This window comes from Ruditapes philippinarum, unplaced genomic scaffold (genome assembly GCF_026571515.1).
Source record: "Ruditapes philippinarum isolate M1 unplaced genomic scaffold, ASM2657151v2 ctg4799_1_1_1_1, whole genome shotgun sequence".
Classification (NCBI taxonomy): Eukaryota; Metazoa; Mollusca; class Bivalvia; order Venerida; family Veneridae; genus Ruditapes; species Ruditapes philippinarum.
In genome coordinates, this window is record NW_026858114.1 from 1 (window position 1) to 72,089 (window position 72,089).

Genomic DNA, 72,089 nt, shown 5'->3' on the forward strand with positions numbered 1-72,089 from the left:
TTTCAGAAGGTGAAGGGTTAAATATTTCATTTTAATGAATTATGAAAGACAGTACCCCTAAAATACTTATTATCATTTTCAATTTTTTTCCATCCAATAGCTTCTTTACAACCTGTAATGCTACAAATATAACACTTATATTATGATTCAGTGGTCTAAGGCAAACCTCCAATCAGCAGCTTAGTGAGACTTGATGGGATGCCATATGTATATATATATATAACAAGATTACTTATGGAAAAAAAATTCATCCATGAATTTTAACAAGTACAACTGTGCAATATTTCAATGATTATTAAAAGTCTATTTGAAGTGATAAAAATTATATATTTATATAAATTGTTAAATAATACTACTTGTTCTGTGATTATACATAGATTTACTTATGCTAAAAGAAATAAATTAAGGTATGTTGTTAAAGTTGTTTAATAGTATTCTCTACAATGCTGGAAGCACATGCAATGCTTTGTACTTGTCTTACAGGAGGTAAAAAAGCTGAAAAAACTAAAATTTAAAATTCTTACATAAATCAAGTGAAGCACTGTAAATGAATAAGTCTGCAAAGGATAATAAAAAATCAGAATTAAATTAAGTTTCCATTTTTGTGCGATTCTTAGCCTGTTTGAGTGAAAAGCATTGCAATGCTTTTCATTTTTGGGTTATTTTGCACAATTAAATGATGATGCTGGACAAACTGGGAGAGGGAATGATCTGAAAATTTGCACAAGAGTTATTGGTCTAGATATGCATCAAATAGTGCACAAATATTAGAAAAATATTTCCAGTCCTGTCATTTTACAAAACATCAGTGGAGTCCCTTTAATGAATTTCATATTGCACAGAGACCTGACAGTAACAAGATTACTTATGGGAAAAAAATTCATCCATGAATTTTAACAACTGTGCAATATTTCAATGATTATTAAAAGTTTATTTGAAGTGATAAATATTTATATATGATATATTTCAGACTGAAGTTGTAATGACAAGTAGTACACGTGGATTAGATTTAAAACGTGGTACACTGAGTGCATCTGTCCTAGAAGCTGCTGGTACAGCATTACAAGATGAATGTAAACAGAAATACCCACAGGGGATACAGCATGGGCAACTAGCCATTCTTAAACCTGGCAATATCATTGGCTGTAAAAATATATATTGTGGTGCTTTACCAAGATTTGATAAACCTGAAGACAACTCAGACCCTAAAATGGTAGGAAAAAAAATATAAAAATACATGTATATAATCAAATTATAAAACGTAAGGATATTATATGTAGTTGATGATCGACTGACATAATTATTCATATCCTTAAATTAAGAATACAAAAAATTTTGACCAGTAAAATTGCAATAATGTAAATAGCCAGAAGATTTATGAAATTCTTGGCAGTAAAAGGATGCCTTTTACATGTGACCAATAGACAGAATTCTAGTGATACATTTGTATTTATCTAAATTACAGTAAACATGATTTTGTGGATAATAGAAGCAGATAGATAACTTTATTCTGAATGACTTCCAGATACAGATGTTTATTGTTGTTCAGATTGTTTTTTAAGATTTTGTATTGTAGTGATAATAATGTACTTTTCAGCTTCTTGCAACTTTAGTAACAAAGTGTTTACAACAAGCGCACACTGACAGTATGAAGTCAATAAGTTTTCCAAGCCTAGGTACTGGCTTCTTAATGTACCCACCAGACGTATCTGCTAGTATTATGTTGAAAGCTATCAGTGATTTCTCAACAAATAATAGTGCTTCTACAGTGCAGTCTGTCAATATTGTCCTTCTTGGATTAACATCAACAGTAAAGAAGAACCTTGAGGTAGTTGTTTTAGAAGAGTTACTTCACTTTAGTATTAAGATAATCAATGTCCCTTCATTAAATGCACAAAGATAATTAATACATGTAATTTCTCTGCAGTAGTATAGCGTGGAAAGTTAGTTACAATACCACTTTATACTCCTACTATTATTGAGAAGTTTGTAATAATACATATAAAGGAGAAAAGTGAATGTTGAATATGTATGTTACGAGTCTATGCTTTAAGGAGGATCTGCCCATTACAGTACTAATGCGGGTTTTGCTGTCTAGTATGGACCCCGGACATGTCACCACTCATGCCCTTAAAGAGTTGAAGCACAAGTGGTGATAATTTACCTCAAAGAAATTTCAACTGAGTATTAGCCACAAAAGCCACAAATATGAAAATTTGTATCTTAAGTAGGTCACTGTACAGAGGTACATGAGCACCTAAACATATAGTGACCTATACTGACAGTTCAGGTTATAGAATTTGTTTCTATTAATAATACATGTACTGTATAACAACATGGCTTATACATGATTACTGTTGTTTTTATTATCAGGCATTTAAATTAGAATGTAAAGCTTGTGAAAAGAAAAAGCCACCAGTAGCACCAAAGCCAGTCATTCCAAAAAAAGTGAGTGTTCCTTCCTCTCGTCCGGTACCAAGACCAAGAAGAACTGTCTCACCGGCAGATAAACCTCTAGAGAGCTCTGCGGAAGTTTTACCAGAACGGGATACACCAGAATTCTGTTTACATATGTATCAAAATGAAATCGTTCCTCCAAGTAACTGGTCTGTTTACACTCCAGATAAAAATGTTAAACAGTGGAAAATTGGTGAAAAAGGCAAACCTCACTACACCCTGAAAACAGTAAATCAGTCCACTTTTAAAGCAATAGAGAGACTAGTTCTCAATACATGGGAACCAGCTAAAGTAGGTCAAGGTCGTGATGCAGCAGGACTTGCTGATCTGGGTTTCACAAAGTTGAAGGTAACAAAGATTGAGAGGATAGAGAATCTAAATCTATATGAGCAATACTGTCAGAGTAGACAACAACTCTTCCACAAAGCTGGTGAAGGTAACTGCTATAATAATAAACTTATGATGAAACAGATATTATAATTAACTAATTAATTTACTTATACAAGGACAATTTTCTTGATCTGTTTTGCTCCATTTTAGGTTGCAACATTGTTGGTTTCATTCAAACTTTATTAGTTGAAGGATATCTCAGATATCTCTTTGTGCATATTTCTAGCATGAACAGAAGCCAAGGTTAGACAGCTAATTTTCCATAAGCCAGTTTGATACTTTACACACATGAAAGAATCCTTTATGTTTGACAGAGGCCTGTCCATCTAGTTTATAGAAAACTGGTTGTTCTAAAACCATATTCTGTCATGGTTAGTTCCAAGAAAGTTGCACAAGGAATTAAGAGTGGTTTATATAAGTTTGAAGTTTCCATGAGTACATTTATCTGAAATAATTTTAGTAACTTAGCTGAAATATGTGATTGTCATTTTATTGTCATTTCTTAGTTTGTGCATAACATTTCCTTACATTAGTTTGATGTAAGTCTATGATTATGAAATCACGCTGCAAGATCCTAATATAGGGAGGCATTTATGATTTGCTTTGGCAGCATGACATCTTTATTTTTGCAAACTTCTTCATTAATTGTCATGTTACAGGGAAATAAAAAAATTATTTTTTTAGGCGGAATGTTTACACAGTTAGCAAAGATTCCTAATGTCAAGCATGGCTGCTCAAAAATCGAGAATTACTTGGATGCTAGCCTGAAAGATAGCTTGTACCATGAAGTAAATGAAGGCTATTTCTTTCATGGAACTAAGAATGAATTTGTGCAGGGATTGTTGAAGCAAGGGCTTGATCCAAGAATGGCACGTGGCGGTGTTGTATTGGGTGCTGCTGTGTATATGGCAGAGAGCTCAACAAAAGCTGACCAGTATACAGGTATATTACATAATCACTCTATAGCTAAATCATTCTTCTACACTAAATTATTACTCTATATTTTAATGTATCTGTGTAAAAATGTCTGAAGCTTTTCCTATTTTAGGGGGTATATTGAAGCAGGCTTGTTGGTATGGGTTGATAAGTCCATTGTCTTCTTAATTGTCTGCTGTTTATATCAACATAAATATATAAATACATAAAAAGAAAAAAGAAATGCAGGGAAAAAAGTCACGTATAATAAAACAAAAACAACACAATCCATGAGGTAACAAATTTAATGATTTTCCAACAAGTTTCTCTTGTGGTTATCAGAGTGAAAATGATGCCGCATATATACCCGGTAGTAACGATGAAGTTTGTGTGAACACAAAGTCTAAATATAGTAGCCTCGTATAGTATATAATAAAATTGCATTCTTCACATAACCTAACTGTGAAATTTATATGATTGATAAATATAGATTAAATTAGATAACTCCTGGACTGTGTTTTTTGGTGTTTTATTATATCATATATATATTGCTCATTCATTCCTGTCCGTGCTTTTTGTCCCAAATCTCTATGATGTTTCTTTACAGAATTGATTGTTATTTACAAAACATCTACTACTTCAGCAAATTTTTCCACAGCTTTTGTTGTGCTGATTTAGTCCAAAATGATGCATAGACTCGAGGTATTCGAACCTATTTAGTTGCCTGTTCAATCACACAGGAATATGTATGTATGTATGTTGTTAATGTTTAATGAGGGTCCATCAGCCCGTAAGCCACAAAAAGCAGCTGTCGCTGTCCAGTACGGACCCCGGACATGTCACCAGTCATGCCCTTAAAGTATGTTATAATCTAAAGTGGTGACCTATTTGATTGGAATTCAGTAATTCACTGAATGAGTCCAAATAAAATGCAAATGTTTTAGATTTTATTAGTGAAATAATACACGGGAGGCCAATGAGACCATTGTGTGCATTCTGTTGCTTATTTAAAGAATGTGTTGCTGCCTAAAATAAAGGATCAAGAAGCGGACGGGTAAGGTTTTCCTGACATAGGCCATACTCATGCAGGGATAAATGTTGGCTGTAATACTTATTTGTCACTGTCAACGACAGGGGGTATTAAGATAACAAAACAAACCTTGTAAATTTGTTGTTTTATCTCACAGATGATAGAGATAACAGGCAGCAAAAAGGACTACAGATGTTTCTGGTGAAAGCATGTCTAGGAAGAATCTGTTTGATGACTGATGTAAAGAAACTGCGACGTCCACCATGTTGTGAAGGTTGTCAGACAGACAGCTGTGATCATGACAATAGATATGACAGTATTGTAGCAGAGGAGAAATATATATTCCGAGAATTTGTTGTGTATGACAGCCATCAAGTGTACCCAGAATATATCATTACATATGACAGAGTCTGATATTGATAGTTGTAACATTGCAGAGTGAGAAATGGACATAATTGTTTTTCTGCCGTGTGTTATTGACTATGATAATGTAGTATAACATTTATAACATTACACAAAGTGTAATATTGACAATTGTAATCAAATGATTCAATTAATCTCAATGAAGATTTAACTTTAAATCCCTACTGTTTAACATGTAATATGTAACAAATATTTATATAATATTTTTCTTTAAAAGAACAATAAGCAACTGATTTACACTCACAAAAATTAAATGTATATGTGTGATGATTTATATGAAACCTAGCTGTGATACAAACAAAATATAGCCATTTAAACTTATGACTTGTTATATACAATGTACTTGATAAGCTAGCTGCATGTTTTCCAAACCCCATCAGGGACATGCTGTTCAACATTTATTATTCATATTATATTACCTGACATAATAATGTTGAAATTTATCTAAACTATTATGGGACAAATTCTGAATATTTGCATGTCAGGATGTTCTACACTGGTGCTAGAAAATGTCATCTTACAACCCATATGTCAGGCATGTTGTGTGCTTTAATTAAATGATGTTATAATATTATCTAAATACATGTGTAGCTGCAATCTCATTGGTCCAAACAGTACTGTAGTCAACAGAACTTTTTATAAAATCATATTCACTGGGCGTAGTATCATATTCACTGGCTGAATTGGATTTTCCCAGTCTAAAAAAAAGATTGAGACTCATATTCAATGACCATACATCTTAGACTGTTAACTGTGCGCGTGCATTAAAAAATAATTGTTGTGTTTTGTTCTTTATGACAAGTCACATTTTTCTCGATTAAAATATCATTACTTTACTATTATACTTAAAGGCTACACCGCAAAAATGAGTATAAACTTGAATAACTTTTGTAAGTGCAGCATTTGCTTAGTCGTTGCACACCTGACACATGCATCTTTTTTCCCCCCGCTTCAAAGAATCAGGCAATAGTTGTTATGTATAAGGTTGTACTTTTTTGTGATTTTTTAAAATTTTTAGCCTATTCATATAATAAAACAGTTATTGACTAGTGTGCCATTGAATATGAACATCATATTCAATGGCACACTAGTCAATAATTGTATAGTAGAGAGACATTCCTTTCCTTAGGCATGAAATTGTTAATTTGTATAAGAGTGCTAATTGAAAGTATCAGTTTTTGTTAGCTCACCTGTCACAAAGTGACAGGGTGAGCTTTTGTGATCGCTTTTCGTCCGGCGTCCGTCCGGCGTCCGTCCGTCGTCCGTCCGTCGTCCGTAAACTTTTACTTTAAATGACATCTCCTCATAAACCACTAAGCCAATTTCATCCAAACTTCACAGGAATGTACCTTTGGTGGTCACCTTTAAAAATTGTTCAAAGAATTTAATTCCATGCAGAACTCTGGTTGCCATGGCAACCGAAAGAAAAAACTTTAAATATCTTCTTTTAAAAAACCCTAAGAGCTAGAGCTTAGATATTTGGCATGGAACATCTTCTAGTGAGTGTCTACCAAGTTTGTTCAAATAAAATCCCTGGGGTCAAAATTGGCCCCGCCCCAGGGGGTCATTGATTTTCCCTATATGCATATAGTAAAAACTTAAAAATCTTCCTTTAAAGAACCCAAAGAGCTAGAGCTAAGATATTCAGCATGAAACATCTTCTAATGAGTGTCTTCCAAGTTTGTTCAAATAAAAGCCCTGGGGTCAAAATTGGCCCCGCCCCAGGGGGTCATTGATTTTCCCTATATGCATATAGTAAAAACTTACAAAATCTTCTTTGAAAGAACTCAAAGAGCTAGAGCTAAGATATTTAGCATCAAACATGTTCTAATAGGTGTCTACCAAGTTTGTTAAAAAAAAAGCCCTGGGGTCAAAATTGGCCCTGCCCCGGGGGTCATTGATTTTCCTTATATGTGTATAGCAAAAACTTAAAAAAAATCTTCTTTGAAAAAACCCAAATAGCTAGAGTTTAGATATTAAGCATGAAACATCTTCTAGTGAGTGTCTACAAAGTTTGTTCAAATAAAAGCCCTGGGGTCAAAATTGACCCCGCCCCAGGGGTCATTGATTTTCCTTATATGTGTATAGCAAAAACTTAAACTCTTCTTTGAAAAAGCCCAAATAGCTAGAGTTTAGATATTAAGCATGAAACATCTTCTTATGAGTGTCTACAAAGTTTGTTCAAATAAAAGCCCTGGGGTCAAAACTGGCCCCGCCCCAGGGGTGTCATTGTTTTTAACTATATGTGTATAGCAAAAACTTAAAAAAATCTTCTTTTAAAAAGCCCAATGAGCTAGAGCTTAGATGTTTAGCATGGAACATCTTCTTATGGGTGTCTACCAAGTTTGTTCAAATAAAAGCCCTGGGGTCAAAATTGGCCCCGCCCCAGGGGGTCATTGATTTTCCCTATATGCATATAGTAAAAACTTAAAAAATCTTCTTTGAAAAAACCCAAATAGCTAAAGTTTAAATATTAAGCATGAAACATCTTCTAGTAAGTGTCTACAAAGTTTGTTGAAATAAAAGCCCTGGGGTCAAAATTGGCCCCGTCCCGGGGGTCATTGATTTTCCTTATATGTGTATAGCAAAAACTTAAAATCTTCTTTGAAAAAACCCAAATAGCTAGAGTTTAGATCTTAAGCATGGAACATCTTCTAGTAAGTGTCTACAAAGTTTGTTCAAATAAAAGCCCTTGGGTCAAAACTGGCCCCGCCCCAGGGGTGTCATTGTTTTTAACTTTATGTGTATAGTAAAAGCTTAAAAAAAATTTCTTTTAAAAAGCCCATGAGCTAGAGCTAAGATGTATAGCATGAAACATCTTCTTATTGGGGGGGGGGGCTATATACAGGTTAGCGACCTCAGGGCCATCATGGCCCTCTTGTTATTTTTGTCTTAATACTGTATGATTTTTATTACATACAAGAAAAAAAGAAACACTGGCTGTCATTTTAGTTGTGAAATCTCTAGCTTTAGCAGTAACTTCGTTACAGTATTAAGGTATTACCATCCTAATGCCTTACCTCCACTTTGAAGAGTATTCAAATAGGCTAGAACTACTGTTAACTACATTGAAACTGAGGGCCATGGGTTCAAACCTCAGATGGGTCAACTTTTTTTTTTCTTTTAACATTATTTATGTATCTCTCCATCCATTTTGGGTAGAAAAAAGTGTTTATTTTTTATTATTTAATTTATATAGGTATTTATTGGCTAAATAATGCTAAATCTAGTAATAAATATGGTACCTGATATTTTCAAAGTGTAATAAAATCAAAACTAAAAGTATTTAGTATTTTACAAGATCAACCAATATATTAGGGAAACTTTGAAAACAGGCACTTATTCGGTAAATTTTAAGGATTTTTTAAAGTAGGCTCCCTAAGTAGGAAAATGGTCAAACACGTGTTCAAAATGGGTGGGGTAGGGTAACATTTTTATACATATTTTATTGAGTAGATATCATAATTTTGTTTATGTTGATTGTTAGCTGAATAGTACTATTTGTTTCTTACCAAAAATTAATGGGAAAACGTTTTTCATTAGAATGTTATTGCAGATTATTTAAAGGATAGTGCCTGTTAGGGTGGTAATAACTTAAACAGTAACACTCGAGCTACCTATATATTTCAGTGTATACCAGCAACCAGTGTACGATTCTTATATTATTCTACACTAATTATTTACATCCAGATTTTTGAATTGTTTCACATAACCATCAAGTACATATATTGTTTCTATAGTTTGTAATATATCCCATATTAGACCGTTGAAAATGATTGACCTTGAACCATAAAACTGTTACAAATAACATAGCATTGAATTGATGTCTGTAATGAGCATGATACCAATGCCAAGTTTTGATGAATGAATTCATTTATATGGATTGTATTGGACTCTGTAGTAGACAATATATCTTGTATTGGACAGTCGAGTATGACCTTTTCCATAATTATGTATTCGTTCATGTGTGTGTGTGGATATTTTTATATGTACACTCATAACTTGAAATATTATATTTTTAGCTCACTTGTCACAAAATGACAAGGTGAGCTTTTGTGATCACAATTCGCCAGTAGTCCGTCCATCGTCCATCTGTAAAATTTACTTTAAACAACATCTCATAAACCGCTAAGCCAATTTTATCCAGACTTCACAGGAATGTTCCTTTGGTGGTCACCCTTAAAAATAGTTCAAAGACTTTAATTCCATGTAGAAAGTAAAAAATCAAAAAAAATCTTCTTTTAAAAAACCCAAAGAGCTAGAGCTTAGATATTTGGCATAAACATCTACTAGTGAGTGTCTACCAAGTTTGTTCAAATAAATGCCCTGGGGTCAACAATGGCCCTGCACTGTGGGGCTAATTGATTTTCCTTATATGTACACATCTTTTGGAACTGTTGTTTTCCCTTAGCAAAAGCAACCAGTCATGTTTTTATACATGAGCTTTTTCATATACAAATATGAACTTTGTGATATCAGTTTAAAATTTAGATTTTATATCTGCTTTTGTTTACAATATTACTTGTTCCTTGTCGTGGAGAGTTTTAATATTCAGGTGAGCGATTTCAGGGCCATCATGGCCTTCTTGTTTATAAAAGGTTTCTTCATTTTGTATACATATTCACACTCGTTTCCCAACTGCAGTTTAAACAGGAAACTCTGAAAAGATTAATGAAATGCTTCTTCCAAGTTATTACATCATTTGTTAACAGTATTATACTTGTTTTATATAAACATATACTAGTTATCTAGTAATTGTTATCATTTTAATATATTTTCTACATAAAATTACCCATTTATTGTCTTTAATCCACTATAATCATGAAGCCAAATTAATAAAATACACAAATTGTGCTCTCAAAAATAAAAAAAAGTTCATATAACAAGACCTTATTTGTATAAGAATGTACGATCCCCCAGGACGCAGGAACTATTTTGACCCAGGAGTCATAATTTGATTAATTTAGAGATGTATTAGATTACGTTATATGCAAGCCCTAGCACTTATGCTTGAAAGAAGAGGATTTTTGGAAGTTTTTACTATAAACATAATATTATAAGGAAAACTAATGACCCCAAAAGGTGGTGTCAATTTTGACTCTACGGCAATAATTTGAACCATCTTCATAAAGATTCATTTGATAATGTTTTGTGCCAATTATCTAAACTCTAGCACTAAGGCTTTCAGAGAAGAAGACTTGCAGTTTTTACTATATACTTCAAATGTAACCAAGAGTCCCAGGGCAGCTAGAGATATAATTTGAACAACTTTGTTATCAGACCTCTTGATCATGTTGAATACCACGTAAGAAAGCTCTGGGCCTTGTTCTTTCAGACAAGAGGATTTTTGTAGTTTGACACTACACTTCCTTTTTCTAGTCTTCAACTGTGAGAAGTTTCAATGAGATATCATTGCTAGTCCAGACCAGCATTATTAACTTAAGGGAGATAATTAAAAATCAAGCGAGGTAGACTTTAAGAGTTAAGGTTCTTAAACACTGCAATTTCTCTCATAACTTTGTGAACTTTTAATCAAATTATTTTAAAATCTCCAGACAAGAGCGATAGACAATTGCAAGGCAGTGATTATATGCTTACCCTTCTGAGGGAGCATAAAAAATCATAAAGTTACCTGCCCTTTTGAAATGTTTTTCAGTTTTGATATTGAACATGTTGAGGTGAATACATGTGCCTTCAAGATATGAACTAATTAACAAAAAGTTTACAAGAGCAAATACTGAAGTCAGGGGGACAACTTTGCGGAAATTAATTTTGGGAATTATCTGCCACTTTGATTATATTAACCTTGTCATACTGTTTCATACTTTGATTTTGAACATGTGATCCTGAGTTTGAAATGTGAGAAATATACTTTGTTTACTCTTTATCTTTGAACTAGGGACGTGGCTCTTGCCCACAACACTTTGGCTACCTATGTTGGCCATGTGTACTAATTTCTTTTGAAATCCCATCATTTATCCTGGTTGACCTGGCTGTACACTGGTTCAGATAACAAAATTATGGACTGGACACAAAATATACCCTATAAAAGACCATGTTAACCCTTTCTATAATAATCATAATAATAATAATAAATTAATAATAATAATAAATATAAAGAAAATTATACCATCGACAATAATTATTATTATACTAGCATATTTGGAAACATATATAATTATTATAATACTAATAACAAATAATAATAATTATATTAATTAATAATATACATGTAGTAATTTCTTAGAAAACCCTCTGGCAAATAGGTGATCAATAAAACAATAACCCTCTGGCAGCGAAAGGGTTAAGTTTTGACCTCTAAGTGTTCCTTGATCTATGAAAAAGTTACAAAATATACCCAATAACAGACCATGTTATTTTGACCTCAAAGTGAGACTTTGGAGCTAGGCGACTGGGTGTTACGCACGACATGTCTAGGCCTCGATAAATCCACTTGCACGCTCTCATTGTGAGTGAAAGTTTGGGTCAGGCGAGAAAAGAATTCATCAAACTTGCCCGACAGGGCGAGTAAGATTGTTTCTTTAAACATTTAACGTAAATGAAGTTTTTCGGTAAACAGATCAAACAGCAGATGCCATTTCACTCATAATACTGTCAAATGAAAATCGGAAACTGACCTTATGACTAGGTATAAGACTTTACCGAAAGATGAATTGATTCTGTAACAACAGCAGAATTCAACAAACTCTTATAATACGCATTCAGTAATGTTTAACTGTGAGGTCAATATTTAAGCTGAGTGGGCATGTAAAGAAATAAGTATTCAGTTTATGATGGAAGATAATATTTTAAAAGAATGAACAGTATTATAACATTATTTTACAATATGTAAATGAATAAAGCCAATCTTACCGATATAGACCAGTAAATAAGTGTCTAACGTTTGATTTTTACAAATTTTGTCCATCAAAATGCAGGGTGAGTACAATAACGAAGGGCCAGTAAATTTAAAGGGCAGGGCGAGTGACCCTTGAAAAATTCATCGAGGCCTGATGTCAACTCATTATTGAGAATATTTGTGCCAAATATATTCAAAATGCCTTGATGGTTTTATCAATATATTGAAAATATTTTATAATTGACCTTTTATCACTAAGTGTGACAGATGTCATCTGGGTGTTGAGCACAACACATAGTCTTGTTATTGTGAACATTTGTAACAAGTATTTTCAAAATCCCTTGATGGATGATAAGTTATTAACTGGAAACAAAATTCATAAAACAATATCAAGCTTTGACCATCAAGTGTGACCTTAACCTGAGAGGTAGAAGTCTGGGTGTTGCACACAACACATCATCTTATAATTGTTAATATTTGTGCCAAGTAATTTCAAAATCCGCTGATCTGTGAAGAATTATGGACCTGTTTCAAAATAAACCCTATAACAGACCATGTTAATCTTTGACCACCAACTGTGACCTTGATCTTGGAGGTAAGCAAATGATTGTTGCCCATGATACATCGTCTAATTACTGTGAACATTTATGCCAAATATTTTCAAAATCTTTTCAGGCACAAGAAAGTTATGGATCGGACACAACATATACCCTCAAATAGACAATGATGATCTTAAATCAACAAGTGTGACCTTGGTCTTGGAGTTAGGTGTCTGGGTTATGTGCACGACATATTGTCTTATTATAACGAACATTTATGCCAAGTTGTTTCAAATTCCATTGATAAATGACTTAGTTATGGACCGGATAGAAAAGTGTGACAGTTAAAGCCAAATGACATCTTGTAAACAAAGCAACAAGTTATACTGGTGACATTTTGAACGCTTACTCATCCAAGAAAGTCTTGAAAAAAGTTAACTCATTTATAGATAGCAGAATGAACAAAATAAAATAAAAACATAGCCAATTTTGAAAAATTTAATATCTATCATTTAGAAAAATTTAATTTCAATTATATTTTATACTTTTTAACACACATTATGAATGGAAAACATTTAGCTCTACTGGTAGTCTTATGTTTAAGCACACATACTTCTAACAATGAAAAGAGTGTCAACCTTTCATAAAGTTCTAGATAGCGATATTCTAGATATCATTATTATATCCCATTTTTCTCTCTCTGTATCAACGAACTGGACTCCATTTCCATATTACATCTTTAAATTTTGGTTGGGGTTCTGAAAAAAAACAACATAATATTTTGTAAGAACATTAACAGATTAAAAACATTAAGTTTCACGCCTTAACATGTTTTCCATACCTTCAAATTATCAACAGATCTCAAAAACTGTCAGAGGTAAATTAATAAGAATACATACATGTACAATCAAAATCCTCAAACTTACATGATACAAGTAAAAGTTTTATGGCCCTTATATTGCTCACCTGATTACTGAGGCTCTGAATTAATATTATAAGCAATGAAAGAAAGGCAGATATATAATGCCATAAACTTAAACTGATATCATAACATTCATATCTGCACCTGAAATAGTGCAGGTTTTTCCAAATATGTTTCTTTATGTGCTGTGATCTTCTTTGACATCAAATGACCCATATTCAAACCTGAGCTAAAAATCACACAAACCACCTTTCTGACCCATTTTCAGAATATGAGGGCTAAAATGTAACCTCTACAGTGTTAAAGTTTTTCTATATTTGGACTGTGTGATCTAGTTTTTGACCCCAGATGAGTGAGATGACCCATACATGTATTTCAATTTGAGCTAAATATTATGAAAAACAAATTTTCTGATTAATAAATTTTAAGGATATTTGGACTGAAAGAGGTGCCCCTAAAGCTTTACCAAGGTTTTTCTATTTTAGACTGTATGACCTAGTTTTTTCCTACAGATGACCATTATTCGACCTTGCCCTAGAAATCATCTTGACAATCTTTCTGAGCAATTTCCTGGATATTAAGACCAAAACAGTAAACTCTAAAAGGTCAAGAAGATTTTTCAATATTTGTCAAGCATTTTATTGTACTGTGATATAGATTTGAATTATATTCATGTGTAAATTACTCCATGGTAACTTTGTTAACAATCATTTATTATATTCAGACAGTAATCTCACTATTTTTTGCGACATGATTAATTTGCACTATTGATTACTATTCTCATTTTTTTGGTCATGATTTGATTTCTCTACCAACTGCCTGCCTGAAAGTTGGCATTTTAAATATAAAAACTTTTTTCCATGAAAGGGAAATGCTTCAGAGCTAAAGTGCATGTAGAATTTTTACCTGAAACAAACTGCTCTGGATGTGCAGCCACGTAATCCTCAACAAACACTTGCCTCTTCTTGAAATATTTTTCTCTCACTATTCTCGATACTCTACCAAGTACAATTCCTGTTACCATACAACTCGTAACTGTTGCCATACCAACTGTAAAATATACGCAAGCAAGATTTCAATATAAAATTTGCAAAAAAATATATCTCATCTGGACTTTAAGATGTAAAATAATTTATAAAACATGTTTAAAATGTAAAAGAACCTTTCAGTATAACAAGAGCTGTCGGTAGGACAGCAACGCTCGACTATTCTTAGTGCTTGATAGTAAAAAAAAATCCTTAATACAATTCCTCCTGTTTACAGGTTGGGGTAATGATGGTGAACAAGTGTGCAAAGTTTCAAAGCCATATGTCAATGGACTTTGAAAATATTTGAACTATTACAAAAACTTTAACGTAAATTCTAAGTCGAAAAATGGGCATAATTCGGTCAAAATGCTTGATACAGTTACCTCCTCCTGTTTATAGGTTGGGATAATGATGGTGAACAAGTGTGCAAAGTTTCAAAGCCATATGTCAATGGACTTTGAAAATATTTGAACTATTACAAAAACTTTAACGTAAATTCTAAGTCGAAAAAGGGGCATAACTCTGTCAAAATGCTTGATACAGTTACCTCCTCCTGTCTACAGGTTGGGGTCATGATGGTGAACAAGTGTGCAAAGTTTCAAAGCCATATGTCAATGGACTTTGAAAATATTTGAACTATTACAAAAACTTTAACGTAAATTCTAAGTCGAAAAAGGGGCATAATTCTGTCAAAATGCTTGATACAGTTACCTCCTCCTGTCTACAGGTTGGGGTCATGATGGTGAACAAGTGTGCCAAGTTTCAAAGCCATATGTCAATGGACTTTGAAAATATTTGAACTATTACAAAAACTTTAACATAAGTGGTTACGCCGACGCGGACACCAACGCCGACGCCGACGCTCGGGTGACTACAATAGCTCTACTTATTCTTATCGAATAGTCGAGCTAAAAATGACATTGTATTGCGGTACTTCAAAATAGAAAAGCACACATAACCTTATTAATTTTAATCTGCGGTTTTGAATTTGAATGCAACTTCTACTATTTTCTTTCTTAATTTCTGTAAATTTACAGATACAACAAGAGGGCCATGATGGCCCTGAGGTCGCTCACCTGTATATAGGGCCCCGGAGCGGGGCCAGTTTAAACCCCAGGGCTTTTATTTGAACAAACTTGGAAGACACTCATTAGAAGATGTTTCACAATGTTTCACAATGTTAAGTTTTTATTTCACAATGTTAAGTTTTAACTACACACATATAATGAAAAACAATGATCTCTCCTCCCTCCTCCCCTGGCAGGGCCAATTTTCACCCGAGGGCTTTTATTTGAACAAACTTGGTAGACATCCATAAGAAGATATTTCATGCTAATCATCTAAGCTCTAGCTCATTGGGTTATTTAAAAGAAGATTTTTAAGTTTTTACTATACACATATAGTTAAAAACAATGACACCCCTGGGGCGGGGCCAGTTTTGACCCCAGGGCTTTTATTCGAACAAACTTTGTAGACACTTACTAGAAGATATTTCATGCTTAATATCTAAACTCTAGCTATTTGGCCCTTTTTGGGTTTTTTTCAAAGAAGATTTTTTAAATTTTTACTATATGCAAATAGGGAAAATCAATGACCCCCCCCCCCAGGGCGGGGCCAATTTGACCCAAAGGCTTTTATTTGAACAAACTTTGTAGACACTCACTAGAAGATGTTTCATGCCTCATATCTAAACTCTAGCTATTTGGGTTTTTTCAAAGAAGCTTTTTTAAGTTTTGCTATACACATATAAGGAAAATCAATGACCCCCGGGGCGGGGCTAATTTTGACCCCAGGGCTTTAATTTGAACAAACTTGGTAGACACCCATTAGAACATGTTTCATGCTAAATATCTTAGCTCTGGCTCTTTGAGTTCTTTACAAGAAGATTTTTTAAGTTTTTACTATATGCATATAGGGAAAATCAATGACCCCCTGGGGCGGGGCCAATTTTGACCCCAGGGCTTTTATTTGAACAAACTTGGTAGACACTCATTAGAACATGTTTCATGCTGAATATCTTAGCTCTAGCTCTTTGGGTTCTTTAAAAGAAGATTTTTTAAGTTTTTACTATATGCATATAGGGAAAATCAATGACCCCCCGGGGCGGGGCCAATTTTGACCCTAGGGCTTTTATTTGAACAAACTTGGTAGACACCCATTAGAAAATGTTTCATGCTAAATATCTTAGCTCTAGCTCTTTGGGTTCTTTAAAAGAAGATTTTTTCAGTTTTTACTATATACATATAGGGAAAAACAATGACCCCCCGGGGCGGGGCCAATTTTGACCCCAGGGATTTAATTTGAACAAACTTGGTAGACACTCACTAGAAGATGTTTCATGCCAAATATCTAAGCTCTAGCTCTTAGGATTTTTTAAAAGAAGATATTTAAAGTTTTTTCTTTCGGTTGCCATGGCAACCAGAGTTCTGCATGGAATTAAATTCTTTGAACAATTTTTAAAGATGACCACCAAAGGAACATTCCTGTGAAGTTTGGATGAAATTGGCTTAGTGGTTTATGAGGAGATGTCATTTAAGGACGGACGCCGGACGAAAAGCGATCACAAAAGCTCACCCTGTCACTTTGTGACAGGTGAGCTAAATATCTGTAAAATCATGGATCGTCCAAAAATTTACAGACTCCGTTAATATCATGAAATCCTAGACCTGCTGATTCGATTTGGTTTGGGGGCGAAACGTACAGTTTTCCCTTATGAACGATTTCGAGACATTTCGGCCCCAAGACATATCGCCCCCAAATTACCCAAGACGTTTCGGCCCCAGACGTTTTGGCCCTTTACCAAATCGTCCCCAGAATAAGTACTGTGTTTTAAAGCGGTATATTAAAATTTCATAGTTATAATAATCATAAATGACAATTTTCATGAAGTGGAACACCAATTTCCAAGTACCTTGAAAGATTTACGATACCTCTTATATATTTTACGTAAGATTAAATCTTTACCAAAGCCATCAACGATTAGATACTTGTTGCATTAAATGTGAACTTAAATGTCAATAAATAGCTACTCGTAATAGCTACACTGTCAACATTCTTTGATTAAACTAATTAATAAATATATAGCAGGTACATAGCATTTATAATTTGGTTTCAGTCTTTCAATCACTTTTATAACATCTAGCATCTATCAATATCTAATAACAATTAAAAATATTATCAGGTTATAGCAAACCGTTTTTTTAAAAAATCTTTTCAAGTTTTCTCTGATAATACTTACATATCTAATCAGTAAATGGTTCAAGAGATCAAAAGATAATAAATAATCATTTAAAGAATTAAAGTGTCACAATTGTTTAATTGTTATTAAATTAATTGTGATTAATTAATTTAATTAATTGTCTGTACTATATAGTAGGGCCGAAACTTCTCGCGGAAAAGGGCCGAAACGTCCAGGGGCCGATTTTTCCACTGGGGTCGATTTGGTTTGGGGCCGAATCGTCCTGTTTGCTTATGAACTATACCTAGAGAGGTAACAGGTCGTTTTCTCGCATGATAGTATATACGAACTGCACAATATCCTCCGAACACCCCTGTTAAATCCCATAAATCGGGACCCCGGGCTTCGTAATTGTAGCCTTCCCATGCCTTGATTTTGTTGCTGTTTTCAGCCATATCGGTGACCTTTTCCCAAAAGCTGCAATCACGAATCAAAAATTTCACATTGCACCGGTTGAAGACTTGAAAGGGAAAGGCCCATTTTCTTCATTTTTTTCGCCAATTAAATAAGAAAACATTGACTGTTTTGGTACAATGTCATCTCATTCAATTGATATTTGAAAATGTCAAATGTTGCTAAGATAGCACAGATCTCTTTACTTAATGCCAGGAATTGTTTACAGACTGAGAATTATGGAAGAGCATTTGCAAATTTTCTGTTGTATTTAAAACTTAGATCTGACTGTGCGGCAGATGTCTACACAGAATTCGCATTAGCTACAAGAGAATGGTGTGAGCAACTTGAGGAGCAGAAAAGACTTCAAGATCTGTTTAAATGCTATGACCAAGCATGTGAACTTTATCCTGACCATGATGTTGTTCTCAACAATATTGGTGCTCAGTTGTTCAGGTAAATTCATTGAACTAAACAGAAGTCAAACAGTTGGTAATATGACATTTCGGACCATGGTCATTTCGGATCATGCTAAATTAGACACTTTGGACCATTGTTTTGGAGGGTGAGAGTGGTTTCGTCGAACTACCTGTTTGGCGAACTGACCTTGTATAATAAAACAGGTAGTGGTTTCGGCGAACTTAATTTATATAGTGCAAACAATATCCATTGTATGATGGGCACGCCAATTATCGTGGTTTATCACACATTTTCATGCAATTAAAGACAAGATATTGAAAATTTAAACCTATTATTTATTGTTTTCTTTAGTATAACAGTAATATTTACATAAAAGCATTACATAGGCCCCTAATACAAAAAAAGAACATAATAAAAAAATTTACACGTATATAAGTAAAACCTGAAAAAAACGAATAATGATTTAAAATTTATAACAAAATATTGATGATAAAATAACTACCGGTATATATATATATGAACCATGTCCACTTTGCCTTTAATTATTATATAACATAAGATCGACGAAACCACTTTCGCACCGCTTCATAAATTAAGTTTGCTGAACCTATAGTCCGACAAAACCACCATAATTCGTTTTGGGCATTTCGGACCATGTGTTTGACATTTAGGATCATGTGTTAGACACTTTAGACAATTGCTTTGGACATTTCGGACCAGATTAAATATTATTTTTAGATCATCCATAAATGACCTTGACCTTCAAGGTTAAAAGTCCAAATTTTGCTTGTTCATGCTGTTATTGGCTGTAACTTTGTTATTTATGAATGGATTGTCTTCAAACTTGAACATAATAATCTTCAAGGATATCCCTTAAAAATAACCAGACAGACCTTGACCTTCACTCATGAATGACCTTGACTTTGAAGGTCAAATTATTGAAATTTTCATTTTTTTGGCTATTATTGGCTGTAACTTTGTTATTTTTGAATGAATTGTCTTCAAACTTGAACATAATAATCTTCAAGGATAACTCTTAAAAATAACCCGACAGACGGTGAGACCTTGACCTTCACTCATTAATGACATTGTCTTTGAAGGTCAAATTATTGAATTTTTCATTTTTTTGGCTGTAACTGGCTGTAACTTTGCTATTATTGAAGGGATCAACTTCATATTATAACATAACCTTCTTAAGGACCAGACCTTTTTGTTTATCAAACCCAAATTTGCTTGGGCTCTTTAATGACCTTGACCTTGAAGGTTAAATTACTGAATTTTCTCAGATTTGTGCATTAAATGACCATAATTATACAAAATGTATATTTATTGGTGTGTGTGTGTGTGTGTATATATATATATATATAGATATCTATCATCATCATCAACAACAACAAGGTATATCTATTTATAGAATTGCGTGTTTCTATATTTAGAATTGCGTGTTTCTTTTTTTAGAATTGCGTGTTTCTATTTTTAGAATTGCGTGTTTCTATTTTTAGAATTGCGTGTAACTATTTATAGAATTGCGTGTTACTATTTATAGAATTGCGTGTTTCTATTTTTAGAATTGCGTGTTTCTATTTTTAGAATTGCGTGTTTCTATTTATAGAATTGCGTGTTTCTATTTTTAGAATTGCGTGTTTCTATTTTTAGATTTGCGTGTTACTATTTTTAGAATTGCTTGTTTCTATTTTTAGAATTGCGCGTACTATTTATAGGTTTGGGTGTTACTATTTATAGAATTGTGTGTTACTAATTTTAGAATTGCTTGTTTCTAACACACAATTCTATAAATAGAAACACGCAATTCTATAAATACATGTAGTAACACGCAATTCTATAGCTAATCTGTAGGTACAAACAAACTTTTACTTTTATAGTTTCACAGTGCACTTCCTGTCACAATTAAGATTGGTTAACGTGTTGTGCTTTTTTTTCGAAGCTGTAACTGTAAAAGTTTTTTTGTACCTACGGCTTAGCTGGTAAAACCCAAAATAATGTTCTTAATTCGGGAATATGTCTATTGACATTTGAAAAAATTAAAATATGAGCATGACCTATAAATGACCTTTTTTATTTATGGATTTGATTCATTCTTGAACAAAAAAAACAGTAATGACAAAACTGTCATGATGATTAATTCAAATATAACCTTGACCTATGAATGACTCTAACCATCAAGGTTAAATTTTTGAATTTAGCTTAAATTTCATAAATTTGTTATGAATTATAATGCACAGATTTGATTCATACATGACAAAACAATTTATAATAACACCAAAATGTTGAAGTATTTTAGTATGGCCTTGAACTGTAAATGACCTTGACTGTCAAGGTCAAATATGAAATTTTAGTTCTATTTCATACAAAAAATGATGCATCCTTTATTTTTACATTCTTCCTCTGTAGAAATAAGAAAAAGTTGAAAGTGGCTCCCTCATTGTGATGGCACTTGTTGGTGAATACTTGATGTATTAAAAATAAAATTGAATAAATAAAATATTGCACAGTTGAATGTTTAGAAAAGGAATGTATATAAAATTAAATTTTCATGAAATCCATTATGTGTTTTAAGCATGTACTATGTTTTGATTGTTTAACAACAATTGATATTGAAAGAACTATTTTAAAGGCATTCATTGAATCATTCTCAATTACTGATATAGGTGGAGAGGCTGGGAAAAGCCTGGCATTAGCTTTAGAAATCATTTTATTCATCAGTATTGATTCACGATACAGAAATACTGTTTTTATGACCACTTACATGTATATGTTATGTGACTGAAGGACTGTTAAAACTTGCGCTTAAGTTCAACAGAAATATTCATCTCTACTGTTCTTTCTTTCAGGCTTGGTTATGTTGAGGAGGCAGCTGCCTATATAAGGAAATCATTGCTTGTCAACCCAAATTATCTAGCAGCAAGGGATAATTTGGAGAATGTATGCAGCCACTTGGTTGAGAGATGGCATTTTTCAATGCTTAATGATAAAAGACGTAATATCGCATTCAAATTTGCTATTGACAAAGCTATTAAGTCAGGCTACAATACTGTGCTGGACATTGGGACAGGAACAGGAATTTTAAGGTATTCTCTACCCTTAATGTTTATTTATAGTACAAGTAATTTAATAAATTGATTTTGTTATTAACATAATTATCAAATACTGTGGAATGTTCAGTAAATCATCAACAAATTGTATTTATTTAAACATTGGTATTATGAGTGAATTATCTTATTGGACAGTATGATTAGTGAATTATCTTTGGACAGTACTGTATGATGAATGATTTGTCTTATTGGACAAAATGATAAGTGAATTATCTTATTGAACAGTACTGTATGATTTATCTTATTGGACAGTATGATTAGTGAATTATCTTATTGAACAGTACTGTATGATTTATCTTATTGGACAGTATGATTGGTGAATTATCTTATTGGACAGTACTGTATGATGAATGAATTATCTTATTGGACAGTACTGTATGATGAATGAATTATCATATTGAACAGTACTGTATGATGAATGAATTATCTTATTGGACAGTATGATTACTGAATTATCTTATTGGACAGTATGATTAGTGAATTATCTTATTGGACAGTATTGTATGATGAATGAATTATCTTATTGGACAGTATGGTTAGTGAATTATTGTATTGGACAGTACTGTATGATGAGTGAATTATCTTATTGGACAGCATGATTAGTGAATTATCTTATTGGACAGTATGATGAATGAATTATCTTATTGGACAGTATTGTATGATGAGTGAAGTATCTTATTGAACAGTATGATGAATGAATTATCTTATTATGATTAGATTAGTGAATTATCTTATTGGACAGTACTGTATGATGAGTGAATTATCTTATTGGACAGTGAGATTAATGAACTATCTTATTGGACAGTACTGTATGATGAGTGAATTATCTTATTGGACAGTATTATGAGTGAATTATCTTATTGGACAGTACTGTATGATGAATGAATTATCTTTTTGGACAGTATGATGAGTGAATTATCTTATTGGACAGTACTGTATGATGAATGAATTATCTTTTTGGACAGTATGATGAGTGAATTTTCTGGGGCTGTTGAAGTGACTGCATGTGATGGATCTCGTGCTATGATTGATGTAGCACATGATGTTCTCCAAGCTAACGGTGTCTTCCACAAAATTAATTTGCTTCACAAACATTCCACAGACATTGAAATTCCGTCACACCTCTCTTCGAGGTACATGTATACCGTTTCTTCTTAACATATTTTCTTTTTTAAGTTAAATGGGGTTAAAAGTATTTTATTTCTCAGAATATACATGTATGTATACATAATATATGTTACAGTTTACAATTTAGCATTTCAAACAGGAATAGAATGGAAGGCGCTGCAGTCTTCTAAAAAAAATTTCTTTCTTGCCTGGTATTCGATTGTAAAATTTATATTACATTACTGGTAGCACAATGAGTTCCTTTCTTTTTTCTCTGCATCTTTGATATGCATTTACAAGTAGATGTTTTTAATAGGTATGAAAGATAAAATTATAGATATGATTTTAGTATGATAATTATGTTATTGGAAATTTGAAAATAATCTTTTACATTATATTATTAATTCTTTTTTTAAACCTGGCAGGGTAAAGTTAGTGGTTACAGAAACCTTTGATGCTGGTTTATTTGGGGAACATATTGTTTCTACTCTAATACATGCCTGGAAAAACCTCATATCTACATCACCAGTAAGTAAAATAATTAACTCAAAAGAAAATTAATGTTATGTAATTATTACTTGTGAAATGGGAAATTTGTTTCTGGTTCAGTTATGTTCTAAATATCATGAAAAACATTTGATCTTTATTTTATTTTTAGCTCACCTGAGCATAAAGTGTTTAAGGCCACTCCCCATGAGTGAGTCGTTTTTCTATAAATAACATCTCTTCTGATACCAAAAGGCCAATATTGTTAAGAGTGGGCAGAAATGTTCCTGGCATGAAACTCTTAAAAAATTGTCCAAAGAATTACGCTCCATGCTAAATTCTGCTTGCCATGGCAACCGAAAAAAACAACTATAAAACCTTCTTTTATTACACCCTAAGAGCTAAAGCTTAGATATGTAGCATGAAACACCTTCTATATTAATGTTTTAGATTTCAGAACAATATAATTGTTTACATAATTTCAGATGGGAACAGTTATACCATGTGGGGCCACCATGTATGTTTGTGGAATTGAGTGTGAAACTATAAGAACTCAGAGCAGGTATACTGATGTATTACAAGGTACTGTGAATTCATTTAATTTCATGGGCATGAAATTTTGTGGTTATGTCACAAAGAACATGTTTGTGGATTCTTAAAGTCACAGACTGACTATTTTTCCAAAAGGTAGAGCGTAAATAATGTGTTGCAAAATAATCTTACAACAAACAAATGAAATTTCCTTGGATCTCAAATTTGTGTATTGACCAATCCACAGAAACTACAAAAATTAGTTTCCCATGAATAATAATGATTTTGCAGTATATCTTTTGTTTCTAATTGCACTTTTTTGTTGCAAAAAGTACAACATTTGATTCATAAAGTTTAGCAATGGACTGAGAATATCTTTATTTAACAATCTATGGTACATGTATAATATTATGAACACATAAATAAACAGGTACCGAGTAGCACATGATAAACATGGAAAAGAACAGATAGTGATTATGCTGCAATTACTTGATTGATACTGTTTAAATGAACTCCACTAAGGTCCAAAAGCCTTAAAGAAAATTTCAATTTCTTACAAAGATTAGCTGGGGCACTTAAAACAGAAACATATGGAAAAATAGTAAAGAGATATACTCTGAATTAATTGAAAATCGTATTTTTGTGCTATTCTTAGCTCAATTTGAATAAAAAGCATTGAAGTTTTCATTTGTGGGTCACTTTTCACAATTAGAATAGTAATGCTGTTAAAACAAAATGAGGGAATGATCTTTAATTTGGCACACAATTTATTGGTCTAGACCTACATCAAACAGAAGGTTAATATCAAAAATTATTTTCCAGTACTTTCATGTCAAAATACCTCAGTGGAATTCCTTTAATATCTCTTTTCTCAGACAAGCACAACATTTAAATTAATCAGTCTGCTATTAATTATGTTTGAGGTCACTGTATGTAGCAACAGCCTTATGCAGGTAACCAAGTCTTAAAACGGGCCTGCCACATTTTCACTTGCTGTTTTAGGCATTGTTTTAGGTTACCATTTAGTTTCTTTGTAATACAAATATATTTGTGATGTTGAATTGTTTAATGTTTCAGATTACTGTATCCAGTATTGCAGAATCTTGATGTAAGTCACATAAACTTGTTATGTAACACTGGTCATATTGCTGAGGAACCTTATACAACGGAAAACTTGGCAAAGATCAGGGGAGGCTATAAGATACTCACCAACATTGTAGAACTACTCAGAGTGAGCTTTTGCAACCTTTGTGTAAGTTTCTTATGTAATTATTGTATATTGCATGCTTAAAGCCGCAAAAATCCCTGCCCTGGTAGGGAGAATTTTGTAGGCGTGTTTATCAGATGAACTAACCATCACTCATGCAGAGGACGCTGTACCTGTGCTAAATTTATCTGATGTAAACAAACACTATAGCAGACGATAACAATTGTTATTACTGATCAGCTCCCTTCCCAAACAGATGCCTTGAGTAATATTTCAAGCTTCTACAGGAAAGTTAACACTGCCACGTGTATTTGTTTACAATCTGCAGTTCATGACCCCATTTACTCCGCCCCGGGATTTTCAAATTTTTGACAGTTAACTGATATTTTTCTCACTAAAAAGTATATTTAAGTGAATTTTTCATGAAATTTTCTCTGCCATTTTATTTCAAATGTTGCAAAGAAGTTATACAAAAAGTTTTTAGGCAAATTACTTCTTGGTTATTTCACTATTTCAAAAAAAGGGCTGTTGGATGTAAAGCATGTCAAAAATACCATGAAAATCTCCCCCAGCGCCATCTAGTGGCTTAAATAGTCAAATTGCAGGTTTAAGTATTGAATGACATGAAAGGCAAAATCTGGAATTAAATCATAATTACATTTCATATAGGAATGCTGTGTTTTGAAACAAAAACAAATTACATTAGGAAGTTATACCCCGATGAAACAAACAAAGTTGAAAGGGGGTATACTGGAGTGAGCTTGACCCCATGCCAGTCTGTCCATGCACTTGTAGTCTTGTGAATGCTACAGCTGGAGATGGATTTCCTTAAAACTGTTTGTACTTGTATGTGGAAACTAATTCAAATAATTCTTCTATATGCAGAAGTTAAAACCTTTTGAATATTTTTTTTTTTATATATTTTCTGCAAAATTAGATGGAACGAAATTGTTTGGTTGTTAGTGTTAAACAAATATTGTCTGTCATAAATTCAATTTCTATGTAGTTTTTGCAAATCTATAACTAAACTTATAACTAAACTTATGTTGTATTTGTACCAATGTACAGATTATATAAAATATAAACCATATTGTACAAATATATGTGTGAGTGTTTTACATCATCAGAAAGTGTTTAAAACATGACATAATGTGACTGATGAAACAGTTCAAATTAAGTAATTTTTCATTGACTTGGGCATAAGCAGATACTAGGTGAAGGTCATCCTTAAAGGTCAAAATTTGAACATTAAGTGTCTGCACTTTAAACTCTATACTTTTCAAATATTTTTTAGCTCCACTTTTCAATAGAAAAATTCAAGCTATTGTTAATGACCCTCACATCAGTGTGGGTGTTTTAGATTAAATTTGGCCCACAGGAAATGGTGTTTTCTTAGAGAACCCTTACTCCAAAGTGTTTGCCTTTAAAAACAAGAAGAGTGTGTCCCCTGCTATGGGATAGCTCTTGTTATTAGGTCAACCAATAATTTCATTGCATGTGGTACCTGATTTATAGAAAATTTACAAAAACTGTTCTTTCAATTTCATTATTGAACAGTGAATAAAAATTGATTCTGATTATATCACAAATGTTTAATATGGCTCTCAGTTTATTTAAGTTTATGGTGAAACTGTTATAATACATGAATATATGAAATTGCAGGAGCTGGAAGCTTTACACAAAGGTAAAGATTGGTTATGTGATTTATTTGTGAAGCAAGATGGCCGCCTTGATGCACTTGCTGTATGGTTTGACCTTCACCTTGATGACACAATCACTATAGGGACAGGGGCAGATAAGAACAGTTGCTGGGAACAAGCAATTTATCCTGTTACCTCCATTAGCAGGAAACAATCCAACAGTAGGTTTTATAAGCTGTACATTAAATGAAGTAAACAAAAAGTGTGTAATATCAGTCTCAATATATAATAAATTGGGGATATTGAATGTGTGTAAGTTCAATACTGAATTTATTGAATGAGTTTAATGAAATTATATAATTATATAATGTGAGCCTCTGGCAAGCATAATATTATTTTATTCAACAAGTTCAATAAATATTGGACATTCAGTAATTGAATACCGTTACTCTACTTACCACATACCAAAAATAAAGACCATTTAATGTGAAAAAGAATCATTTTTCATTGACTCACATTCAGTATAAGGCTAACATTTAGTGCATCTTTACACTATGTTTGTATAACACAAATAACATCAAAATATATGTAAGGCCGTGCAATACCATTTTTACGGAGTTGCAAAAGCGGCAAGGGTATGTGATAATATGATTTTAATGCAGTACAAAATAGGTGCACTCTCTTTGTGCATCAATATTTCCAACATCAATCAGTTATACTTATCCGCTTATGCCCAACTTATCCGATCTCTGGGGGCGTCCGTGGCCGAGTGGTTAAGGTCGTTAAATTCAAACCACTTGCCCCTCACCGCTGAAACAATGCACGGAAGGGCACCTGAGGTCTTCCTCCACCAGTAAAGCTGGAACATCGCCAAATGACCTATACTGTGTCGGTGTGACGTAAAACCCAAAACAAACAAATATCAGATCTCTTGTCAGCAGACAGGTAGATTTTCCCTTAGAACTTGTCCATGGACAAGTGGATTTCTGAGCCATAAAAAAATCAAAGTGCTGCAGCACTGAATGCGACGGACATGCAACCGGAGAGACATTAAGGCTTCTTTTAGAAAAAAAACAAAACAAAAACAAAACACAAAATATATAACAGAGAAAATTTGTTCCATACAAGTTCGAGATTTGTAGAGCAATATATTTTGTGTCCCAAATTGATATAATTCAGATTTTCTACTTTCAAGCACTTAAATACAGAATGAAATTTATGCCTAAAAACTCTGGTCAAACTTGTAAATCAGTGTCCTTATCGATTTATTCTAAGAAATGATATGTAAATAGAAAAAAAACTATCAACGAAATATTTCTAGAATAAATCCAGGCAAATAAACTTCAAACATAATACATTATACATTTGAGAATGCTATTTAGAATTGCTTCGTGTTATATCATAGTGGGCATACAGACAATAAAATATAAGTCATTTGTATTTTTATTTCTCTTGGATATGTCTCATTAAAAAAAAATTGGTTAAAATCATCAGCAATTAATAGTGTATTTCTTAGATTTTTATGCCCCCACAATGTGGGAGCATATAGCGTTGCACTTGTCCGTCCGTCCGTCCGTCCGCACTCACAGGAGAGTAATTATGTGGCTAGAGGGACAATAGGTTCTCTTTGATGTCATTCATTCCGTAATGCTTTTATGTGGCTATTTTCTTTTGCGTGGCTAAAAAGAACAATAGAGAGAACAATAGAGTAGCCACATAATTACTGTCCTGTGAGAACGTCCGTCAGTCCGTCAATACGTCAGTCCGTCAGTCCATCCGTCCCGAAATCTTGTGAACGCAACTCCTCTAAAACCGGATGGCAGATTTTGCTTAAACTTACAGGGATGAACAACCTTAATGTGTAGATGGTAGTAAAGGAAGGAATTTTCGCTGTGACCAAATTTAACAGAATTATGGCCCTTTGTTGATTTTTTCCCTAGATACTATGTAGAAATTTTGTGAACGCAACTCCTCTTAAACCGGATGGCAGATTTTGCTTAAACTTACAGGGATGAACAACCTTAATGTGTAGATGGTAGTAAAGGAAGGAATTTTTGCTGCGACCAAATTTAACAGAATTATGGCCCTTTGTTGATTTTTTCACTATATACTATGTAGAAATTTTGTGAACGCAACTCCTCTTAAACCGGATGGCAGATTTTGCTTAAACTTACAGGGATGAACAACCTTAAGGTGTAGATGGTAGTAAAGGAAGGAATTTTCGCTGCGACCAAATTTTACAGAATTATGGCCCTTTGTTGATTTTTTCACTATAATGTCTATATACTATGTAGAAATTTTGTGAACGCAACTCCTCTTAAACCGGATGGCAGATTTTGCTTAAACTTCCAGGGATGAACAACCTTAATGTGTAGATGGTAGTAAAGGAAGGAATTTTTGCTGCGACCAAATTAAAAAGAATTATGGCCCTTTGTTGATTTTTAGTTTTCAACTTGTGGCACATGTAGTCCAAAAAATATTTGACCAAGAGTCATAAGATTGACAGAACAGTGGCGTGTGGGGGCATCCGTGTCCTATGGACACATTTCTAGTTTTTATTTACAAGGTAAAGATGTAGAGGCCAGAGCACATCGTTTTTATTTTAATTTAAATGTCACTTAAGCACTACAGTGTTTAGTTGTCCTTTTCAACTTCACACTAAATTCCATTTTCAACTTGTTTGCTTCTTACAATTGTATAGCATTTCTAAAAGTATTGCATTACAATCCGCTGGTTTATTAATTACATGTTTAATGTGTACTTCCTAATCGCCTGTCCAAAAATCAGAACAGGTGAAGCAGAATCTATTTTTAGAATAGCGAAGGTTAACTCATATCATGACCTAGTAAAATATGTAAACAAACCACAAGAATCGGAAGTAGAACTGATATTATAACTTCCTTACCATGAAAGACTACATGGCGGTAAAGTGTCTTACATGCATTTTCAAAAATAGATATTTATACTAGCCATTGTACTGTATCTAATATATTAATAACTGCTTAATATTCAGCTAAACCCGCGGTATGAGTCACGAAAATAGTTCTTCTTTTATTAATGCGCGAGTTATCCTAGAGTCACGAAAAACTTTTGATTTGTTAAAGTTATAATACCGTTCAACGATGATATTTTACCCTACAACTTAGTTTTCAGAAATTATCACCTAAATCATAAGTATATCCTCATTAATGATGAACTGCTATACAATTTTAATCTTATTTCGCCGAAACACTCGGATGCAACTGGATATAATATCGCCAGTTTTTGAAATCCCCGCCATTTGTAAAAGCTCTCGGGCCCGATCGGTTTCTTTCGGAATTAACTCATTTGCATACGGAAAAGTTCGGAAATGCTATAATTAGAAACAAGTTCGGAAACGCTATAATTAGAAACGTCAACAAACTTGTGACCCCGATATTAGGAGATATAATATAAATGAGGGATGCAATTTTATTTTATGTTTTGTAATTAATAAACGATATGAAAAGCTATTTATTAGCTAAAGAATGTAGCTTATATCCTCGTAACGCGTTACGAAACAATCGGAAAAAGAACAAAGTCTGAGACTCTCACTAGATCTACAGTAAACAAGAAGATGGAGCGTTGGTCATGTCTATGTCGTACGGTTGCTGTGGTTATTTGAAATCGGTAAATTAGCCGTTCTTTATGATCGCTTCGTACCAGAAATAATACGTACCTATTGCCAAGCTTCCATCGTAGTAATATGGCATACAGTAGTGTGCATCATGTAAATATTATGAAACACAGACACTCGGGCTTTGGTGCTCAATCTGTATTATATTATAGATGTTGAATCTCCGTTCTCATTTGTTACAATATAAAATACATGTTGTATTGAATTCAGAACTTGAAATGAACAATATGATCTCCTTTTTGTTTATTAAGCTAGTCATATTTGTATTTTTATATTGTGATATTAGTGATTTTTGAATGTTATTTTTCTGTTTGTTTGTTGTTATAACCAGTTGCATATTATATGTCTTGGTTTAATAAAAACTGAACTGAAACTGAAATATGAATTTTTTTCAAAACGGCTTATATTACGTTTTTTTTTTATTATTATGCCCCCTTTTGAAAAAAAGGGGGTATATTGCTTTGCACTTGTCGGTCCGTCGGTCCGTCGGTCCGTAGACCAAATGGTTTCCGAGTGATAACTAAAGAACCCTTAGGCCTAGGAACTTCAAACTTGGTATGGTGATTGGTCATGACAAGTAGATGACCCCTATTGATTTTGGGGTCAAGGGGTCAAAGGTCAAGGTCACATTGACCTTGTAAGCAAAAACGGTTTCCGATCAATAACTAAAGAACCTTAAGGCCTAAGAACTTCAAACTTGGTATGGTGATTTGTCATGATCAGTAGATGACCCCTATTGATTTTGGGGTCAAGGGGTCAAAGGTCAAGGTCACATTGACCTTGTAAGCAAAAACGGTTTCCGATCAATAACTAAAGAACCTTAAGGCCTAGGAACTTCAAACTTGGTATGGTGATTTGTCATGATCAGTAGATGACCCCTATTGATTTTGGGGTCAAGGGGTCAAAGGTCAAGGTCACATTGACCTTGTAAGCAAAAACGGTTTCCGATCAATAACTAAAGAACCTTAAGGCCTAGGAACTTCAAACTTGGTATGGTGATTTGTCATGATCAGTAGATGACCCCTATTGATTTTGGGGTCAAGGGGTCAAAGGTCAAGGTCACATTGACCTTGTAAGCAAAAACGGTTTCCGATCAATAAGTAAAGAACCCTAAGGCCTAGGAACTTCAAACTTGGTATGGTGATTGGTCATGATCAGTAGATGACCCCTAACGATTTTGGGGTCAAGGGGTCAAAGGTCAAGGTCACATTGACCTCTTGGGTAAAAACGGTTTCCGATCAATAACAAAAGAACCCTTAGGCCTAGGAACTTCAAACTTGGTATGGTGATTGGTTATGACCAGCAGATGACCCCTATTGATTTTGGGGTTAAGTGGTCAAAGGTCAAGGTCACATTGACCTTGTAGGTAAAAACGGTTTCCGATCAATAACGAAAGAACCCTTAGGCCTAGGGACTTCAAACTTGATATGGTGATTGGTCATGATCAGTAGATGACCCCTATTGATTTTGGAGTTAAGGGGTTAAAGGTCAAGGTCACATTGACCTTGTAGGTAAAAACGGTTTCCGATCAATAACGAAAGAACCCTTAGGCCTAGGGACTACAAACTTGATATGGTGATTGGTCATGATCAGTAGATGACCCCTATTGATTTTGGGGTCAAGGGGTCAAAGGTCAAGGTCACATTGACCTCTTAGGTAAAAACAGTTTCCGATCAATAACGAAAGAACCCTTAGGCCTAGGAACTTCAAACTTGGTATGGTGATTGGTCATGATCAGTAGATGACCCCTATTGATTTTGGGGTCAAGGGGTCAAAGGTCAAGGTCACATTGACCTCTTAGGTAAAAGCAGTTTCCGATCAATAACTAAAGAACCCTTAGGCCTAGGAACTTCAAACTTGGTATGGTGATTGGTCATGACCAGCAGATGACCCCTACTGATTTTGGGGTTAAGGGGTCAAAGGGAAAGGTCACATTGACCTTGTAGGTAAAAATGCTTTCCGATCAATAACTTAAGAACCCTTAGGCCTAGGAACTTCAAACTTGGTATGGTGATTGGTCATGATCAGTAGATGACCCCTATTGATTTTGGGGTCAAGGGGTCAAAGGTCAAGGTCACATTGACCTCTTAGGTAAAAGCAGTTTCCGATCAATAACTAAAGAACCCTTAGGCCTAGGAACTTCAAACTTGGTATGGTGATTGGTCATGACCAGCAGATGATCCCTACTGATTTTGGGGTTAAGGGGTCAAAGGGAAAGGTCACATTGACCTTGTAGGTAAAAATGCTTTCCGATCAATAACTTAAGAACCTTAGGCCTAGGAACTTCAAACTTGGTATGGTGATTGGTCATGACCAGCAGATGACCTATTGTTTTTAGGGTCAAGGGGTCAAAGGTCATGTAACATTGACCTTGTAGGTTAAAACGGTTTCTGATCAATTAACTAAAAACGCTTAGGCCTAGGAACTTCAAACTTTGTATGATGATTGGTGGTGACCAGCAGATGACCCCTATTGAGTTTTGGGTCAAGGGGTCAAAGGTCAAGGTCACATCGACCTTGTAAGTAAAAACGGTTTCTGATCAATAACTTAAGAACGCTTAGGCCTAGGAACTTCAAACTTGGTATGGTGATTTTTCCTGACCAGCAGATTACCCCTTTCGATTTTGGGATCAAGGGGTCAAAGGTCAAGGTCCCATTGATCTTGTAAGTAAAAACGGTTTCTGATCAATAACTAAAGAACACTTGGGCCTAGGAACTTCAAACTTGGCATAGTGATTGGTCATGATCAGCAGATGACCCCTATTGATTTTGGGGTCAAAGGTCAAGGTCACATTGACCTTGTATGTTAAAACGGTTTCGGATCAATAATAAAAGAACCCTTAGGCCTAGGAACTTCAAACTTGGCATGGTGATTAGTCATGACCAGCAAATGACCCCTATTGATTTTGGGGTCAAGGGGTCAAAGGTCAAGGTCACATTGACCTTGTAAGTAAAAACGGTTTCTGATCAATTAAGTAAAAACGCTTAGGCCTAGGAACTTCAAACTTTGTATGATGATTTGTCTTGACCAGCAGATGACCCCTATTGAGTTTTGGGTCAAGGGGTCAAAGGTCAAGGTCATGACCAGTAGATACTTGATAACCCTTATTAATTGTTTGATCACTGGGTCAGAAGTCATGCATAATTACCTTATCACATGAATAATTGGCTGCTGATAGGGGGCATACATGTTTTACAAACATATCTTGTTTTAAATGCGTTTTGAGCTCCAAACCCAAGTGTCTGTGTTAGGAAATTATAATGAAAAGAAATATAATTTGGCAATCTGGTGTAATAACCTGTATAGGGTGTTACCAGATTAAATAACCAGTCAACTGCATGCAAAAGCCAATACATATTTAACATCTACAGACTCAACCGTTTGATATATGATAATGTATAATTATACTTCAATTTATAAGCAAACAAGAATGGAAAAAGGACCAAGTTAAAGTTCTGATGCCTATAATTATGAAAATGATCACTCAAGACCTGATTTTTTATGTTAGCCTTTTGTAAAAGTGCACATTATGGAAAATAATGTACTAATGAGAATTTCATTCCAAAACAAACACAGTGCAACTTGTGTAAATATTATTCTGTTAACAATGAACAGTTGCATTCCACTGAAAATAAGATTGCCAAGAATTAAATCCTAATCTCTGGATTATGTACACTGGTATGGCATAAAACCATAAATTTCACCACTTTATGTTCAAATGTTGAATTCTGCTAAAGCTTGTGCTAGGGGGCATGGAAGGTAACTTGCACTTTCCAACAGGCTCACCAAATAGAGCCTGCTTCAGTTTCAATTTTGTCATTTTGGGCTTTCTGCAGGAATTCTTTATTTCTCTATTTTCTGATGTCAAATGTACTTTTTATATGCCCGAAAGGGCATATTATGTTATACCCCCTGGCGTCCGTCTGTCTGTCTGTCTGTCCGTACGTCCGTACGTCCGTCCGTCCGTCCGTCCGTTAGCAATTTGGTTTCCGGAGCATAACTTAAGTTCCATTTGGCCCACAATGTTCAAACTTCATAGGATGATTGTCCATATTGGGTAGAAGACCCCTATTGATTTTGGGGTCAAAAGGTCAAAGGTCAAGGTCACTATGACCTTAAAACTGAAAACAGTTTCCGGAGCATAACTTAAGTTCCATTCGACCAACAATAATCAAACTTCATAGGATGATTGTCCATATAAGGTAGAAGACCCCTATTGATTTTGGGGTCAAAAGGTCAAAGGTCAAGGTCACTGACCTTAAAACTGAAAACAGTTTCCGGAGCATAACTTAAGTTCCATTTGACCCACAATGTTCAAACTTCATAGGATGATTGTCCATATTGGGCAAAAGACCCCTATTGATTTTGGGGTTACAAGGTCAAAGGTCAAGGTCACTATTACCTTGATACTGAAAACAGTTTCCGGAGCATAACTTAAGTTCCAATTGACCCACAGTGTTCAAACTTCATAGGATGATTGTCCATATTTGGAAGAAGACCCCCTATTGATTTTGGGGTCACAAGGTCAAAGGTCAAGGTCACTATTACATTGATACTGGAAACAGTTTCCAGAGCATAACTTAAGTTCCATTTGGCCCACAGTGTTCAAACTTCATAGGATGATTGTCCATATTAGGTAGAAGACCCTATTGATTTTGGGGTCAAAAGGTCAAGGGTCAAGGTCACTATATCCTATAAACTGAAAACAGTTTCTGGAGCATAACTTAAGTTCCATTTGGCCCACAATATTCAAACTTCATAGGATGATTGTCCATATTGGGCAGAAGACTCCTATTGATTTTGGGGTCACTAGGTCAAAGGTCAAGGTCACAATTACCTTAAAACCAAAAACAGTTTCCGGGGCATAAAGTAAGTTCCATTTGGGCCACAATATTCAAACTTCGTAGGATGATTGTCCATATTGGGTAGAAGACCCCTATTGATTTTGGGGTCACAAGGTCAAAGGTCAATGTCACTTTTACCTTAATACTGAAAACAGTTTCTAGAGCATAATTAAAGTTCCAAGTGGCCAACAATATTCAAACTTTTTAGGATGATTGTCCATATAAGGTAGAAGACCCCTATTGATTTTGGGGTCAAAAGGTCAAAGGTTAAGGTCATTATTAATAACTTAAGTATTAGTCAACCTACAGCTGTAAAATTTTATAGGATGAACAGCTAATTCCCATGTCTTATAAATGCTTCATCCTTATTAAAAAAAAAAACACTTTCGGGCATATAATGCTCCGCCTAGCGGGGCTCTTGTTTTAAAATTCAATTAAGATCACAGATTGTAACAATGTTTTACAAATACCTTTCAATGTTAATTTACACTCCACTTCTCTTAGCACGTTTCAGGACACATTTTGGAATGTTGTTAAAATAACAAAAACACAGATAAATTGAAACATGTATTTGAACATTGGCAGTAAAACAACAATAAAATATTTTCAAATGAACAGCATATCTTCTTTTTCTTACTCTTAAAATTGTACAACAGTGACTTCTTTACAGTTATAGTTTTATTTTTTATTCAATCCATGCTGTCTTAACAGGAAGAGAAAGTGTGAAGATGGCCAATATTGTAGAAGGAAATAAATAATATCTTAATTTCAACCAAATTGTATGAACTTGAGCTAACCCCTTATGGGTTTCTGGCAATGAAGGATATTATGCTTAAGCCATTGTGACCTTAGACCTTATTAACTCCAAACTAATGCTTAATTACTAATCTAAGCAATGTCCCTGGAAATGTTCAAAACCTTGGGACAATGAGTTTACATGTCACTGAGACCTTGAACTTATAATCAAATGGACCAATCTTAAAACTAATGGCAATCAGAATTTTTCCTTCTGAGTTACATAAACTATACCTTACAATGTTACACATATTTAAAGGAAGTTAAACTTTATGCCATCTTGAGCTTTAAATCTAATTACCTCAAAATCAGTTGGTGCCATTATCTGGGGAAGGGCAATGTTCCTACCAAGCCTAAAAACTTAGGCTTACCCCTGAATGTAAAATATTGTTTGTTCCCCACTTCTGCGACCTACCTACAAATAGCACAGCTACCTAAAATATCTTATTGCCCAGGATTTGTTTACTAAAATGAAATCAGAGTGTCAATGAGAATGACATCTTTTTAACTGTCTCGTGATTTTTTAATTGTAAATATACAAATGTTGGGATATTTGTCGATTGAAACTGAAAATATGGTTCTAAATTTTCAAGTAAAACAGATGCTTTCATGCATTCACAATTTGTTTGAACTACATATAATTTTAATGAAAAATAAAACAAGACAAACATTTTGAATAACTAGGAATGTGTCCATAGGACACGGGTCCCCCCTACGCGCCACTGTTCTGTCAATCTTATGACTCTAGGTCAAATATTTTTTGAAAACTAAAAATCTTTTACTAAGTAAAGGGCAAGAACTTTACAAATACTGAATAAATTCACAAGTAAACCCCAAGGTGCATAAGTACACATGCTGACCAACATTCTTTTAAACATTCAAGCCTACAAGTGAAACACTTTCTGAGCTATGCATGAACAAGTTGAAAATTGTAAATTATTCGATAAATTAAAGTGAACCTGTAGTAGCCACTCCTATATTGTCTTTCTTATTTATATTTTATCCCTGTAAGATATTAATTATGGAGTTAAATGATAAATTATTTATGTTTGGCTGAATGAAATGAAAGAAAACATAAATACATTTTGAGCTATGCATGAACAAGTTGAAAATTGTAAATTTATACTACTGTAAGTCAAGGGCAATAACTCTCACAAAACTGAAAAAAATCCACATGAAAGTCCCAGGTTCATAGCTTCACAGTGATGTAAATCATTATTCCTGTAATTTAGTGATGTTGATCATTATTCCAGTAAAGTTGGTTGATTCTCACTCAAGCACTCAAGGAACAAATAACAACATAATGAAACGTTTTTTACTAAGTCAAGGGAAATAACTCTACAAATACTGGATAAATCCACAAGCCAAACCCCAGGTGCAAAACTAAATATGCTGAGCAACCTTCCCGTAAGGTTTAATGACTCTATGTCAAATCCTTTTTGAGTTACATGTGACACAAGTTGAAAACTGCAAAATTTTACCAAGTCAAGGGCAATAACTCTAAAAATCCTAAATAATTCCAGACGAAAATACCCAGATGCGCAACTACACATGCTGATCAACATTCCTGTAAAGTTTCATGACTCTAAGTCAAATACTTTTTGAGTTACATGCGACACAAGTTGAAAATTGCAAAATTTTACTAAGTCAAGGGCCATAACTCTCAAAATACTAAATCCAGACGAAAATACCCAGGTGCACAACTACACATAATGTTCAACATTCCTGTAAAGTTTCATTGCTCTAGGTCAAATACTTCTTGAGTAACATGCGACACAAGTTGAAAATTGCAAAAATTCAATGGCAGTAACTCTGAAAATACTAAAAATATCCAGATGAAAATACCAAGGTGAACAACTACACTTGCTGATCAACATTACAGTAAAGTTTCATGACTCTAGGTGAAATACGGACGGACGGACAAGGGTAAATCTAAATGCCCGCCACTAAAGTGGGGGCACAAAAATAAATATTTTATCAGCCCACCTAACCTATCTAAACTGGAATGGGATGAGGGAATAAATACAAAGATAATTTTAAGGCTTGCCTTGTTTGATTGAACAAGGATTTTATATAAAATGCCCCTATGTCATTGGTCTAATAAACTAGATTGGACTACAAACAATTCATGGACTAATAACAACTAGATCTCCGCGAATCATGTGTTGCCTTGTGAACAATATAGTTTAGGAGAAATGGCAAAGACAAAAATGAAATATGAAAATTAACAAAGGGCAATAAAGTTAAAACCACTAATAGCAAATAACAAGCAAAGCCAAAATTTAGACATTTCACCTTGAAGGTCAAGGTCAATTATGAATGAAGGCCAAGGTTAGACAATACACTAAGAACTTTAAAAGTTATGAACAAGGTTCAAGTTTGCAGAAGGCAACGGCAGCAACCTCTATTTCTTTTTTCAAAAAAAAGAAAAAGAAAAGAAAAGCTGAGCTAAAGTGAATGACATAGTACATGTATATCAAAAGATATAATTGAATAATACTTTTAACTTCCTTACTACATTAAAGCTCATAGCAGCACTTATAGTTTAATAGATTGGATAATATTTTGCACTTGTATAAAAAGTAGTCATTTTTCTGACAAAATATTAAAAACAGACCTTGAGTCATGACAAATGAATCAAGAGAATTTTTTTCGAAACAAGATAGATACAGTGCCATATCTAAAAAGATATTTCATAAAACTATCATGAATACCAGGTGTTCAATGTCAGCTTAAATATGTTTGAATAGTTGGGCAATCAGTGTAACACACTATTTATCATTCTTTTCCATAAAAAGTCAATCATATCTTGATTTATGTTCCTCATGAATGGCTCGGGTAGGCTTCGGGCTAACTTGGGCCAAATATTTTGAAAGTCTGTGGGGGTCATCTTCCTCTAACTTTCTATTTTATATATCCCCTCCATGTCACTAATTCTCAGAGTTATAGCATCATGAAAAATGGTATAATGATACTTTTTCTTCTTCTTTAATTCATCCAGACTCGCTGAAGTCTGAAATGAGAAATTAACAAGCCTGTTATAACAAAAATCATAAGTGTATACAATTCTCAAAATGCATTACATGTAATTATGTCCTCAAAATTTATTAGTCAGGTTATTCAGAGACTGCAAAATCTCTTTTGATTGAAATTAATATTATATAGGCAATATAAATGCATAGTGATCACACTTTCAATAAAAATATCTTATAATTCATAGAGGCAGGAACATTTAATACTAAGATATGCAGCATTTATATTCATATGCAAAAATGAAAAAAAAAATGTTGAGAATCTATATGCCCAAAGAAGATAAAGCACAACATTTTATTTAGGTTTTGCCTCTTTATATGTTTGAAGAACTGAAATCTTTCTATTGAAATAAACAAAGAAACATGCTACATCCATATTAGACTCAGTACAGAGTACATCTATGTTGAACATTATTATAGTTCCAAACAATTCACTTTATTAACACAAACTGGACACTGTTTTCTTTCATTCTGTAAAATTGTGAAACATTACATGTTGGAGTTTTGTAAGTAGCATACCTAACAGATCCCCCTTGTTGGTGATGTATGGTCTATTTGCATGTATATTATAATCTATGGCTGCAAGAAGATTGTGCATCCTATAAACAGGTGGTGTGTAAGCAAATCTTTTGGTACAATACATCAAGATGTGCTGTTGAAACCCCTACATGCCAGCTGTACTTCTAAAAATGAATACAAATAATGGAAAGATATTTTCATTTAAATGATTTTAGTAAGGAAAAATCCTTTAACATTAACATATTCATATGCTTGATATAATCTCTGTATGTAAATAATTATCTTTGAAAAGATTTTACACAGCTCTATCCTTCAATTGATAAGTGCAATAAAGGTGCCAATTAATTTATACATAATGGTTGTAGGTCCATTTGTGTTAACATATAAAGGTGCTGTAAACATTGAACATTCTATAATCAATAGACAATATGAGCTTTGTATTAATCAGGACATATACTCCTTTCCAGTTAGGAAAATAAATCCTTTTAAAAATTTCACTCCAAACTGCTAGCATATCTTAACAAAGATAGACATATCTCCTTTGCAGAATTAATGGTTCCAACATTGGAGCCATTGGCTTCAACTTTTTTGATTGGCCAATCTGGTGGTGCAAACTAAAATTACTCCAGGGGGAACCCTGTCAATATAAATTTCTTTTATTGTACCTGATGAGAACATACCTGCAGTTGAGATATTATGTCATCTTATTCAGAACACCAGCCAGATCTTTCAGACTATGTGCATCTTATTTCCTTTGCAGCCATGGTTTGTTCTGGTTTCTAATGGGCCATAATTGTACTAGGCATTGGTGTATTCCATCATCTGAAAACAGAATCCATTCATGCTCAATAACTATAAGATTGATGCAGACACTAAAATATAATTATTATTCCCTGAAATAAAATATCAAGACAAATAAGCATGCATTAAAAAATGGCAAAGAAGTCAGCCTTCAACAAGTTTTATGAAACATTACTAAGCATTTCACATTTATTTTACATATTAAATGCTTACCATAAACCTATGAAGTATTCCGCATTATGCATCAAAACGTCTTGCATGCATTGATTTTCTTGCAACAAATGACAATTATGTATTGCTATCTAGAATTTTATCTAAATACTTCTTGAGCAACAGAATAATCATATAAAAATATCAAACATTCAAACAAAATCAAATATATAATAATTGTTTACTTACCATGAATAGTTTATAGTCTGTAGCAGTTTTATAACTAAACCAGAAATGAATGGTTGTGTCTCAATTCAACTCCAAAAGGATTTTATTTGCTTTCTTTAGTGCTACCTGAAGATTAAACCATAACTTGCTTAAGATTTAGAAGAAAAAAAATCAATTGTGGAATTCCTTTTCATTTTAGCGAAAAATATTCTACATAAGAAATGTATATATATAGTCTTCACCAACATTTACTATAGGACATGAATCTGCCCTTGTTATTAACAACAAATACAGCAGTATTGCATGCAGTGATAACACCAGTCTATTAAAAATTCTTAGTTTAAAAGGGATATAACTTAAAAAATATTGCTTTCACAGTCATTGAATTTAAGATTTTGAATTCACTGGCCCCAATTCCAGTTTTGAATTTATTTTACTATATATTTAACTACATTTTCTTAAAATTTACACTGGCCCAAACTAATTTTCACTGGCCATGGGCCACCGGGCCAGTGCTAAATACAATGACTGCTTTCATAAGAACATGTATGCTCCCCTGTTTAACAATTACACTTTGTCCTGATAAGCAAGTATTTCAAGTTTCATGTTGATACATTTCAAAATATTTAAATAATGCAATTGTATGCCAACATAGCAATCTGACAAAGAATGTAATAGCTTTGAAAAAAAAAGCTAGAAATTAGTAATTCATGATGTTTGATTGTAACTAAGAAAGTATACTCCACTTTTGAGGAATCTGTAACTATTTTGTTGTATGGTCTGAGAATTGACTACATATGATAACAGAATCCTTTCCAAAAACCATATATGAGCCGCGTCACGACAAAACCAACATAGTTCGTTTGCGACCAGCATGGATTCAGACCATTCTGCGCATCCGCGCAGCTTCAGGATCCATGCTGTTCGCTATCAGTTTCTCTACTTGTTATAGGGTTTGTAAGCGAACAACATGGATCCTGATCAGACTGCGCGGATGCCCAGACTGGTCTGGATCCATGCTGGTCGCAAAACCATTATGTTGGTTTTGTCATGACGCGGCTCATATATATTTTTTCACAAGTGGATTTAAGACCTATAATGACCCTCTATTATTTTTTCACCTCAGTGAACAATTACCTATAATAATATTATGGAGTCATACAAATATCAAACTCATCATTTAAGATGACACCAAAATCTTTCAATTGGACCAAAATTAACCATGTAATGCATGTTTTTTTTTTCTTCTTCTAATAGTATACAGTATTATATGCCACTTAAAAAGTGTCATTATTGTTTAATATTTAAATCATATGAATATGTGATCATGATATATATGGATCACATATCCATTAATTGGTTCAATAAACTAATAAAAAAAACATGAATTCAGCAGTATTTAGGATTAATCAGTTTTTATATGAATTATATAAGTAAATTAGTTATGCAAGTATATAGTTTAAGTTATATAGCAATTTTTGAAAGGTATTATTATAACCTGTCACTTTCGACAAAAATGGTGTACTTACTCTCCTCTGCATATGCACTGAAGTCCAGGTCATCTTTGATGTCCCTGGTAGTGGTATTGCAACACATGATGACGATGAAATTGATTTATTTCTGTAATTGAAAAAGTAGCATATTAGTACCATGGCCTAAAATCTTGACTATTCAAACCAATTACAATACTGAATACATGAATTGCTGCACTGCTTATAAGGAAGAAGGGTTGTCAATAAGAATTATCTAACGTTTCCAGCACAATTATGGTTATTGTCCATGATTATTTTTCAAATTGTGAAATGCTGAAATTTTACTGCAAAAATGATTCAAATGAGACAAAAATATTGATTTTTGTGCGATTTTCCAGACAACATTTTATTTTTTCTACTTTATAATATTTCTTTGAAGATTCGACAACCCTGGATAGTAGATCAATATATCAGACTTACGGGCTTGTTATTGCTTAAATGTCGGTCAAGGTTGCCCAAAAGCAAAAATATCTCAAAATCAAAGGACGTCACATTTATAGGACTACCCTTGATAGTTGAACATGCTTTGAAGAAATGCCTGTTCTGCTAGTCAATAGTTCTAACCCTTTCTGAGACACATGTGGCTTATCTATTTCACAGCATTGTAGTTACTATTAGAGTACAGCTTACAGTACTGTACAGCTTACAGTAAAAAACAATAATGTGATTGGAAAATAAAAGTTATTCAAAATATAATTTTGTTGTTTCTTAAATGATTCTTAACAGATAGTGATTGGCCATCTTAAACGATATTACAATGGTTACAACATACGCCATAAAATTGTAAAGGATTAGGCTCAGCCGATCTTTTATTTAACCTGTTAACAATTTATTGGTACGAAAATTACAGTGAACGAAAACTTGATACACAGGGTAGCAAGACACCTCACCCCCCAGACACTTCACCCCTCAAATTTCGAAGACACTTCACCCCTTAAGACACTTCACCCCCCAAAATCAGTAAGACACTTCACCCCTCATCCAATTTTTTTCTATAAAGTAAATAAAACAAGTTGTCAACAACAAAATGCTTATAATTATATGTTTGTATTTATTATTTTTAGTATTATTTGATTAAAAATTTTGCTTATTACCTTTATTTTTACTAAGTTTAAAGCTGATATAGGTTAATTGGTTGTATTTCCAAATGATATATCACAGCACTTTCATCCATTAAGTGTTTATTGCATGTCACCTTGTTAATTCAACATGTTGATTAGTTGTTTATTCAACGGTTATCTCACAATTGATTAGATAATTGAATTAAAATGGTATAATTGTATGAAAATTATATATAATATAGTAAATATAAGTTATTTATCATCATTATCAGACACAATTACCCTGCATTTAATACAAAAATCATTCATAATGTCAATTATTAAACAAATAAATAGCACCAGTTATGTAAATTAAGCACAAGGTTAAAGCACAAACCATCACCAAATGAACGTAAATCAATGTTTATTATATGGTAAGGATCAAACTGAAAACAAACTTATAATTAAAGTACCAAAACTTCAAGAATTAAATCAACTCAAAATTTATTAGACAATTGGTTAAAACAATTAACATACTCAATCACTATTGAATGTATTTAACATAATCTACATAAATAATTGTTAAATAGAAAATAAAAAATATGAGGGGTGAAGTGTCTCAATCAAATTTCTTAAAATGAGGGGTGAACTGTCTGAGGGATGAAGTGTCTGCAAAAAAGGCCCTAGGATGAAGTGTCTGGAGGTGAAGTGTCTGTGACGTGGATCTGCAAGCTTAATTTCTTCATCATAAGTCAAAACCATCCTAAAAACTATAACACAATATCTGTGAACATCAGCCGAACTTTTACGGAAATAATCGAAGGGCTTCCCGCCAAAATATAAATCTTATTTGACTGAACCCAGTCAAATAAGAAAATGCATTTTTTAGAATGGTCAGAAATGTTACGGAGAGCGTTTCTAAGTTGGAAAACTTTGTCAATACTAGTTAAATAATGCATTTGATAACAATAAGGTGTTAATTTGACAATCTGTTTTGATGAATTTGACCAGGAATATAACTTTAATAATAATGTTTTGTATAATGTAGAAATATTTATTTCCTACTAATAATGTCTTGGAACTCAGAGGTTACACCTTTATTGTAGTATAATTTGCTGTCCTACTTTTTCGACAGCGGTAAATCGTTTCAGCAGTAATTTGCATATTGCGCAATAATACTACGGGACTACAACGTTTTTATCAATAATATACGTTCATATTTTAACTTGGATAACTTAATTTGAAATTGAAAAGGCTAAATATGGAAGACATTAAGATATCCAGACAAAGTATGGGAGTTTTGAAGGATCAAATTCATGTACTATTTCTTGGGCTGTTAATTGGTTTAGGACACATTGCGCGATTGTAGCCAACGAAATCCCATGTGTAGATGACTTAGCTCTGAACGCGCCTGAGGGCGCGTCCGTCGCAAAAACATACACAGACAAGAATATGTATGTTTATCCATTAACAATTATTGGGAACATTTAATCTCCAAGTTTTGTTATGAAATGTATGTTTACTTTCTGTAGATAATACTATGAATACTTTCCTGTACCAATAATTTCCCCCTGTTGGCTGCCTCATGCCTGAAACACTAGCTTTCATAAAGCAAGTTTCCTTATTGGTTGTATCATCTCAATGTAGAAATAAATAATGTCTTGCCCATTTTGTTGCAATTGTAAAGGTGTTGTGTTTTTTTGTCAAATCAGTAATATTGGACAAATTTGTTGTTAAATTGGGCATTTCTAAGCCACATAAAATACCTGAAGAATCAGAAAGTGTTCAACCAGAAAAACTTTATTCTAAATTGCAGACAGACAAAGGAACATGACTGTAAGCTCACATTTGTGTTTTCTTGACACTTAAATTTCCTTCAAAAGAACAGTTTTGTATAAAATTAACAGAAATTTTCCACAAACATTTATATTCTACCATACAATAACGGAAATTTGTCCACATTTTTAGCTACCTGCCACAAAGTGACAACGTGAGCTTTTGTGATCACAATTCGTCTGTCATCCGCCAGGCATCTGTCTGTTTGTTAACTTTAACCTGGTACTCTAAATGGCATCTCCTCATAAACCGCTAAGCAAAATTCATCTAAACTTCACAGGAATGTTCCTTTGGTGGTCACCTTTGAAAATTGTTCAAAGAATTTAATTCCATGCAGAACTCAAAAAACACAAAAAATCTTCTCTTAAAAAATCCAGAGAGCTAGAGCTTAGATATTTAGCCTGAAACATCTTCTAGTGGGTGTCTACCAAATTTGTTCAAATAAAAGCCCTGCATCTTTGGGGTCATTGATTTTCCTTATAATGTAGTATGGGACTCCATATTATCAACATACTAAAGGTTTCCTATACGTCTGCATTGAATTTCATTGATGAATTTAATGATTAATATATTGTATGAAGCAGAACAAATTCAACTAATCAGTACATTTTTAGCTCGACTTTGTTTTTTTGTTTTTTTTTAAGGAGAGGTATTGTTATACTCATGGGGTGTTGCTGTTGCCGTCCGCAAACTTGTACCTGGATCATAACTTTTTTAGTTCTTGATGTATTGTCTTCATACTTGGCCACAACAACCCTTGGGACAAGACCTTTCAGATGACCACACTAACCTTGACCTTCATCTATAAATGACCTTGACCTTCAAGGTCAAAAGTCCAAATTTTACTTGTTCTTGCTATTATTGGCTGTAACTTTGTTATTATGCCCCCATTTCGAAGAAAAGGGGGTATATTGCTTTGCACTTGTCGGTCCGTTGGTCCGTCGGTCCGTAGACCAAATGGTTTCCGAGTGATAACTAAAGAACCCTTAGGCCTAGGAACTTCAAACTTGGTATGGTGATTGGTCATGACCAGTAGATGACCCCTATTGATTTTGGGGTCAAGGGGTCAAAGGTCAAGGTCACATTGACCTTGTAAGCAAAAACGGTTTCCGATCAATAACTAAAGAACCTTAAGGCCTAGGAACTTCAAACTTGATATGGTGATTGGTCATGATCAGTAAATGATCCCTATTGATTTTGGGTCAAGGGGTCAAAGGTCAAGGTCACATTGACCTTGTAAGCAAAAACGGTTTCCGATCAATAACTAAAGAACTTTAAGGCTTAGGAACTTCAAACTTGGTATGGTGATTGGTCATGATCAGTAGATGACCCCTATTGATTTTGGGGTCAAGGGGTCAAAGGTCAAGGTCACATTGACCTTGTAAGCAATAATGGTTTCCGATCAATAACTAAAGAACTTTAAGGCCTAGAAACTTCAAACTTGGTATGGTGATTGGTCATGATCAGTAAATGACCCCTATTGATTTTAGGGTCAAGGGGTCAAAGGTCAAGGTCACATTGACCTCTTGGGTAAAAACGGTTTCTGATCAATAACAAAAGAACCCTTAGGCCTAGGAACTTCAAACTTGGTATGGTGATTGGCATGACCAGCAGATAACCCCTATTGATTTTGGGGTTAATGGGTCAAAGGTCAAGGTCACATTGACCTTGTAGGTAAAAACGATTTTCCGATAAATAACGAAAAGAACCCTTAGGCCTAGGAACTTCAAACTTGGTATGGTGATTGGTCATGACCAGCAGATGACCCCTATTGATTTTGGGGTTAAGGGGTCAAAGGTCAAGGTCACATTGACTTTGTAGGTAAAAACGGTTTCCGATCAATAACTAAAGAACCCTTATGCCTAGGAACTTCAAACTTGGTATGGTGATTGGTCATGACCAGCAGATGACCCCTATTGATTTTGGGGTTAAGGGGTCAAAGGTCAAGGTCACATTGACCTTGTAGGTAAAAACGGTTTCCGATCAATAACGAAAGAACCCTTAGGCCTAGGGACTTCAAACTTGATATGGTGATTGGTCATGATCAGTAGATGACCCCTATTGACTTTGGGGTCAAGGGGTCAAAGGTCAAGGTCACATTGACCTCTTAGGTAAAAACGGTTTCCGATCAATAACTAAAGAACCCTTAGGCCTAGGAACTTCAAACTTGGTATGATTATTGGTCATGACCAGTAGATGACCCCTATTGATATTGGGGTAAGGGGTCAAAGGGCAAGGTCACATTGACCTTGTAGGTAAAAATGCTTTCAAATCAATAACTTAAGAACCCTTTCGCCTAGGAACTTCAAACATGGTATGGTGATTGGTCATGACCAGCAGATGACCTATTGATTTTGGGGTCAAGGGGTCAAAGGTCAAGGTCACATTGACCTTGTATGTTAAAACGGTTTCCGATCAATTAACTAAAAACGCTTAGGCCTAGGAACTTCAAACTTTGTATGATGATTGGTCGTGACCAGCAGATGACCCCTATTGAGTTTTGGGTCAAGGGGTCAAAGGTTAAGGTCATGACCAGTAGATACTTGATAACCCTTATTAATTGTTTGATCACTGGGTCAGAAGTCATAATAACCTTATCACATGACTAATTGGCTGCTGATAGGGGGCATACATGTTTTACAAACATATCTTGTTATTGAATGGATTGTCTTCAAACTTGAACATAATAATCTTCAAGGATAGCACTTAAAAATAACCAGACAGACCTTGACCTTCACTCATAAATGACCTTGACTTTGAAGGTCAAATTATTGAAATTTTCATTTTTTGGGCTATTATTGGCTGTAACTTTATTATTTTTGAATGGATTGTCTTCAAACTTGAACATAATAATCCTTTAAAATAACCCGACAGACCTTGACCTTCACTCATAGATAACCTTGACTATGAAGGTCAAATTATTGAAATTTTCATCTTTTGGCTATTATTGGCTGTAACTTTGTTATTTTTTAATGGATTGTCTTCAAACTTGAACATAATAATCTTCAAGGATAGCCCTTAAAAATGACTGGACAGACCATAACCTTCACTCATAAATGACATTGACTTTGAAGGTCAAATTATTGAATTTTTCATTTTTTTGGCTGTAACTGGCTGTAACTTTGATATTATTGAATGGATTGACTTCATATTATAACAGAACATTCTTTAGGACAAGACCTTCATGTTTATCAAACTAAAAATTGACTAGCTCTTTTATGACCTTGAAGGTTAAATTATTGAATTTTCACTAATTTGTGCATTAAATTATTAAGCATGAAAAATCTTCTAATCGGTGTCTACCAAGTTTGTTCAAATAAAAGCCCTGTGGTCAAAAGTGGCCCTATATAAGGTGTAAATTGATTTTGCCTTATATGTAAATTGTAAAACCTTAAAAAAAGGCTTAATAAAACAGAGAGCTAGAGCTTAGATATTTAGCATGAAACCTCTTCTAGAGAGTGTCTACCAAGTTTGTTAAAATAAAAGCCTTGGGATCAAAATTGGCCCTGCCCCGGGGGTCATTGGTTTTCCTTATATGTACATATCTTTTGGAACTTTTGTTTTCCCTTAGCAATATAGCAACCAGTAATGTTTTTACACATGCACTATTTAAGATACAAATATGAACTTTGTGATATTTGTGATATCAGTTAAAGATTTAGATTTTATATCTGCTTTTGTTTATAGTTTACAATATTACTTGTTTCTTTTCATTGAGATTAGGTGAGCAATTTCAAAGCCATCATGGCCCTTTTGTTCTATTGAAGGACCCTTTTGTTTAAACATCTGACAACTTTAAGCTGTAAACAAGTTAATATTTCTGTCCAACTTGCCTAAGGGCAGGTTGAAAAAATGCAGATTTCTGTACACCTTAATCTTGGTATTCATGACATTGTAATGATGTCCTTGTTGCATTACTATACACATTTTCTCTCAATATTATAAGTTTCACTTACCCAGATACCAAGTATCAATTGCATAAATTAAAATATGTATTGTGGATATTGTTGTATAATATTTGTAAGATATTTAATTGTTATTTTATTTTAAGGTCATGAAAATTGTCATGTAAAGAGAAAAGAGAAAGTGAGAGCAACATTCCATTATGAATGTGACTGTCTAAGACTGTCCAAATGTGAAGCAGCTCAGAACGAACAATTTAAAACCACATTAGCAAAACATGTAAAGGACCACAACCTTGCTTCAAGTATATCTAAAACAAGTGACGTATTTAAGACATGTAGTGGAACATCGGTGAAAGAATGTAGTACAAATTGTTTACCTTTCCGGAAAAGAAAAGTAGAAAGTTGTGAGTCGGATATATACACTTGTAATTGTGAAGCTAATATAGATGGTAATGGACTAGATGGTGAGAATGTATTAGAGAATAAGAGGACAAACATTTGTGATGATGTTGAGACAGGAGGTATAGGAAATACTCATTACAGTCAATGTCATAATGTTGATACAAACTGCAGTGCAAGTCAGGAATTTGAAAATAGTTCTAATATAACAAACCTGTGTACATTAGAAGAGAATAAAACTGACAATTATGAACAGGTAGCAGCATGTATAAACCAGGAGATTGACATCATTTCTAATCCATGTGTCATTGAAAATAATGAAAAAAGTACCTCATACTTAGATGTTGACAGAGAGATGGAGAAATGTTCTCTGGACATAGATAATACTGATACACATGTTACAACAAGCATTGTTGGTAGAAAAACCAGGCTAACTGAAACATTTGATGCAATGCCTCCTCTAGAGTATATGGATAGTGCTACAGTGGCTGGGAAATATCCGCACACTGTTCCCAAGTTGATTTCATATGCTGAGCAAGTTGACATTGAATATGTGAATGACATACAACTGAACAGACATTACTGCCATGTGCTGGAGTCATATAGGGCACAAAAACCAGGCTCATATTTGTCATTTCTCTACATTTCTCCTCATTTATCATTCTTGGGCATTCAGGCAGCCAAGATGGGTTATAATAGGGTCACCATGGCAACACCAGAAGAACATCATAATACATTACACCAGGTGGCAGCACTAAATGGTTGCAAACCAGGGGAGATAATTCTGACAGAGTTGTCTGACTTGAATGACCTTGAAATGAAAGTGGATGTGATTGTATGTGATGTGGTTGAGCCATGCGGTGCTCTTAGACAACAAGTGTTTGAAGATCTAGTATATCATAGGTATGACAGGATTACAGTACTTGTTTAATTTTAAAATTGGAATGCATTTTAAAGGGCAGGTAACCTTATAATTTACTTTTGCTCAGTTATACCCCCTTTTTTTCTTTGAATTTCTTAGGTTATCTTTTTGTTAAATTACATTCCTCAAAATCCATAGGATATATTCACTTAAAACTTTGGAGTATTTGTTCAGTAACTTCACCTTGGTTAACACAACAGCTGTTGGGCAGTAAATTACTGTAATTACCATTATTTTCTCAACCAATACAATTAGAGATAATTATGCATTTTCAATTTCAAACCATTTCGGTGCATCTGATGTAAATTCTGATTACAACACAAACCAATCAGTCATAAACAGTAATGTACCAAAGAGATGTATATTTTGTGAATGTTAAGCATTTCAGTTAACATTCACAAAATATACATCTCTTTGGTACATTACTGTTTATGACTGATTGGTTTGTGTTGTAATCAGAATCACTGAAAAATATGAAGAAACAATAACCACATGTTGAGTCACATGAAGCTCTAAAAGTGCTTCAGTTAGAATGAACAAAATTTACAGAAATGATGGTCAGTATGTGAAGTTGTGCACCTGGGGTATTACTTGTGGATTAATTTGATTTTGTCAGAGATATTGCTCTTGACTTACCGGTAGTAAAAATTTGCAATTTTCAACTTGTGTAGCCCGTAGTCCAAAAAGAATTTCCCATACTGTCATGAAACTATACAGGAATGTTGGTTAGTATGTGTAGTAGTGCACATGTGGGTTTTTTTGTTGATTTATTTAGTATTTGTAGAGTTATTGCCCTTGATTTAGTAAAAATTTGCAATTTTCAACTTGTGTCAATTTTAGCTCAAAAAGGATTTGACCTAGACTCTTGACACTTTACTTCACTCAGTAATTACCAGTATTTTGAAATTTTCCCTAAAAATTATTAATGTTTTTGTTCAGATTGAAAGACTGGCAAGTCTATTTAAGATATTTAACAAGGGTTAAAAAAGAAAAGATTAGGTAAAGAGAGATTGTGTTATATCTCCAACAAAAATAACAATATAACAAAATATAAATACATATAATATTATAGCAATATTTTGAATACATTTTTTGTGTACCTGGATTAAAAGACTTGTTATATACATGTGACCTTTTTTGGACTGGTCCCCAGGAATGTCACATGACTGAATAATACACTGAAATTTTTTTTGATTCATTTTCAGGATAGCAAGTTTAAAAAAGGATGGTTTGATTCTTCCTGCTGAGGTAAAAATTCACGGGCTATTTATTGAGTCTGAAGAACTTGAAAGCTTGAGTCATGTGACAGGAAATGATAGGACTCTAGGGTTTCAGATTGCAGACTTCATCAATGTTTTCCAGGTACTTCTTATCCTTCATATTTCTTACAGTTGCAGGGTTGTCTTCCCTCCTTCTTTCTGTCTAACTTACCATTTTTATGCCCCCGCCATGTAATGGCCGGGGCATATAGTGTTACCCTGTTCCGTCATTCCGTCCTTCCGTCCTTCCGTCCTTCCATCCTTCCGTCCTTCCGTCATTCTGTCATTCCGTCATCATCAGTTTCCGTTCATTATCTTAAGAACGGTTGGGCATATTCAACTCAAATTTGACATATGGATATGTCATGAGAAAATACAGGTCAAGTTCGAATTTGGTCATGGTTCGATGATTTTTGGCAGAGTTATGCCCCTTTTACTTTAAAAATAATATGAAATTTCAGTTTCCGTTCATTATCTTAAGAACGGTTGGACACATTCAATTCAAACTTGACATATGGATATGTCATGAGAAAATACAGGTCAAGTTCGAATTTGGTTATGGTTCAATGATTTTTGGCAGAGTTATGCCCCTTTTACTTTGAAAAAAATATGAAATTTTCAGTTTCCGTTCATTATCTCCCCAATGGTACAACACAATCAACTCAAACTTGACATATTGATATGTCATGAAAAAATACATGTCAAGTTCGAATTTGGTCATGGTTCGATGATTTTTGGCAGAGTTATGCCCCTTTTACTTTGAAAATAATATGAAATTTTCAGCTTCCATTCATTATCTCCCTCAAGGTACAACACATTCAACTCAAACGTGACATATGGATGCGTCAAAGGAATGCGCAGGTCAAGTTCAAATTTGGTCATGGTTCAATGATTTTTGGCAGAGTTATGCCCCTTTCACTTTGAAAGTAATATGAAATTTTCAGTTTCCGTTTATTATCTTCCCAATGGTACAACACATTCAACTCAAATTTGACATATGGAAATGTTTTTGGAATGCTCAGGTCAACTTCAAATTTGGTCATGGTTCAATGATTTTTGGCAGAGTAATGCCCCTTTCACTTTGAAAATAATATGAAATTTACAGTTTCTGTTCATTATCTACCCAACAGTGTCACATATTCAACTTTAATTTGACATATGGATATGTCAAAGGAATGGGCAGGTCAAGTTGGAATTTGGTCATGGTTTGATGATTTTTTGGCAGAGTTATGTCCCTTTCACTTTGAAAATAATATAGATACATCTTAGGAATAAGCAGTTTAAGTTGGAATTTGGTCATGGTTCAATGATTTTAGACAAACTTATCTTTCCTGAATGTTGGAAAAATTTTGAACTTTCAGTTTCACCACTCATTCTTTTAGCCATTATTTTGGCTGCAAATATGCAATATGCTATTTCTAAAAGGTTAAGACTGAATAATTTCAGTGCCTTGAACATTGTATGGAAATGGTTTGTGTTAACATTGAAAAGTTTTAAGGGCTTTGAACTTAAAATGAAAAAAATAATTAATGCACCATCTGAAATTTTGGCTGCATGCGGGGGCATCCGTGGCATGATGACACATTTCTAGTTTCATACTTTTTTCCTTTGGGTTCAATGTTAGAGAGGCTGGAAAAATATTATGAAATGGTTGGTCTGTTGTCTATGTGAATTAAGGGAATACAGTTAGAATTAAACTGGAGTGCATAAAAACTAATTAAGATCATGCACATAAGGTCAAAAGTTGTGGCCAGTCATCTGTTTTGATGAAGAAACACACTTGCATGTAGTGATTGGCTCATAAAATAAAATAGATATTTGGCAGGTAGCATAACTTAATAGTCCTTTTCAAAAAGTTATGTTTGTCATACTCCTTAGTTTTGAAAAATAGCCTCACCCAGATGGTCACTTTTGTAACATGGTCACTTTTGTAACATGGACATGTATAGAAAAAAAGCATTTTCAATTTAATTCAATTAAAAAGTTTTGAACTGTATATAAAATGTTCCTTTAATGCTATTGTTATTATTTCAGATGCAAAATCACATGAATATTGATATGACAAGCCTGAATTATACTCGACTCACTGATGTACAAGAAATTCTTACCATTGATATAAGTGGAATCTCTGCAAAAACTACAAAAAATGACCTGGAACAAACAGTTGAAAGGTCAGTTGAGGTTGTGACCTCTGGGAAGATCACCGCTTTAGTATACTGGTTCGAATTGAGGTTAAACAAAGACATTGTGATCAGCACCTTAGATTCTCGTTGTCATTGGAAACAAGCAGGCATTATCATTAAAGATGATGTTTCCATGGTAACAGGGCAACATATAGTTTCTAAGATCACATTACAAAACAGCTGTCTAGATGTGAAAATCATACAGCCAAACAATGTGAATGGACAAGCTTAAAGCCAAGTTCATTAACCAGTTTGAAGATGCATTGGCTGGCCTTTTGCTTAATGTATTACAGAAAAAGATTTAATATATTACAGGAAAAGATTAAATATATAAATGTACAGTTTATACCTCATGGTTAAAAGTATAATGTTATGAAGTCTGTTGTTTGTTTGATCTCTGCACTTACATCCAAATCATTTGCACAATTGTGAATCAGCCAAAAAGATTCTATATTAAATGAATTTAAACATTTTATAATTAGTCAATCAGTTTCAATTTTGTGATTAGGTCAAATGTATGAATGCTAAGCAACATTGTCGAATCAATATTAATTTACTGAGTGTAGAATATATTTTGCTAGCATAGCTGATAACATTATTATGAAATTAAAAGAATTAAAGCAAGGAGATTATCACGGATTATCTTAGATGTAAATAGTGTTGAAATTATACAGGAATGATCTTTGGATGGTCCTCTGACAATTCCTCAAATGGTCCATGTCTGCTGCAATAAAAGAAGGACCTGTAAAGGACATGTCCACAAACTACTATGAAGATTTTGATAAAACTCCAGAGGATTGATCATTAAGTGGTCCTTTAAGAAGTTACTAATATCTTTCTTGTTGTTTAACAAAATTGGCTTCCAGAGTTCAAAATAGAAATTAGCCACATGTGTTATATTTTGATGAAACTATATAGAAATCACTGAAATTGTTGCAGTCTGCTGAAGAAAAATGGCCACCAACTAAGTTTAAATGGTAACTTCTCTTCACGCTATAAATTTTAATGTCACTCTACAGGAATGGTCATTAGGTCATAAGTTTCAACTAACATCTTAGACTTGCTTTAGGTTTTTGATCAAACTGTAAGGAATGATTGGTTGTTCTTTACTAAAATTGCTGAAATGGTTTTGGTCTGCTGACAAACATGGATGCCAGAGCTAAAAACAGAAATAAGTGCTAAACAACATCCATTCCTAAATTCAAACTAGTTATTGTCTGGAAACTAATTTTTAGTTCAACTTTTTATTTTTGGAAAAAATACAGTCAAAACTGTCTTAAGCAGCCAGCCAAGGCATGCAGTCATTTTGGCTGCTTAAGACAGGTGGCTGCTGAATAGAGGATCCAATTTTTATTCAAGTATATTATTCATTTCTTTGTAAAATAAATCTAATTTAAGTATAAATAAACCAATCTGATTCATCATCATCATTTGTAGAGGTAATGTTCCAGTCATGGTGGTGTTGCCATTTGCAAACTTTAAACTTGATCATAACTTTTTAAAGTTCTTGGTGTATTGTCTTCATACTTGGCCACAACAACTCTAGGGACAAGATCTTCAAGTAGACAAAATGTCTAAATTTTGCTTGATTTTTCCCTTAGTGGCTATAACTTTGTTAGTCTTCAAACTTGAATACAACAATCTTTTAGGATAGACCATCAAGCTTACCAGACAGGCCTGATTATATCTTCATATTTAGACACAACATCTTTAAGGTCAGAACCTTCATCAATATCAAACTCAAATTGACCTTGACTCATGTATGACCTTGAATTTTCACTCATAGTTGCTATAGTTAGTTCAACTTAGTTGTAACTTGGCAAGCTATCAATGGATTACCTTCATACTTGGAAAAAACAACCTTATAGACAAGACCATATAAAATCTAGAACAAGCATTGAGCTTTGAAAGACATTGACTGTCAAGTTGAATTGAATTTTAGACAAATTGTCATAATTTTGCTGTCTATGTATGGATTTCATTCATACTTGGACAAAAGAAGACTTGTTGAATCATTTAGATGTGAGTTTGACCTTTAATTGACCATGACCATCAAGGTTAATTAATGAAATTCTATCTATTTTTATTCCTACAGCTATGGCATTTGGGTCATGTGTACAGTTTTAGATGTGAAATTAAACTTTGATATCAGCTGGCCTAGATTTTGACAAAGTGACATTCTTTTGACATTTGATATTAGCTGACAAAGATAATTTGATGAAGTAGCATACTTTTTTGTCATTTGATGTACAGCTATGACATTTGAACCATATGCACAGTTTAAGATGTAAAATTGAACTCTGATATCAGCTGACCTTGATTTTGATAAAGTGATTCTTGTCCTTTGATGTACAGGTATGAAATTTGAACCATATGCTCAGTTGAAATTTGATGAAGTGACCTACTTTCTTGTCCTTTGATGTACAACTTTGAATTCGAACCATGTGGTCAGATTAAGGTGTAAAATTGAACTTTGATATAAACTGACCTAGATTTTGATGAATTGACATACTTTCTTGTTCTTTGATGTACAGCTATTAAATTTGGACAATGTGCACAGTTTAAGATGTAAAATGGATCATTGAATATAATGGTTCGGATTCAAAACAACGATTGTGACTAGACCTTCCTGTTAAAATTTAAATTAGATTGAAATATCTCATTCCTAACTCTGTTTAATGACCATGAAACCGATTGTCCATATTTCAGTAACATTAGCCTTGGACAATCCCAAGCAATGTCTTAACAATGGATTGCTGTTTACCAAGAATCAATGAAAAAACTCATTACATACTTATATTATTGACTGGAAACTAATTTTTCTAATTTTAGTAACAGTGACGGTGACCAAGGGGGGGGGGGGGTCAAAACAATCCAAAGCAGCATCTTCAGACTAAAAGTTGCATTAAATAATCTCATTCCGTACTCTAGCATTTGACTGGAAACCATATATTCTATTTTAAGCTTCGACAACCTTAAACTTGGCTCTACATGTCCCAAAAGCAATACAAAGTTAGGTCACATAAGCTTCTTCCAATTACCGGAAACAGTGTTTTTTATATTTTGGGCACAAAAGCAGTCCTGCGCGCGGTCTTCACATAAGCAGTTTCATTTAATTATCGCATTCCAAGCTTTTTTGATTGGTTACTTTTTCTGGGGTTACATATTGTGAAAACAGGGAACGTCTTTTTATATTTGCTTATTATGCAAAAGAGAAAGAGCATCGAGACACGAGGCTATCTGATTTGTACGAAGGGTCTACCCCAGACCGGAAACCGATTTACTGTTTTAGCAACAGTGACCTTGACCCAAGAGGGACCCAAAAGAAATCCCAAGTGACGTCTTCACATAGGCGTGCTATCCACCAAGTTTATTTGAAATATCTCATTCCAGTCTGGTCTTAACTAGAAACCAGTTTTACTATTTTAAGTACCTTGACCCTCGGCGGCAGAAAAGTAATCTCGAGCAAGGTCTTCATATATTAAAGCTTTGATCAAGATACGTCAATCTGAACTTAATGTATTGACCGGAAAACATCCCGTTTGACGCCCGCTCCCGTATTGCACCAATCTTATAACCAGGAGTTACAAAATAAAGGAATTGATGAAAATGACATTACAATTTAATTCAATCTTAAACATTTGTTTTACTAAAACATGTCGCATATATTGAGTAACTTTTATATTTTACAAAAGTGAAAGCGTGTGTACTTTACAATCACAGTGTTTTAAACATAACATGTCATTGCTTAATGTTTAAATGGATTTTATCTACATATTTATTTATCTCCTTAGATATTACCTAATGTTATTCTTTCCAAAATTTTGGAGCCCTTACATTTTGTTTGTGTTGCACGAGCTTATCGTCTATGCTGATTCAAGTTTATTTATGAACATTATTTAGATGTAGTTAAAAAAACTCAGTGGGTTCCCATTACGCAATTTGCATATTTAAACATTTTAGTACTGGCGTAAGTTTTTTTTTCTTAAGAATATTTTCATTTTGTTTTCGCTGCATGAGCATATCTTCTTTTATCAAGTCTATATCACAAGTTTATGTTCATTCAAGCTTTAAAATCCCACACATTACGTTTATGCTAAATATACATACTGAAACTTAATGGTTTCCCAATACGTAATTTTCATATACTGAGTATAGTACTCCCAAACTTTGTTTTGCTTTCATAATTTATTGCGCAGTCTTCGAAATAAGAGGTATGAAGTTTTTTATTCTATATGAAGAACTTTATAATTTACTAATGTAACAATTTTCTAAAATTAGTGTTATTTGTATTTCTGAGGCAAAGACTTGATAATTAATGTATAACGTTCAAACAGAAAGCAAATGATCACATTTGAAATCGGTAATGTAATTTTGTTATAAAATGATGTAGATCTACAAACTCACGGTCGTTTTTTTATGTAATAAATTTCAATAAAAATGCCTTGTTTCAAACGAGTGATCAAACTGTTGTTCCGTTTTAAATGCCTACTTTCAGCAAAATAGTTGTCATATCTGGTGTTGATTTGATCAACAGTTGTATCTGTTAGCAGAGAAATATGGATGATGATGGTTTCAATCTTAACTTTTTAAAGTGTTTATCGAGTGAAGAGTATTCCTATTGACATGGGCTGCTAAAGTAAAATGCAAGATGTAATGAACAAGGCATTCCCCCGTGCATTTTCGGTATTTATTATGATATAACTCTTGATAGGACAATTTTTGCGGACAAAATACAGAAGAGTTTTCAAAACATCTACATATTCGCTTAAGTTCTATTTAACCCAAATGCATTCATGTATAATGTGCAAGACGTTCTAACATGAAAAGTTCAACATCAAAGAATTGACAATGATATCACAAACTGAGCCTATTTCATTTTGAAAAATCTAGATGCACTACAGAACTAATATAACAATGAAAAATAATATTGCCAGAAAACGCAGCCATGATGATACGGGTCTTTAAAAAAGCATAAAAGCGTTGAAGGCTCTCTTTGTGCTTGGGTCTTCAAAACTAGCATTTGCTTGTAGTTTCATGGGTCAACTGACTCTTCCTAAAATGTGTTCGAAAATCCAGAGCAAAATAAAATAAAAGAGAATGATCATAATATTATTATTTTGTACCACAATATTTCAGATAACTATGATAGTACACATACACAAAATGTGTTTGGTCCACATACCTATAAGAACATAACAACACGTTGAATAGGTATTAAATTGGAAAACCTTGTTTGTCTGATTAAAAGTGTGTCTTAAAAATATAGCTTCGCACACAATCTGATTAAAATCAGCTCCTATTTTAACGCTACGTATGCACGAAATATGTAGATCTGTCAGATTGGCTTCGCACACAAACTATGTAAAGGTAAAGAAATATAGTGAAACTACATGTACTATTGGTCAGCAAAATTGATTCATGATCAATTTTAGGTTCTGTTAAAATTAGAAAGTACTTTTAGTAGAAACATACATGTACTTGGTTTTCCATATTTAAATATTTTTACTGACAGGATACTACGTCATCGCTTACAGGTCTGCTAAATGCTCCCAGTACACCGGTCTTAGTCGATATTTGAGAGACCGGTGTGTATACAATGCACACTCGGACCATTTTTGCAGAAAATCCGTCGACTCGACGGTAATTAAGAAATAGTAAGAGAATCAAAATATCATGTAGCGCATCAAAGAATGGCTATAGAACTTGCGATAATTGTAAAAAAAAAGTTTATAGATTTATTGCCTGGTTTAGGCCTGAAAACGGGACTAGTGTCTTTCTCTGAATGCTCCCACTCGGACTTTTCCCGAAACATATATTACTCAAAATTTGCTAAGAATCACTTTTTCTACAGTACGTTACTTTTGTGTATTTGTAATAAATGTCGAAATTGATTAAAAGGAATTAAATATAATTAGTTAGAAATTGATTTTTATGAAAATAATGATAATTGAAGTGTTCCTTGACGTTTGCCTGTTGCGGAAAGAGTGTGCTTGACGAAAATCAACATTTTGGAGATCACATAGTGGAATGAAAAAATCTTGCAAATCAGAAAATGGTTGGCGTAGGATGTTTAATACCGAGTATGGTGTCTGCGGGCATTAATTACGACCTGACATCGCCGCGGAGCGAAATTTAAGAAATAAAACACCGGGTAGCGGAACAAAAACACGCTAATTAGGGTATTTTCGCTCCGCACCCCCGCCATTTTAACTTGTTAATTCTCGACTTTTCGCTTGGCGGGTTCGCGGGGCGAAAACCCAAGTCTTAGGGTTCCATGGATTTTCCTTATTATCGCCATATATACAATTGACATAGATTTGAACAGTTCTACCTGTACACCGCCTGCCTTAAGCCAATCAAAGCGAATAATTCAGTATCACATGATAAAGAAATGGACGTCAAAAACTTCAATGATGGACTCGCCTCACCGCCACTTTTGTCGGGTTACTTATTCGTACAACTGAGAAATACCATTATCAATATACGAACTCAGTACCAGTCTTTAGTCTCTGGCAAATTGCAATATTTTTTGCTACATGCCATTTCTGATTAGAGAATGTAGTCTTTAAACGCTATATTTTTTTCTTCCAAAACTTGCACTTAAAGAAAAAAAAAACTTTATAAATGCTTTCTTCCGGGCGAGATACTATATTTGAGTGTTTTATTGCATTATTGTCGCATATAGCAGGTCAGTTATAGTCCGTTTTAGAAAAAAACTTTCCAAAAAATCGACGTAAATCCCATTTATAGCACGTTCACAAATACCAATTTTAATGTGTAGCAAGTAACTGTTGTTAATTACGCAAGAAGCTAATTATTTGTGCCGATTGATGCACGTACTTATTAAGTAGCGCATATAGTCTAACTTATTGTACTACGAGTCAAGTTATTGTGATATTTTTCTCATGGGCAATACTGAGTTTCTCCTACATATTCTGACCCAGCAGAATCTAACTGAACGCGTCAAAATATTTTGACAAGAACGGAATGGTAAAGTAAATCAAGTATTTTTTGTTGGCTTTATGTGTTGACCACATACAATACATTTTTAGGCAAGAACGGAAATATTACTTCTATATTAATGGCTGAGCGGCGATTCCAAGCATTTTTGGAAATGCTAATACATGCACTTGTATTTATGTACAGTGTTATTTATGAATGGATTAAACGGATTTTCCGAATGAATGATTTTTTGCTGAGTTACAGCGCTTGAATAAAAAAAGCGTGCCCGTTAATGATTTTTGTGCCGCAGGCTAATCAGTATCTGATACATACTACAAAGTAGCCACGACTTATATAAATAACTTCACTGTCCTGTGACAGTCTGCTTTTTCGCCGGTATCTCAAGTACCTTCGCATACTTAAAAAGGTTTAACCACAGCTAAAAGCAGCTACTAGTAATTAACTTTTCATTGACAATATTCATATGTAAATTTTATTGTAGATTTAACTTTACATTTCGGGGAAAATGTCGCATTACAAGATTCAGACTGTTGTTGATAACTGGGTCCGCTGCCGAAAGTCAACAGTGAAGACATTGCGACGATGTGCCGACAAACTCGAGTCATCCCATAAAGAAAATGCTGATGTAGAACATACAAGCGCTGCAGTGTCGTTAACAGGAGGTTTGATATTATCTTATATCAGGCTTGTCTGAGAAATTCGTAGTCTGACAATTATTATATAATTATTTACAATGAATAATGCATTTGCATACTAAGCAAACAGTTATATGTAAACATTATGTCGGAATTTTACATTGAAACACTAAACGATAACAAAATACCGCTCTGTACAATAAGAGCCACCACCGGGCATGGGCAACACCCGATTTTTTTTTACTTTTTATAAAAGTAAACAAAAGAGTTAAACAAAAGTTTAAAAAGAAAATACAAAGAAAAAAAAACTGTTTTCATTTTTTAATATTTTAATAGGTCTAGTCATACTTTGTGGTTTTGTCCAGGTATGAATCATTTCCATAAATGACAAAGGAAAATATAATCATTTATAGGCCAAGGACATACTTAAATTATTCAACATGTCCATAAAATTATGGTCAAAAGTGTTGCTTTGTTTCACGAATGAATTAAAATATGTACATAAATAACAAATTTATGAGAACTTAACCAAAATTCAATGGTTTGGCCTTGACGGTCAAGGTTATTAAGAGATCTAGGTTTAGGTCAGTTCAGCTTTTTAGAAGGACTTGTCCAAAAGGTCATTTTGTTCCAGTTTGAAGATAGGTCATTTATTAACTACAAAGTTACACCTAATTATAGCAAAAAACCAGTGAAAACTTAATAAGTTTACGGATGATTTTAGTTTGACATACATGTAGGTCTTGTCCTTTTGTAATGAGGTGTCCTAATATGAAGCTAATCCATTCATAAACAAGCTTGGGGTCATTGGTCTCGAAGCGCTCACTTCAGGACGGACTGTTATTGTGTAAAAGCAGGCAGTGAAAGCTTGTATTTATTGCTAGAATTTGAACGATACGTTAGTCACGAGACCATACTTTTTGAAAAAAAAAATATTTATACTATAGACAAGGCCCAAATTATATATCTGTACATCAAAGGACAATAAACTAGGTTATTTTGTCAAAATCTAGGTCAGCTGCTACCAAAATTCAATTTAACATCTTAAAACTGTGCACATGGTCCAAATTTCATAACTGTACGTCAAAGGGAAAAAAGTAGTGGATTCGCCAAAATCTAGGTCAGCTGATATCAAAGTTCAATTTTAAATCTAAAACTGTGCAGATGAACCAAATTTTATAGCTGTACATCAAAGGCAAAAAGTAGGTTTCTTGTCAAAATCTAGGTCAGCTAATATCAAAGTTCTATTTTGCATCTAAAACTGTACACATGGATGGTCCAAATTTCATACCTCAAAGGAAAAGAAAATAGGTCATCTCATCAAAATATAGGCCAGCTGATATCAAAATTCAAAATTCGCATCTTAAACTGTGCACATGGTTCAAATTTCATAGCTGTACATCAAACGACAAGAAAATAGGTCACTAAGTCAATATCAAAGTTCAATTTCGCATCTTAAACTGTGCAGATGGTTCAAGCAATTGCAACTTTTCGGCCCTTTCCGTCACTCTTCGAATATTAGAGATAATAGCCGAGAACGTTCTGATTGATGGTTCAAGTTACATTGCTGTATACAAGAAAAGCATTGATGCGAAGCATCAAAGGGCGTCAATGCAAGAAATGCAGCAAGTGAAGATGAACTAGTAGACATCTGATGACCAGATATTCTTATAAACTTTCCAATGGTTAATTGGCTTTAGCCAGTATTGTATATCATTTATGAATGGGCGGACGAAAGACATTGTTCATCATGAAATGTTTTTTTTCCGCAGGAACTTTAATTCTATTAATATTAACGATAATATAATAATAGACATATACAGGTCTATAATATCCAAAATATACCCCATGTATGGTATAAGTTTATCTATACTATATAAGGGTATTTTTGGATATTATCATTAATATTGGTTGTTTGATAGAATTTCAAGTTCATGTGGTATTTTCTTTGGAACATACAACATAATAGTCAAAATGAACAAAGTCTGTTAATTGATTTATTTGGGAGGTCAATCTACTATTATAATGACCTAGTCTGACCCATCAGTGTGTTTACATGCCTATCGATAAACCTATAACAACTCATGTTAAAATTGCAGACGAAGAATGATAATACTATGATAAAACAATTGGTAAAAATTGCCTACTTAAAGATTGCAATTATTTGTTTTTATATGCTTGCATTTCATTTCCTGCAAAATTCTCCAGTTCGTTGCGACACGAATGACCGTTTCGGTAAACTAAAACTACTTCTATAAATAGATTTTCGGACTTTCACAATGTTCAGGTCATCATTCTATTTATAGGTAAAGCAAGAACACACATAATGCCCTCTGTGTACTACAAAATGATTAATGAAAATACCGAAGAGCGCGATTAATTGACGGATAAGATAATTTCCTTTGGCGAAATTATCCAGTTCGCTATTCATTTTACATATCGAGACATTTCATTTTTGATAATCAATATCTCATACCAATCGGAATGTTCGGCTATTATGGTCGACGAAAAAGCTCGAGAAGTTGCCATTGCCCTGTCTCATTCCATAAGGGCGTAATCAAAGAACAAGAAAGAAGATTAGTCACTTAATTAAAATCTAGGTCAGCTGATATTAAAGTGCAATTTTATATCTAAAAATGTAGGCATAAGGTTTAAATTTCATAGCTGTACATCAACGGACAAGATATTAGGTCACTTCGTCAAAATTCAATTTTAAGTAGAAAATTCCAATTTCAATCCAAAACTGTTTACATGGTCCAAATGTCTTTTGCAATAAATAAATTAATAAATTAACCCATCCAAGCCAGTTCTCACCATGAAATTAAGTGCGTGTGCGTGTCCTAGTGTGATTTAAAACAGTTTTTCTTGTATATAAAGTCCAACTTACTTTACGTACTTCCTTAGCTACTCGTATTCTCGCTGCCGCTACCTGTGGCGTCAATCTGTCAACGGAATGGTTTCCCACGTCCATTTTTAATGATAAAATTTAATTTTTAAATATTAAAAATTTATTTTTAAATATTAAGAATTAAGTCTTAAATAATTAGTTTTAAGTTTTAAATATTAATTTAAAATGTCCCTCCAGGGCTTCCATACTAATGTCTTAGCTGTAGGAAAAAAAACAAGATTTTTTTTTCAATAAGAAAAAATTGAGGCATGTGTACATATTAAGATTGATTTACAGTAAAATGTAAGGTGTCTTGTTAGGGCCATCACTGCATATTTTTACAATGTACAACGTTAATACGATGCTTCGATAATGAAAGTCGAAAAACGAAACCACGAAACAGCGATAAAAACACGAAACTACGATGGTGAAACACGAAACAACGAAAGTACGGTGTTGAAAACTCAATATAATGTCTTGTTTTAATCATCGTGGTTTCGTTATTTCGACTTTCATCATCGGAGTTCGTATTATCGATATGCGGCGATGGTTTTGGCAAAATTTATATGTGAATTTGTGCTGATCCTGATGTGCACTATAACAATAACTTCAGATTACAATCTCTCAGAAAATATATAAGTTTCAATTTTGTATGGTGGCTGATTTTCGCCATGCCGTATTTTCGCTTCTTCGCCTCAAAATGCGGAAACACGAAGGGACGACAAACCTAGACTTTGTCGTCCTTTCGTGTTTTCGTTTTTTCCGACTTTCGAGGCAACAAAGCGAAAATACGACAGAAGGAGGGCGAAAATACGACACATAAAATCTGTCGTATGTTCGCATTCCATCTGTCGTATTGTCGCTTTTTCGCGTTCAAAATACAAAAATGCGAAAACACAAAGCATAATTTTGTCGTCTCTTCGCATTTACGCTTTTCGCATTGTTACATTTTCGCATTGTTGCATTTTCGCTTCTTCGCATTGTTACATTTTCGATTTTTCGCGTTCCGATTGTACATACGCACGGAGACATCAGTCTGAAAATACCTAAATGTTACAGCTAATGACATTTTTGTACCATCGGTTTATTGTTTCCTTCTAGTTTGAAGCATTAATTAAGTACCATGAACTTAGAGAAGCACAATATAATACAATATGATCTAAATACAATATACTTATTGCATTTTTAGCTCACCTGAGCATGCTCAGGGTGAGCTTTTAGGATCGATGATTGTCCGTCGTCCGTCCGTCGTCCGTCCGTCGTCCGTTCACATTTTGTTGTTAACACTCTAGCGGTCGCATTTTTGCCTCAATCATCATCAAACTTGGTCAGGATGCGTATCTAGTTGATAGCTCGGACGAGTTCGAACATGGGTCATCTCGGATGTAAAACTAGGTCACAAGAGCTAAAAATAGAAAAACCTTGTTAACACTCTAGAGGTCACATTTTTGCCTCAATCATCATCAAACTTGGTCAGGATGTTTGTCTAGGTGATAGCTGCTCGGATGAGTTCGAACATGGGTCATCTCGGATGAAAAACTAGGTCACCGGAGCTAAAATAGAAAAACCTTGTTAACACTCCAGCGGTCACATTTTTGCCTCAATCATCAAACTTGGTCAGGATGCTTATCTAGTTGATAGCTAGGATGAGTTCGAACATGGGTCATCTCGGATGAAAAACTAGGTCACAAGAGCTAAAAATAGAAAAACCTTGTTAACACTCTAGCGGTCACAATTTTGCCTCAATCATCATCAAACTTGGTCAGGATGTTTGTCTAGGTGATAGCTTGGATGAGTTCGAACATGGGTCAGCTCGGATGAAAAAGTAGGTCACCGGAGCTAAAAATAGAAAAACCTTGTTAACACTCTAGCGGTCACATTTTGCACTTCTCCAAATCCCTCCAGAGGCGTGCACGTCGCGGAGAAGGCACACGGCAGGTCAAGGTCAAATCATCGTAAGTACCAGAGGTGATTGGTTGACCTGTCGTGACTAACTCTGGAGGGTGGCGCTAACAAGAGCCGTTTTATGTCAACCGCCTGTTTGCAGCCGTCACGGAACTTGATGCTTTTCCGGTATTGTCTTTCCTCCACCGAACGAAGAACAGGACTTAGGAAGATCGGCATGAAAAAGACGTCCCCGATGAGACTACTAGAGTGGACCGGCATGGACGCTGAGATCTCGGACATATGGAATTTCCTGCGCCGAGCTAAAATAAACCTAAACACACACACACGGTCACATTTTGGCATCAATCATCATCAAACTTTGTCAGGAAGCTTGTCTAGGTGATAGCTTGGATGAGTTCGAACATGGGTCATCTCGGATGAAAAAGTAGGTCACCGGAGCTAAAAATAGAAAAACTTTGTTAACACACTAGCGGTCAAATTTTTGCCTCAATCATCATCAAACTTGGTCAGGATGCTTATCTATTTGATAGCTCGGATGAGTTCGAACATGGGTCATCTCGGATGAGAAAGTAGGTCACCGGAGCTAAAAATAGAAAAACCTTGTTAACACTCTAGCGGTCACATTTTGGCATCAATCATCATCAAACTTTGTCAGGAAGCTTGTCTAGGTGATAGCTCGGATGAGTTCGAACATGGGTCATCTCTGATGAAAAAGTAGGTCACTGGAGCTAAAAATAGAAAAACCTTGTTAACACTCTAGCGGTCACATTTTTGCATCAATCATCATCAAACTTGGTCAAGATGCTTGTCTAGGTGATAGCTTGGATGAGTTCGAACATGGGTCATCTCGGATGAAAAAGTAGGTCACCGGAGCTAAAAATAGAAAAACTTTGTTAACACACTAGCGGTCACATTTTTGCCTCAATCATCATCAAACTTGGTCAGGATGCTTGTCTAGGTGATAGCTTGCATGAGTTCGAACATGGGTCATCTCAGATGAAAAACTAGGTCACCGGAGCTAAAAATAGAAAAAACCTTGTTAATACTCCAGCGGTCACATTTTTGCCTCAATCATCATCGAACTTGGTCAGGATGCTTATCTATTTGATAGCTCGGATGAGTTCGAACATGGGTCATCTCGGATGAAAAAGTAGGTCACCGGAGCTAAAAATAGAAAAACCTTGTTAACACTCTAGCGGTCACAATTTTGCCTCAATCATCATCAAACTTGGTCAGGATGTTTGTCTAGTTAATAGCTTGGATGAGTTCGAACATTGGTTATCTCGGATGAAAAACTAGGTCACAGGAGCTAAAAATAGAAAAATCTTGTTAACACTCTAGTGGCTACTGTTTTGATCCAAATATCCTGTAAATTGGTCTGAAAGTTTGTTTTGATGATTTCTAAGTCAAGTTCGAACATGGGTCATCTTGGATGAAAAACTAGGTCACACCGCCCAAATATTGAAAAACCTTGTTAACATTCTAGTGGTCACATTTTCGACTCAATTATCATCAAACTTGGTCAGGATGCTTGTCTAGGTAATTGCTCGGATGAGTTCGAAATCACATGTGAAACTAGGTCACCGGAGCTAAAAATAAACAAATCTTGTTAACACTCTAGTTGCTACTGTTTTGATCCAAGTATCCCGGAAATTGGTCTGAAAGTTTGTTTTGATGATTTCTAGGTCAAGTTTGAATATGGGTCACCTGGGTAAAAAACTAGGTCACACTGCTCATATATGGATAATCCTTGTTAACACTGTAGTGGTCACATTTTTGACTCACCTGTCATAAGACTTGGTCAGAATGCTTGTCTAGGTAATTGTTTGGATGAGTTTGATGGGTCAGGTGAGCGATCTAGGGCCATCATGGCCCTCTTGGTTTTTATGAATTCGAATTCTTTTCCTTTTATTGATATTCGTGCAATATGGGAAGATGGCAGACAGAACGACCACCATGAGCAATGCCCTTATATTTGGTTAGATTGGAAATAAACAAATTAATTTGTTAGCGGTGCTGTAACATTGAAAAATATCCGCGTTAATTCTCCAAACTTCGTCATCCCCGCGTCATGCAAATATTTTATAAGTATTTATTAGAAAAAATGTCTTATATAGAGTATTCCTTACTGTACTGAATTATGGACCTGAGGGATAATTGGTTAAGAAATATACATGGAATGTTGTTTTCTATAAAGGCTATTCGTTGCCAAAAATCCAGCCTTGTTGATCTGAGTTGAACAGTTTGTTTACGAACAAAATACAAATGTGTTTCTTTGTATGTAAACTCCTATCTAGCATTCTTGGATTGAGTATGCCGATTGAACATGTATTTCAACAAAATACATTATGTTAAACTGCAAAACATTAACTGTTTCTCTAATATAGTAATACGAAGTGTTCATCATAACATGCAGAATAGTCATTGTTCGTGTATACGCCGACAAAACAGAGGTTACTTTCTTAGCTTTACATTGTCAGACCATCACATAAATCAGCTGTACACTTTTTTAAAATAGGAGATAAAATAAGCTCAGACCATTTTTCCGCCCACTACATCATTGCAAATAAACGTATTTATCCGCTCATTTTCGGTATTTACCGTCAGCGACAAGAAGGAAACAAGAACCCGCACTGGCGTAGTTTTGTTTAGGTGTTTAGTTATTCACCAAACATAATTCACTTGCTTGATTGCCATTGTATGCCTTTATTCAATCAACATTAGCGTACTTTAAATGATTAGAAGCCTATAAGTTTTGAAACGTTATAGATACGACAACAAAAAACTCACCAGGTTACTTACTGTCTCAGGTTAAATATTTTTCAATGAAGTAAACATTATTGATAAGACTACATGTATAGTCAACGTCAAATAAATTTTAATGAGGGGATTCCAATTTACGTTGGACAGTGAAGCTGCTACCTTACCTCTTTCATATTTTCAAGTCAACATCTGATAGAGATTTTGATACGACTAGATACTAATACAGACCAAATTCTGACTGTTGTCCTTTTTAGTAGTAGCATTTACTATTATATTAGTAACCTTAATTCTAGCGTATCACTTGACAAGAAAAAACTTTTAACAATAGTAAAATTAAAACCAAATTTGTATGTACCATTTCGTACATAACTTTTTATTTTTACCATACTGTAGAGGTATATTTTCCCATTTTTACCATTTTTGTTTTCAATAATTACATGTAAATGAGTCCAAAGGTATTTATGTTGATTTATCAATTTATGTATACCTTGTTTATTTTATCTCTAAGAAAGCCATCACTTACAAAACTTAATAAGTATTCTGTGTAGTATTCCATGTACATAAAAATAGTTCTCTGCTTTTGATCATATAGCAAGTCTAGGTAACAGTTATTGACAGCATGTATACACAGATTTTAGAGTTGTCATTGATTCAGTACAATGCATAAAGGAAGACCTTAACCTACTTCAGCTTACATATATTTAATAATAAAAGTCTAAATCACACAATACCTCCCAATGGAGGTAAACAGAGATGCTAGGATACACTGAAAATGACCAACATGAAAATGGGACAAATTCACAAGTTGTTGGTTATACAACGGAATTATCGATAGTTAACTTTGGATAGTTTCGTGGTCATACATTTGGTGAAAAATTTGGGTTTTTCTACAACCCAATAAAGTCTTTTTAAGAAAAAAGCCACAGGCTTACTGTCCAGTTCTCTTTATTCTTGTTGCCAAAAGTGACTTCCATGTATCGCATTCTAGTGCTGTTTGCTGAAAGTAAAAAGACATGCGTACAAAAATTTCGACATTTTTTACCGCTGTAACGTATGAAGGTACACAAACCCTGTCGATGAAAAACTAGCTCAGCGCCACCAGTGGTTTGTGTTTTTATATATGGCAAACATTCCCTAATGTTAATTCACCAACTTTAGTTTTTGCATATAATACTATGTATGAGTATGCTCATTATCAGTATAAACGTTGTTACATTATATCTTAACCAATTTTGCATTACTTAAATACCCTGTGCTTGAATACGTTTTAACAAAATCAGAGGCTATTCAAAGTCAACTGTTATGCAGTTGACGTATGTGACATTTTTAACAGTTTTGTATAATTTGAAATATTTTTGTACCAGCAAGAGTTACCTCTCTTTACATTCTGCTTTCGTGAAAATTGGCTCCGCCTATTAATTTTCGTCATTTTCCGTGATAATGCCATAGATGGAAGTTGCAATAATCATCGCGTAAGAATGGAAAAGGAAACCCGAGATTGTTACCTGATGCAGTTACATTCTCAATGTCACAGCATTAAACGTGTTGTGTACGTTCTATCGTTTACAATATTTCTACATGTCGCAAATTTGAAGTTATACATTTTTGCAATTTATCTAAGTTGTATGTTAACTGCTTCCATTTTATCAAATCGAGATAATCAAAACGCTTAATACCAGTGCAGTATGTAACTCTCGGATCGACATTTAGATTGTTACAGCTGTTTAGTAGAACCAAAGTATGCATTGTCAAGTTTCAAAGGCTGGATTTTTGGCAACGAGTAGCCTCCATAGTTTTCTTTCAATGTCTCACATATATCGTCTATTTTACCGTGTTTTAACATTTTTTCGTTTTTTTTTTCATCAAATTTATTGTGTATATTGAAAGTATCATTTGGATGTGCATCAGCCCGTTTCAAATATCAGACTGTCAAATTCCATAGAAATGTTTCTTTCTCGTTGTCACTCGAAACACTGCACTGGGAACACCCGTACGTTGCTCTCAAAACATACAAACGTACGATATGCGAGCTTTGTTATCATTTTAAAAAACGTTAAAAACTGTACTTATAGCACCCTGTTCTATTTTTTCTTTACAGATTAACAAAATGCCTTGTTTTTTAAACAAGAATAATAATATCTGTCATATGTTGCGGTTCAGACCGGAATCTCCGTCCCGAGGGAACCCGCCCATTGGGCGGTAACGAGGCTTGCCGAGTTACCCGCCCATGGGCGGGTTCCCGAGGGACAGATATTCAGGTCCGAACCGCAAACATATGTCAGATATTTTTTCTTGCATATTCTGCCATATTATTTCATATTTAAAATGGTTTACCTCAGTATGATATATGTTCATGAAATATCATTCTTGCATAGCTGACTGGCGTTTCCGTGAGTTTTACCCATGCCGGAAATTTCATCTGGCATGGGGGTGCCAGATGAGTCGCGTGCCATAAAATAACGTCATTTAAGCGCACTTTATGAATGAACCGCGTTAAAATGATATTGTTTTAGAAGGGACATATGTGCTTAGGATGACGTCATTTCGCCGTTGTTATTTAAGTTGTAAGTTCATACGGTAAGAAAATAGTTATGGAGGAAACGATTTTAATTTCCATGAACAGAAATCATATTGAGGTAAAAAAAATGAATATGAATAATATGGCAGATTATGCAAGAAAAAATATCTGACATATAATTGCGGTTCGGATCGGAATATCCGTCCCTCGGGAACCCGCCCATGGGCGTTAACTCGGCAAGCCTCGTTACCGCCCAATGGGCGGGTCCCCTCGGGACGGATATTCCGGTCTGAACCGCAACATATGACAGATATTATTAGTCTTGAATATAATATAAAACGTTACAGTTGACTAAGAGCGTGTGCGTCTCGTCATTTCTAAGAAACGCAGTACATCGTACATAACAGTGTTTATTTGTCACGTGACATTCGCGGTACTATATAATTGTGAAACTAATAATACTGATTATCTTAACACACATTTATAACATGATGGATAATTTATATATAATAAATCCAGCATCTGTATAATGTTTACATATTTATTACTTATTCCTACTGTTACCGCATACATAAGCTGACATATAAACAATTTCATTTGGAGTGGGTTTTCGA

At 34.0% G+C, this 72,089-nt stretch overlaps 4 protein-coding genes and 1 long non-coding RNA gene across 5 annotated transcripts in view; 3 read left to right on the top strand and 2 right to left on the bottom strand.

The window, feature by feature from the left end:
- Positions 1-934: 934 nt before the first annotated feature.
- Positions 935-7,315, top strand: LOC132752137 (uncharacterized). The gene is made up of 5 exons (XM_060742424.1): positions 935-1,213; positions 1,598-1,828; positions 2,374-2,893; positions 3,532-3,789; positions 4,950-7,315. The coding sequence occupies exons 1-5, from the start codon at positions 983-985 to the stop codon at positions 5,204-5,206; spliced, it is 1,497 nt and encodes a 498-aa protein (XP_060598407.1). The 5' UTR covers positions 935-982; the 3' UTR covers positions 5,207-7,315.
- Positions 7,316-13,097: 5,782 nt separating this feature from the next.
- LOC132752139 (uncharacterized) lies at positions 13,098-18,230 on the bottom strand. Its single transcript, XM_060742426.1, has 3 exons — positions 18,046-18,230; positions 14,442-14,585; positions 13,098-13,371 (listed from the first exon to the last, which is right to left on the bottom strand). The coding sequence occupies exons 1-3, from the start codon at positions 18,194-18,196 to the stop codon at positions 13,319-13,321; spliced, it is 348 nt and encodes a 115-aa protein (XP_060598409.1). The 5' UTR covers positions 18,197-18,230; the 3' UTR covers positions 13,098-13,318.
- A 26-nt stretch (positions 18,231-18,256) lies between these two features.
- LOC132752138 (protein arginine N-methyltransferase 9-like) lies at positions 18,257-54,433 on the top strand. The gene is made up of 10 exons (XM_060742425.1): positions 18,257-18,650; positions 21,467-21,703; positions 22,693-22,860; positions 23,260-23,362; positions 23,806-23,882; positions 24,929-25,103; positions 26,721-26,919; positions 49,182-50,337; positions 51,562-51,718; positions 53,650-54,433. Exons 1-10 carry the CDS (start codon positions 18,364-18,366, stop codon positions 54,028-54,030), a joined length of 2,940 nt encoding a protein of 979 aa, XP_060598408.1. The 5' UTR covers positions 18,257-18,363; the 3' UTR covers positions 54,031-54,433.
- On the bottom strand, positions 35,752-42,351 carry LOC132752140 (uncharacterized). The gene is made up of 5 exons (XR_009628768.1): positions 42,252-42,351; positions 40,744-40,848; positions 40,224-40,365; positions 39,544-39,707; positions 35,752-39,005 (listed from the first exon to the last, which is right to left on the bottom strand). It is a non-coding gene; the product is annotated as an uncharacterized LOC132752140 (long non-coding RNA).
- A 6,815-nt stretch (positions 54,434-61,248) lies between the features above and the next one.
- LOC132752142 (uncharacterized) overlaps positions 61,249-72,089 on the top strand; it is a 36,720-nt gene continuing 25,879 nt past the window's right edge. Inside the window, exon 1 of the mRNA XM_060742427.1 lies at positions 61,249-61,426. Coding sequence (XP_060598410.1) covers positions 61,270-61,426 — 157 coding nt within the window. The 5' untranslated portion in view covers positions 61,249-61,269. The remainder of the gene's footprint in view (positions 61,427-72,089) is intronic.

Bases quoted from the DNA above. Each gene is read 5' to 3' on its own strand.
- LOC132752137 (XM_060742424.1), top strand. From the start codon at position 983: ATGACAAGTAGTACACGTGGATTAGATTTAAAACGTGGTACACTGAGT. The intron at 1,214-1,597 runs GTAGGAAAAAAA...TGTACTTTTCAG, and splicing joins ACAACTCAGACCCTAAAATG to CTTCTTGCAACTTTAGTAAC. The intron at 2,894-3,531 runs GTAACTGCTATA...TTATTTTTTTAG, and splicing joins CTTCCACAAAGCTGGTGAAG to GCGGAATGTTTACACAGTTA.
- LOC132752139 (XM_060742426.1), bottom strand. From the start codon at position 18,196: ATGGCTGAAAACAGCAACAAAATCAAGGCATGGGAAGGCTACAATTAC. The intron at 14,586-18,045 runs GTATAGTTCATA...TATATTTTACAG, and splicing joins ACGACCTGTTACCTCTCTAG to TTGGTATGGCAACAGTTACG. The intron at 13,372-14,441 runs GTAAAAATTCTA...GTTTTTTTTCAG, and splicing joins TCCAGAGCAGTTTGTTTCAG to AACCCCAACCAAAATTTAAA.
- LOC132752138 (XM_060742425.1), top strand. From the start codon at position 18,364: ATGTCAAATGTTGCTAAGATAGCACAGATCTCTTTACTTAATGCCAGG. The intron at 22,861-23,259 runs GTACATGTATAC...TAAACCTGGCAG, and splicing joins CCGTCACACCTCTCTTCGAG to GGTAAAGTTAGTGGTTACAG. The intron at 50,338-51,561 runs GTATGACAGGAT...ATTCATTTTCAG, and splicing joins GAAGATCTAGTATATCATAG to GATAGCAAGTTTAAAAAAGG.